The sequence below is a fragment of the Coptis chinensis genome, chromosome 4 (genome assembly GCF_015680905.1).
Source record: "Coptis chinensis isolate HL-2020 chromosome 4, ASM1568090v1, whole genome shotgun sequence".
NCBI lineage: Eukaryota > Viridiplantae > Streptophyta > Magnoliopsida > Ranunculales > Ranunculaceae > Coptis > Coptis chinensis.
In genome coordinates, this window is record NC_141459.1 from 83,611,332 (window position 1) to 83,683,420 (window position 72,089).

The window sequence follows — 72,089 nt, forward strand, 5'->3', positions numbered from 1 at the left end:
GCTCATTTCATCGTTCTTTCTTTTTTACCACGATTCTTGATTTTCTTTTGCCTTGGACAGATTCTTTTCGTTGTTTTTTTCTTTTTCTGAGTTTCTGCCAGTGTCCTTGGTACTTGGCGTGGTCCCTGGAGATACCTTCGCTTCGTCTTCCAGACTTGAGCATCTCTGCTTCATCTACCAATTTCATTGGATTAATGTTGGACACGAATTTAGTTACCGTCCAAACACAATAATAAAATTCAACGGTCAACTTCATTAATGTTATGTGGTTTTCTTACGTAAGTAGTATTACCCGGCGACAAGACTTGTCGCTGGTCGGTAAAGGATTCTTCTTTGCTCCTGCATTTTGCTCTGCCGTTTGTTTTCTCTCACCAACTTTGTGTTCTTCGCTGCACTATCTTTTGCAAGTATCAATGTTTCGTTCTCTTCCCAGCTATTCTTTTTTTGCATATACCAAAGCAAAACGATATATTACATCTCACCGTCTGTTTTACATATCTATGTTTTTCTGTGGTACATACATTTTCTTCTTTGTGTTGAGAATGTCTTATATTTCGTATGTGATGTTTTGTGCATTGTAGTCTCGTCCCTCGGGGCATCATACATTGTCGCATCATTTGTCTCTCTTGGCCTTCGTTCGCCCTGTTTCTTGTGAAAAATGTTCTTTTGTACAATTCGCTATTTGTGCTTAGCAAGCACACCACTAATTCTCGTTTTGTTAATTCTGTTCCATTATTTTTTTCACTATCGCTATCACTGCCAAATATTGCTTTTTTGAGTCTCTTACTCCTGTTCTCCATTTCACTATGTGTCTCCCTTGACCTATCAGGCCGTCGTTTGATACCCCCATAATTTCTAAAATCAATAATATCATCAAAGTAGTTTAGATCTACCAATCTTTCATCAGAACATTCATTAAAGAAGAAACGAAGGTTATTCTCCACTTCCTTGTCCAATTCAATTTATGGTAGTATACTCGCGTTTTCTGTTAGACACAAAATAATTCATATTAGTCAACAATTTACTCATAGTACAATTTTCAATACTAATGTTTTGGCTTACCTCGAAATTTGTTCGACACTTTAAACTCTGTCGGATTCCAGTTCCCTCGCAAACGATACAGAAATCTATCCCATCCGGTATATATTTTCGGAAAGCCTTTAAATCTTCTGTTTGGATTCTTGAATTCAACTTCAAATTTTATATAACTTTTTGTCAGAATGGCTTTCGGTTATATCAACACGAAGAATTCTTGAGCCCCGAATCTTCTGTTAAATTCATTTTGTAAACGGTGTGTTTTCATAAAGATTAACCAGAAAGAAATTGGCAGTTGTCCCGGTGCAATCACCACTCTAATAATTATGCAATTTCTTTGCTCAACGGAATTGCACTCTCGCAACTTAATTGTGAGTAAGCCATTACTACTTCATCTTCTTCGACTTTCGTTTCAAATTCATATACTTCGTTCATCTCAAATCTCCTGAGTACTAATATTTTTTGTAGTTCCTTAAGTGACCATCACCGCGGCTTTGTGTATTCGCTGTATCTGACACCTTCTTTCCACCTCACCAAGTCTACGATCGTCATCGAGTCTTATTCTTCTCGATTATCTTTCGCCCGTATAATACGGTTGTTTCTACCGCGAAAAAAAAAAAAAAAGGTAAGATAGCTCAAAAACCGGATTCACTTTATCCAAATGGGGTACACTGGGCCAAATTAGTGCGACACAGGTACAATGCCCTTCCTTTGCTAGCGTTGCACCATATCGTGTTTGTTAATTTCAGTTTTGAATATGGACGCCATCTTTCTATCGCCATCACAGCGTTTTCTCCACAGAGTTTCGTGTCCTACACATGCAACTTTCTAACTTTATACAAACCAACGCAAGTCTATATCTAACCAAAGATTAATGGCGAGAGACGTACCTGTTGGTCGACGCGAAGAAAAATCACAGAGTTATAAAGCAGCAGTGTTGGCGATACTACAGCAGATGAATCACTTGTTTTTTTATCTAAACACCCTTCGAGCTACCACGACTACTTTCTCTATATCACTTAAACTTGTCGAGGGGGGTTTTGGGTCGGTTTACAAGGCTAAGCTATTTGATGAGAAACACGTTGCAGTGCAATAGCTTTCTATGACTTCCGGGCAAGGACGTGCCGAAGCTAAACACTGGAGTAGTGTTGGTTGATGAACTTCCACACTGGAGTCTAGTACGATTGTTGGGTTTTTGTTTAGAAAATGCAGTGCAGCTGCATGTTTATGAGTATTTGCCTAATGGGAGCCATGACCAAGTTCTATTTGATGAGCGTCAATGTTTTTCATGGATTGGGATATGCGGGAGCTTAGCCAGCACTTATATAAGGTTTTTTCGAGCTGATTTTCCATTGCTGGTGGGATTCTTTTCTAATCCAACTTCGTCTCTAATCTTAATTCTTATCTACTCCACATTCTTATCTAATCCGAAACCTTTGAATCCAATTCGTATTTAACTTCTTTTTCTTTCTATTATTACTAAACTGTCACTATATTTAATTTTAACTGTCTAATCCTAATATCGCTATTCCACTGGTATGCGTCGTCGAAATCAATTTTCATATTATTATGTAATACGTTCGGTACAGTTTCGGCCATCAATTTCTTTTGCAATTTTTTCTATGCATCTTTTATTTTTTCTGTGCATTTTCGGCCATCTTGTATTTAAATATATTGCGTCCCGTATATGTTAGTTTGACATTATTTCGTTCCCGATAATTCACGAATTTTTCTAGACTGTCAATTTTCCTATCGTTTACGTTTACACGACACTTTATTATACATTCTGCTCACTCTGTTCTTATTCCATTTTTTCTTTGATTTGTTTTCTCTTCTTTGCCATATGAACTTTGTTCGCATGCCAAAGAGGGGGTGGTGTTTCGACCCCCACCTACGTGGCAAACGTCCATTAGTAGGGGTCTCTATTTTATTCGTTTAATTGACAGGGCTAAAGCCCAATTTGCAATACCATGGATCAATGTACAGGCCCATTAACTCATGTGTCTAAGCCTGAACCTTAGGCACATGGCTTGCCACTAATGTACATTAATTTATGTCAAGATTTGTTTCTTATCAAAGAGATAATTATCAATTGAGAGTTATATTCAATTACAATTACTTAAGGTATAAGAATACTTGAGCTACAAGGAGTCTCTACTCTACCTATATAAATACTAAACTATTTTTTATACAGAACTACATTTTTGAGACTTGAACCCATCAATAATTTCAGTACGTAGGCAACCGTAAGGTACAGTCTCATCATTCTCCCGATCACCATCACTTTTCTAACTACTTTTTTACGTTCTTCATCTCTTTCGTCAACACTTAGTGTTTTGATCATATTTGGTCGAAACAGCATACTCCTGAGCCACAAGAAGATGGGATAAAGAGGTCCGACAGAGAGAGACTAGCTTCAACCAGGTATCCACCACATATGTATATTTTACTATCTGATGGTGGAGAACCTATGTACTATCAAGATGCTCTTGAAGGTACAAACAAAGAGAAGTGGTTGAATATCATGCATGATGAGATGAATTTTTTGCATAAGAATCACACTTATGACTTAGTTGGGAAACCGAAAGGAAGAAAAGTTCTCAAGAATAAGTGGATCTACAAAGTTAAGCATGAGGAGAATAATCCACACCCAAGGCACAAAGCTCACCTTGTTGTGAAGGGATTCGGTCAAAGGAAAGGTATTGACTTTAATGAAATTTTCTCTCCTGTAGGTAAGATGACTTCTATCAGGGTGGTATTGGGTCTGACCGCAAGTATGAACCTAGAGGTTGAGCAACTAGATGTCAAGACAACTTTTCTTCATAGAAACCTTGAAGAAGATGTCTACATAGACCAGCCATAGGGGTTTGAGGTCAAAGGTAAGGAACACCTAGTATGCAAGCTGATAAAAAGTTTGTATGGGTTGAAGCAGGCACCGAGACAATAGTACATAAAGTTTGATTCATTTATTGTGAAGCATGACTACATGAAGTCCGCTTTCGATCATTGTGTGTTTGTCCAGAAATTTCTAGATGGGGATTTCATAGTGCTCTTGTCATATGTGGATGATATGTTGATAGTTGGCCAGAACATCAACAAGATATCCAAGCTGAAGAAAGACTTGAGTAAGTTCTTTGAGATGAAGGATTTGGGTCAAGCAAAGCAGATACTTGGTATGCGGATCACTCGTGACAGAAAGAGTGGGAAGTTATGACTTTCTCAAGAAAGCTACATTGAGAAGGTGTTAAAGAGATTCATCATGGATCATGCGAAGCCAGTTAGTTGTCCGCTTAGTGGCCAGTTCCGCATGACCAAAGATATGCATCCAAATGGTGAGCATGAGCAGAGTAAAATGGAAAAGATTCCTTATGCATCTGTAGTGGGCATCTTGATATATGTAATGATGGGTACAAGACCGGATATTGCTTTCGTCGTTGGTGTTGTAAGCCGATTTCTGTCAAATTCGGGTAAAGAGCATTAGGAAGGTGTTAAGTTGATATTGAGATATCTTAATGACACTTCCAAAGCGTATTTGTGTTTTGGTGGGAGTAAGACCTTGCTTGAAGGCTACACTGATGCAGACATGGCAGGTGATATTGACTCTATGAAGTCCACCTCTGGTTATCTGTTTACTTTTGCAGGGGGGAGCAGTTTCTTGGCAATCTAAGTTGCAAAAGTGTGTTACCCTCTCCACTACAGAAGCCGAGTATATTGCAGCCACTGAGTGTTGCAAAGAGATGGTAATGGATGAAGAGATTCTTCGATGAACTAGGGCTAAAGCAGGATCAGTTTGTAGTTCTATGTGACAGTTAGAGCGCCATCTATTTGAGCAAGAATCCGAGTTTTCATTCTAGATCCAAGCACATACATGTGCATTATCATTGGATTAGAGAAGTTTTCGAAGACAAGCATTTGTGCATTAAGAAGATCCATACTAACAAGAACGGGTCGGATATGATGACCAAAGTCTTACCGGAAGGTAAGTTTGATGTTTGTTGTGCCACCGCTGGAATGGTAGCACACTCCTCCTGTTGATTTGAGAATGCATGGAGGTATCCACCCTCACTGTTCGGGAGGGGGAGATGGTTAGAGTTATCCCTCACATGAGGATGAGGATGAAGGCGAAAAAGCAGTACTGTTCGTGTGAATAACTCTGAACGAGCACGAGCTCAGATTGATCGTGACCAAAGGCGCTGCCAAGCCGCCGCCGAAAAAAAGATAGTTTTTTTTTTTTTTTTTCCAGCCTCTCACAAAACAATGTTATTGACTTTTGAAGCTGAGAAAATAAGAGAGAAGCCACCGCCGAATTGGCTTGCTTTGCCGCCTACTAAGCTCATGCCTAAACCGGGTCGGGTTTCTATTTTCTCTGATAACCGCAAAATTTGTAGTTTACTATAAATTCAGAAGTTAGGTTTTGGAAAACCAAGTCTTGAATAGAAACCCAATTTTGAGAGTAATCAAAATTGAGATAAAACCCTTGCAAAGAGAAAAGTTTGTAATGAGAGAGGAGTGATCTAGTAAGGTGGAGAGACTTGAGAGGAGTGATTGTAATATTCCTTCTCATACTTATAAAAAGATTAACTCTTGTAGAAGTAGGTATCATTAGCCGAACCACAGTACATCTTTGTGTTGTGATATGTTTTACTTTTTTTGCAATATTATTACTTGTTTGTGATAGTTGTTAATTGTTTGGAAGGTTGGGTTTGTTGTTGGTTGTAGTGAAAGTTTAGATTTTTGTTTGGAGTAGAAATTTGTCCAAATTGCAAGTTATCTTAGTGGGGATCGATTGGTATCGTTGTCCCCAACACATCTTGGGTGACATATTTATCTGACTGTGGCAACCCATCGGGTATAGTTTCAAATTTGAAATCATCTAGGGCCTTTAATGAGTCAGGACCTTTAGATCGCAATAAGCGTTTATGGTTGAATTCGGTATTGACAAAAGTTATTGGTATTGACAAAAGTTATATTAAACCCTCCAGAGTTTAAAAGCTTGGCCAGTTGCATCATGGGATTTACACGGCCCTGTGCTGGGAATGTAATGCAAACAACATGGGGATTCATGATCTCCGAACCCATTGATGCATTTTTGTGGTTCGAAAATGAAAGGCAAACCTTGTCAACCTCTCCCAGCACAAGGTGTATATATTTATACAATGTAAGCTCCGAAGAGTTTAATGTATAATGGTGTTATGAGTAAGAATTTAATCATTAAACTCAATTTTAGAAATTCTTTCAACATGTGAAAAAAAACGAGCAAGAAACAGAGAAGATATTTTCCAAATAGACAAAGTGATAAAACAAAGTAGTGTCGTATTATATTCACTAGAGTGCGTAGTGCCGTATTATATTCACTAGATTTTTGGAGCCGTTCACGAACGGGGACCGTTTTTATAAATTTTATTATTATGTATCAAAAATATTATTTCCAAAGTATATTGAACTCATACAGTAAATTTATTAATCAAGAATATTATTTCCAAAATATATTGAAACTCATACAGTAAATTTATTGACTATAGACTAAAAGGCTGTTTTTTTTTTTTTTTATTCAATGGGAATGGAGTCCATTAAATAAAATCAATTTTTGCATGAAGATACTAAAAAACAAAGTGTTATTAATTTATTTTTACTTTTACAATTTTTTTAAAATTTGCCTCTTCATCTTTTTTAGAAGTCTAATTTTTTTGTATATTTTTTTTAAATTTCTATTAAACAAATAGTTATTTATTTTTTATTTTTTTTTGAATATTTTCTTTTCTTTTCTTTGCAGTTTATTTTTGTGAACCCCAACTTCTACTTATACAACTAACTAAAGCCCATGGTTCATTTAAAGGCCAAATTTGATAAAATGCTCTACCTTTTGGATTTTCCATTGGAAGTAACGTCAGTAATATCCAACTCAAATAAAGCATATTGAATTTTCATTTTGAAGTAAGTCCACTTCAAACAAAGCTCATACTACATACTTGCAAAATTAGTTCAAATAATATCTCAGCCCAAAGTCCTTTGATTTACATAATTAACCTATACTGCATACTTATAAAATTTAGGTGTTTGTTTTCAACCCAAGGAAATGTCTCCAAATATCACACAGAATTATATGAAGTAATCTTGGTGAGTTTTAATGTCCATTGATTCACAATATGCATATTATGTTTATTCAGTAACCCTTATATGAAGTAATTATAGTGAATTATAATGCCCGTTGATTCACAATATGCATATTATATTTATTCAGTAACCTTACTCGCACCAAAACAAAAGCTCTACTGATAACTATATAAATAACAAAAAAGGCAGACACTGTAATCATAGTTACCACTAAAATTTGTTAACTAAGCCGAAGTATAAAGTTTGTTATTGTTTGGGAAGAATAACCTCAAAGTAAAATATTGGTTATTGCTTCGATAGAATAAGCTCAAACGCATCTAAGTATAATAAAGTAATAAACAATAAAATAGCAGACCAAGTAGCTGAAATATTATCCGTTGAATAGAAAAGTTTTGCTAGTACATGCTAAACGGGGTTTGAACCCCAGATCTCTGGTATCATCACCTAAATGTTTTACCAACTAATCTAGCTGACACTTACAATGGAAATAGGATACCATAAGTGAAAAGAACAATTGTAAACAACAGGAAGAAATAAAAGGCAATAATAAGAAATAAACACCCTTCTCATCTTTTACCAAGTGATACCATCAAACTTGAAAACTGGTTTGAAAGGGTCACCATGGTTTGAAAGAAAATTTTAAAAAATTGGGAAAAAAAAAAAAAAAAAAAAAAAGCTTACATCCTTAGAAAATTTTTAGTACTGTGTGTTGTGTCCATGCCATTACTATTACTCCAATGTTTCCAACGTGCATTTCTAATTAATCAATGTCCTTACTATGCATACTATGATAACTTAAGTTGTCAAGGCACCTACACTAACTTACAATCCCCTTGCAACTTATGTTGTTAAGGTACCTTCTAATAAATGAAAAATTAAACCAAGGCAACTTTCACAATAAGCATATTATCCAAAATAAGAACAAAATCTGTACATAGCAAAATTCCATTCATCTATTAATGAATAAGGTATCTGTTTACGTGTTGTAAATCAATGCCCTGATGAAGAAACAATACCTGCTACATGTGGTTTAAGGTTCATGCCAAATGTGGCAAGCTGCCGCCAATCAAATATCTCCTTGAGTCCCTTATTACTACTACCACCCTGCGACATTAACAATTGAAATGATACTTCTAGGTCAGAGAACTTAATATAATAGGATCAAATTAAAATCTATCCACGTTAATGATAATCAATGGGAAGGAAAAATGTCGCTACTCCAATTAACAAAATCTCAAACCTCTACAGCAAGTTTAAACTCCAAAACCCAAATACAAAGTATTACCTTAATGCGAATTAGCAAAGCAGTCTCCCTAACTTCATGTCATTGGTTCTGCAATAAATATTGGGAGGGGAGGATAAAAAATGTTCATGGAGGTCTTGGGAAATGGCGGGTATGAGGGACAAAGTTTGGGTTTCCCAATTCCATTTTTCAGTGCGTTATTTAAATAGTAGACTGAAAAGACTCATAAGAAGTGTTTAAGACGTTCTACTTTTTTTTATGGGAGTTACGAGAGATCTGAAATGGTTTTTGGGTGCGTTTCACTTCTTTAAAGTTCAAAGTGGGGAATAGAAGGTTTAGAAGATGAAGGCCTAACTTTTTGGTTACAATTATGAAAATTCATTAATGCATTATGAGATTTTATTATTCGACTTAATTGTGATCCCAATCCGTTGAATGTTATTGGAGAAAGAACAGTAATATCACTTTGAACGTATTCGGTCAAATTCATTTGTTCATGAAATATGACTACTCTCAGTTTATTACTATCAGTCCAATGAAATGATTTTCAAACTTAAATAGACATCAATGCCGTCAAAGATGGTTGCCACAGTACAAAACTTCCTATAAACAAAGAACCTTCCTTTAGTACAATAATATAATTACAAAGATGAAATGAAGTTCACTATGAAAGTTTCCCAAAATTTGACAACACTCACGTGTACATACATAAACAAAATGATAAACAAAAGTTGTAGAGACGAATACAAAAATGTTATACAGCCACCATCATATCCTAATCGCCAAGATTGCAATAACAGACGATGAAGATGTTATAAGAAGTCCAATATAATTGTGTGCAGAGGCACCAAATTATTTGAACTTAAGGACATAAGTTGAAATGTTGTAGCTATGAACACTGCTTTCTCTTAATTACTTTCTAAAGTGCAACTCCTAGATATTTTTGAATGTCTTCCTAGAAAGATTGTAAAGGAAGACCCCAATGGCTAAATGTCTAGGAGTTGCACTTTAGAAAGTAATTAAGAGAACAATCTTTCTACCGCAACACAAAAAATGAACCGAAACTTGTGAACACACTGACGTGGCACTTGAGTTCACGTGCCCTCTAGTCTTTTTGCTATCTCTTTTCCTTATATTTTTCTTTTTTTTGAGTTTATTTCCTTAAAATAAAACCTGCATTTCTTTTTTTCTTTTTGTGTTGTGACTATAGTTCGGGATTTCGGAATTTCGACAAATCAAAAACCGAAATTCATTAAATTTCGACCCCTATCACATTTGGAAGAATTTCAGATATTTAGATTTTATATTCTGAATTCCGATTAAACAAAATGATAAACAAAAGTTGTAGAGACGAATACAAAAATGTTATACAGCCACCATCATATCCTAATCACCAAGATTGCAATAACAGACGATGAAGATGTTATAAGAAGTCCAATATAATTGTGTGCAGAGGCACCAAATTATTTGAACTTAAGGACATAAGTTGAAATGTTGTAGCTATGAGCACCGCTTTCTCTTAATTACTTTCTAAAGTGCAACTCCTAGATATTTTTGAATGTCTTCCTAGAAAGATTGTAAAGGAAGACCCCAATGGCTAAATGTCTAGGAGTTGCACTTTAGAAAGTAATTAAGAGAACAATCTTTCTACCGCAACACAAAAAATGAATCGAAACTTGTGAACACACTGACGTGGCACTTGAGTTCACGTGCCCTCTAGTCTTTTTGCTATCTCTTTTTCTTATTTTTTTCTTTTTTTGAGTTTATTTCCTTAAAATAAAACCTGCATTTCTTTTTTTCTTTTTGTGTTGTGACTATAGTTCGGGATTTCGGAATTTCGACAAATCCAAAAACCGAAATTCATTAAATTTCGACCTCTATCACATTTGGAAGAATTTCAGATATTTAGACTTTATATTTTGAATTCTGGTTTTTTGAAAAACCGAAATATTGGGCAGAATTCTGAAATTTCGTTCAGAATCACGAATACTGGTTATGACTGATTGTTCGAGAGAGTGAAATTAAGATCGCCTCCAAAACGCGTCCTGACTCTGTTGTGACCATAGTTCGGGATTTCGGAATTCCGACAAATCCAAAAACCGAAATTCATTAAATTTTGACCTCTATCACATTCGGAATTTCGGATATTTCGACCCTATATTCGGAATTCCGATTTTTTTAAAACCGAAATATTGTGTTGAATTCCGAAATTTTGTTCGGAATCACGAACACTGGTTGTGACTGGTTGTTCGAGAGAGTGAAATTGAGAGCGCCTCCAAAACGCGTCCTGACTCTGTTGCGACCATAGTTCGGGATTTCGGAATTCTCGGAAGTCCGACAAATCCAAAAACCGAAATTTATTAAATTTCGACCCCTATCACATTTCGAATATTTCGACTCTATATTTAGAATTCTAGTTTTTTTAAAAACCGAAATATTGGACGGAATTCTGAAATTTCGTTCGGAATCACGAACACTGGTTGTGACTAATTGTTCGAGAGAGTGAAATTGAGAGCGCGTCCTGACTCTATTGACCGCGTCTTGACTCTGTTGACCGCATCTGAACCGCGTCCGCGTCCGACGCAGACATAGCTCTTTGACAGGTGCGTCCATGCATTAGAGCTTTTTATCTACCCTGTCTTTTTGAGTGATTAAAAAAAAAAGGTGGCGTTGAGAGTTGTTTTGTCGGACGTTTTTTCATTGAGAGTCACTCCCTAATATATATATATATAAATTTTCAGCCTTTTAACTAAAAATGATAATAATAATCAATGCATGTGTATGCTGCATTGACAATTGAAAATTACAGCTTTGAAATATTTGTCCATTTGCAAATAATAGTTAAAATAGACAGATATGGTCCAGAAATAATAATCACAGCTTTGAAAATTGAAATACTAAACTAAATTAAAAGTAATATGAGAAAAATAGTAAAGCACGTGTTGTGACTTGGCCACGTCAGTGTGTTTGCCTTTTCGGTTCATCTTTGGTAGCACGCTTAGTTGTCTGCAACAAAAATTGCTTCAATCCACGAATTTTAGACACAACAGATGTTCAATCTTTGTTTGCAGGTCTTTCACCCAGGCTTAATGGACCATGGCAACTGTGAAGAACCAACTGCTACAGCCGAATATGATTCTACCCATAGCCTATCGAAGCCTTTATCCCCAGAGCAACTTCAACACTCTATTACTGCCAACAACAGAGAATTGGGAATCACACCAGAGAACTTGTAGAATAACACATGATGAACTATGTCTGTATACCAAAGCCAACTAACCCAAGTTTACCTTAAGCTAGGCTATCAACATTAACACATCTTTAATTTGATTGTTCAATCACTTTTATGCCAATCCTTTTCTGGGCACTGCTATTTTTTTCTCTGAAGAATAGCCATCATATTAGTAGGATAAAAATAGGCAACATATTCAAATTTTATTTTCTTTGCTACCAATCCCAAATTTAAGTCCTTCATACCCCCTAATGGTATCATGTATGTTAGAGAGTTAACTCAATAAGAATTCTTTACGTACAACAGACAAAGGCTTGGTCAGAATTATCAAGGCCGCCTCACTGCGTAAGCTTTCAATTTGAAAGGAGCATTGAATTACATTGTTAAGGTATCATAAAGTATTTCTTGCGGTATCAAAATACAATATATGAAGGTCTTTCATTGTCAGCCAACCTATATCATGAGGGCAAACTAAAGTGACCAATAACTTAAAAAAGACTACAAACCATTTGTTGGAGTGGACATACTTCTACTAATTAACTCCCTATATCTGGCTCCCCACACTCATTAAATAACACTCAACACATGAATCTGTGAAGGGATAATAGAACAGAAATGCACCTAGTTGAAAGAAGGGTCCCCGTGACATATCTTTTCCCGCAACCACAAAATTAACAATACATGTTCCAGTAATCATAAGAAATTTGCAAAGCCCTCAAAATTCAAGTAAAAAGAATAATGTCCCAATCAACTCATACGAAAGAAATTAAAAATTAAAAATGGAAACAACCGGCAATGATTCAATTCACCTTTGTCCCCACTTAAAATTCTTGCTAATTCACAAATATGTGATGCAAACAGTGAGTAACATTTCAGATGGAAGAATATAATTAGATAATCTATATTAGATGATTTCAAAATAGGAAAAGATCGAGTTTGGGATCAGTACCTTTTTCAAGGATAGTTTCATAAATTCCTTTTTCAAGGGATCGGATTAGTTTCTCCCTATCAGGGAATAATAATAACTGCGACAAGAATCCCTATAAAGTCAGAAGAATCAATGTTAAGTTAAGAAAAACAAACAAAATTTTAGAGCTACAAAAAAGAGAAGATAAATTTTCTGAAAGACAATTGATATTACTGAGTCGTTGCACACTCTTAGATACTTACCAGCAAGAACTTTATGTATTAAGACTGAAAGGTCAAAGAGAACACGGGAGACTCACTTTTAAGAACTTAATCGCAAGCAAAGATGAATCCAACTATAATAATGAAATTAAAAAGAAATTAAAACTTACAGGTACTATGAATGCAAATGAAATAAAACGGAACAGCTGCAAAGTACAATTATTGATTGTAATATAATCTTACAATAACTCAGAATAACTTACCGGACATTGGTTGCTGAATCAACTTTAGAATTTGCATACATAAACACCCAAAACACAATTTCAAGCGAATTGCCAACCTGAAAACCAAATCCCTAAATCTTTTAGTACACTGAAAACCAAAATAGAAACCGGCTTTTTAATATTTGAGGAAGAGAATTTGCATATGTAGTGTATTATTAGCACTAAGTACAGGGAAAGAGAGTCTGTACTTGGGTCTCTGACCTTTAGATAGGAGCAACTTGACCAACCACGATGTTTGATACCCTCCACCTCCTGTCATGCGCATACTCATTCCTTATCCATCATTATCTATTAATGACGCCAATCATTCAACTCACCTTTATGTTTTGTAGGGATATTCTCCAAAGCTTCTAATCTAGGTTCTTATAGTCATCAAGATTGTTTCCTTGCAAGATGTGTTGCATGGGTATGGGACGGAGTGTCTGGTTTGGACACGGGTACGACGATTTGGACACGGCGAGATCTGAGAATTAGGGTCTGTTTTGCTTGTGTCCGGGTGTCTGTGTCCATGTCCGTACCCGTGTCCGTACGCGATACAGAGGAAATTAGGGCGTACCCATGCAACAGAGCTGCAAGTAAATTACAAAACTCAAAATCTCATTGAAATTTTGGAAAGCATAATTTGCAAGAAAAAAACAATACGAGCAACAATATCCTTGTCTTGTAATAAGGATCTAAGTGTTTTTTTAATTTTTTAATCATAACTGTGATAAAAGGGTGTATATTTTCATAACGTTTAAAAAGAAGACAACACATATGCATTGTCTAGCTAGTGAACTTGCCACTGACTTTCCTTCATCATAGGGCATGAAATGCATTGTCTATGTACCAAGTTCTATTTATTTTTTTGATCATTTACGAAAACAAAATGCATTCAATCAGCGGGTAAAAGAAAATTGACTCTCAAAATGAAATCCTATCAAAACTCACCAATGACCTAATTGAGATGCAATCAGGTATGTACGTGAGTTAATCTATGAACCCTTTTCAACTTTACAAACAAATCATGATGAACAAAGATGAGTCCAAGTAAGGAACAAACATTAGCACTTCACGTCTATAACACACTTTCATTTTGCTAGTATAGATACACATGTTAACAAACTATAGTGGTTGAACATGAACTAACCCTCTTGTCTATATATTTGTGTAAATGGACTCTAGCCGTTTATTTTCAGTTCTATCCACTTTATGTACTTGCGTAAAGGGATTGAAGTAAGACAGAAATACCAGTATGAAAATAATAATTAATTTGGCATTACGACATATCTATCTCTTCAGCTGCACTGATATATACCATGCATAGTTCCAACTCAGAGAACCCAACTATGATAAGATCACTATTGCTTAATGATTAGCACTCACACCACAAATGAAAGTTGTAAAGTTTAAGCATTTATGGTACAACCACATTATGATTATAGTAACTATAACATCAAGAACCTAGAAACTAAAAGAAAAAAAAAATTGTACCAGATTAGAGTGAAGTGCATAGGAGCACTGCTTGCAAACCTATATACAAACAACTACCATAGCAAGAGTTGCAAGCCTGCATATATTAATAGTTGTTTCATATAAAAATTACAAATGAGTAAATGCTGACGAAAAAGAAGATGAGAAACCAAACTGATAGTGAGACAAAAGAAAAATTGTCCTTACATGTGATGTCAGTGCTTCGTCTCGTATGTCTCTGATTGATTTTGCTATTACTTTGAATCCTGATTTATTTGATAGATCAATAGGAGTTTCGTATAAATTAAATCCTAGAGGATCAATTAGAAAACAGACCATTTAATTTGAATCTAACTTATACTAAACCCATCCTAAGAACGGAAGTCCCAATTATGCTAAGCCATTTTTTATGTAACGTTTTTTTTAACTGGTTCAAATTTTGTTGACAACATCTTGTATAGGTGAAAAAAATACTTGAAAATAGTCTGTCATGAACAAATTAAGAAAATATGTATAATCACGCAACAAATTAGCTGAAAATATGAACAAAAATGAAAGTAGTACCATATTAGGTGTATGTACGTGAGTTAAACGACATCTATGTTCATGCAACCTCACTACTCTGACCTCAATTCCCATTTTATTGACTACCTTAAACATTGCAGCACCTCTAAGAGAGCTGACGTAAAAATGCAAAGGTGGAAGATATATATTGTTTAATTTCAAGTATAGTCAATCTTCATAAGTCATAATTAAAAAGCATAGGTCTTGCGTCCTTTTGCAAATTGCTCCTCTATTTACCAATATGTTTTTAGCTGCTGAAAAATGAATGTTACATCCTACTTCTTCACATCCATTAATGAAATCCCAAGCCTAAGAAGTAAGAACTGTCTCATAATATATTAAATCGATTAGTGTGGTAAACTTTTACTTCATGCAACTACTTGCATTTGGAACTCCACTGTCATATAACAAATATCGTCAAAACCTCAAAAAAAGTTTCTATTCATTAATATGAACAGTCGAGAGAAGTTATTACACAGGTGATGTCAAATAATCAATCAAGTCCATGCTAGACATGTGAAGCGCCTATTCCTCACAAATCACTGGTAAAAAAATGCAAAAGTTTAAAAAATAACAACATAGTAGAATAATAAAGACCAAATCCAAACTCAATATATGTTTTGTAGCATCGATGGGCAACTAATCAGTACTCAAACAGACAACAATATGATCAAAATCTTTTGGCCAAGATACTAACCACACGATTATCTATGGGCTTTTGCCTTTATGGTATGACTACACAAAATTTAAAGCTCCGGCGCAACTATTAACCATCAAACTAATTTATTAGTAGAACTAATTAGATTTTAGAACTTCAAATTTTCAAACACAAAGTCAAATAAAGAATTAAACATGTAGCAAATCAACTGGGTGCGGGTGCAGCAAAATAATTCAGAACTCTAAAGTTAAGTGAAGGAATACAAAACCAAGAAATTCTAATAAAAAAAACATACCCAATTGAGATTGAGGGTTTAAATACCCGTATATGGGGAAGAACTTATAACAGAAGGCTTCAATCTGGGCTGGGATCATGAAAGTTGATCAGACTAACGGAAAGAAACACAGCTGAAGGTAGAGTATGATCAAGGTTCTTTCTGCTGCTAGAATGCAAGTAATGAGAAACCCTGTCCTTCTCTTGTCTCAAACACATTTGAATCTTCAACATGTACTCAATACTTTGCACAGGAATCTTCTTCAATCCACTTAGTGCCCTTCCCATCATAATTAGTAGAAGTATCAGCAAGAAATTAAAGGCTGCTTCAAAGTCGTTTGCATAGCAATATATCCATTACCACCATCCCAAGTTCAATGAAGATATCCAAAACGTTCTTCAACAATGCAACATGTGTTCATTGCGTGTTTCTGGGATAGATGGAAAAACCTTCGCAGTGATATATTCAACGAAGGCCTTTCTGTATTGGTCGTAGTGATCTTCAAACTGATCATTAGGATTTGTATGAAACTTTACAGCATCACAAAAAACAAATACTTCTACTCACAATCCAGCTTATAACAACCGATTTTCTCCAATATCCCATCGCGACGCAACCCTGAAAAACTCGAAATGACGGTGAGCATGTCTTTGGTTTTACCGAACCGGGGAGTCTAGATTGAAAGAGAAAATGTTGTTAGCACTCCAGTGGTGCATTGGATGTTCTGTTGTACAATGTTACTCAGTGCTCACTGAGGAAGACATGCATTTCTTATCCCATAATATTGCTGAAGACCCAAAAATAGATACTTGGGCACTTAGCAATCAGTTACTTTTTCCTGGTTCTGAACCGTTGTGTCTGATTGATTCCTCCCACTTTTTCCATTCGTGTATTTATATATAATGAAGATTGCTATGAGTTTTTGACTGGCTTGACGTTGTGGGTCAATGATGGATATATAACATATCTATGATAGGTACTGCAGAGACACTACATTACCTTCAACCCTCCAAGAACCATCATTGTTGCGCAAAATATCACATGGACAACTGCCAACACGAAGATGAAAATGTGTAGCTGATGCAGTGCTTCAAGCGATAGCAATTGAACAGATCCCTGGAAGATTAATGTAGTACCTTCTTTGCACAGTACTCGGGACCAGTATCCGAATATAAAATTTGCTGCCCATTCCATAAGGTGCAGCGCTTTAGTATGTGTTCAAAAAGTATATAATAAATTTCGAGAGAGAAAGGAACATCAAATCTTTTTTATGTTGCTGAACATGAAGAAGTGCTTGATTACAACTAATACATGTATTTTAGTAAAGATGATATTACATACTTTTCCGAGGTGATGAAGCAAGCATTTGGCACCAAAAGAAATGAAAACTCCAGCAACTATCCATGTAGGAGTGTATACCAAAGATTGTACATCTTCTGCCATTTGAAATCAGTGCTGTAAGCCGGCCAGTAGGTTGCAAATGCTACCAGGAGATGATAAAAGGGCCAGAACTTGACTTGAGCTTTTCCATAATCTAAAGCTTGAAGCAAATAGTGCAAATCTTGAAACTAAGAAATAGAACTCCCTTCAGGATATTTACCAATTCCTTTTCTTTTTTATATTACTTTTTAACAAAAACAACAAAAGTTGGACACGCCTGGAAGCTCTATTGCCATATTTTTATATAAGCCCACCTTTAAGCGACTCAGAGAAGAATCCTCTTTCTTCTCATCCTCACTTAGGTGGTCTGCTAGATCATTTTCTTGTACTTGATGATTCTGTTGTTCCACATCATATTGCAATTCTACATCTATCACAGTGTTGTCTTCAATGTCAAGTATAGTAGTCTCCAAGGGTTCACCTTGTTCAAGGGTACCGAGCTATTGAAAAGAAAGGTCTTCGTGGGTTATTTATTTATTTATTATTTTTCAAAGGTTTCTGTATTTGGCGTTGGATTTGTTGGTTCAGGTTTTTTTGGTTATTTTGTTTTGCTTTTTTTCATTGTTATTTGTTTATAAAATTAGAATTTGGGGAGATCATAATAATATAAGAATAGATTACGGAGATTTAAACAAATCAGGAGAGGTGTCACTAATTATTATTACATCCGATTTTGTAGGAGCCAATTATATTGCTCAAGGTGCAAAATAAAGTGATATGCTGAGGAGAGAGAGAATATGCGCGAGCTTTATATATATATAGATAGATCAGTGCTTTATTACTCTTAGCTTATGTGTTTTTTTTTTTTACTGTTTAACACTTAGCATTTATATTTAGTGAACTGGTTACTTCTTTAACCACCCAATAAAATAATCAAGAAATTGGTCCCAAGACCCAATTTTGATTCAAAACGACTCTAGAGGATAAGGTTTTTTTTATAATCACTCACAAGGACAATTTTCGGGGTGAAAATAACCCAGAAAACCAATTTTCGAGTGAAAATAACCCTTAAAGACAAATGGACCGGATTTGAAATAAATATTTTCCGATTTTACCCTTTCTGTCGTTTTGCTATGAACAATGAGTGTTCATACCTTATGGCTGATGTATGAACAATAATTGTTCATACCCAAATATATGAACGTACCTTATACAATATATTGATGTATGAACAATGATTATTCATAGCTCATGTTGAAGTATAAACAATGATTGTTCATACTCCAATAAGTGTTCTTATTGATCATACATTATGTTAATGTATGAATATTGATTGATCATACCCTAAATAGATATAACAATAAGAATAATTATTGTTCATATCCGAAATAAGTATGAACAATCATACTCCAATAAGTGTTTTTATTGATCATATATTATGTTTAGGTGTGAACACTGATTGTTCATACCCCAAATAGGTATAAACAATAATTGTTCATATGAACATTGATTGTTCATATCCCAAATAGGTATAAACAATGATTGTTCATACCTCATGTTGATGTATGAACAATGATTGTTCATACCCCAAATAGGTATGAACAATGATCATACAGTATGAACAATAATTATTCTTCATATATAAACAATTAATGTTCATACCCCAAATAGGTATGAACAATGATTGTTCATATTCCAATAAGTGTTATTATTGATTATACATTATGTTTAGGTGTGAACATTGATTGTTTATACCCCAAATAGGTATGAACAATAATTGTTTATAACTCATGTTGATGTATGAACAGTAATTGTTCATACCCCAAATAGGTATGAACAATGATTCTTCATACTCCAATAAATGTTCTTATTGATCATACATTATGTCGAGGTATGAACATTGATTGTCCATACCTCAAATAGGTATAAACAGTAATTGTTCATACCCCAAATAGGTATGAACAATGATTATTCGTACTCCAATAAGTGTTCTTATTGATCATACATTATGTCGAGGTATGAACATTGATTGTCCATACCTTAAATAGGTATGAACAATGATTGTTCATACCTCATGTTGATGTATGAACAGTGATTGTTCATACTCCAATAACTGTTCTTATTGATAATATATTATGTTTAGGTATGAACAATCAATGTTCATACCCAAATAGGTATGAACAATCAATGTTTATATATGATTATTCATACTCCAAATAGTGATTGTTCATACCTCAAATAGGTATGAACAATCATTGTTCATACTATATACACCGGGTTGTTTCGGTTGGGCCGGGCCGTTTATTATTTCGTACCAGGAGTATACTTGACATTTTATCTACCCGAGCCGTTTTTAATTTCGCGTCAAAGGTATACTTGACTTTTCATATACCTGGTCCTTCTGAGTGATTAAAAAAAAAAAGTGTCCTCTCGAATTACTTTTTCCCCCGATTTGTCCTTTAGAGTTACTCCCTGTAAAATAATTTATGTCCTTTGTTTTCACATTATCGATCGACAATTAGTTTGTTGCTGTGCAATGGAAGGCCAACAAATAACCAGCACACCAGCACAAATACTTCGTCAGGGAGCGTATTGAAGTTTGAGTAGGTTATTGTTATCGGAAAATAAATGGTGGAGTGTAAAGTCCTGAATTATTATTAAGGGTATTTTTGTAAATTTCATATCAAATCTAGGGTCGTTTATGTAAGTTGGTCATCGGGTTTATATTTCAAACATACGTAACTTAAGAAAACTTAACTCCGACTCCTAAGCCACGTTAGATAAGCAAATCTTATACGAAAATTTGACCAAAAATGTCGGTTAGCGGTTTTCTGCGTTCGAAGCTGGTACGAGTTAACAGCTTACACGCATGAGTGAGTTATTGTTATAGCCTGCGGTGAGATAGAATATAGAAGATTAAATTTAGCGGGATGGGCCGAAAAATAATCACGACGCTAAGTCAAATTAGTTAGTGGTTAGAAGTCTAATTATGCCTTAAGCCTAATTTGGTCATATTGGGCTTGGGCCTAATTAGCTAAACAAAAAAAAAAAAAAAAAAAAAAAAAAAAAAAAAAAAAAAAAATCCCCAAAACAAAATCGCGAAACCAAATTCTTAACGTTGAGATTCTTCTCGACTTTCGTAGATAAGAATTTCCTCGTTAGTTTGATAAACTCTAACGACCGACGTATACATCTGATGTTATAGGAGTGATCTCGAGTGGAATTGGTTAAGTGGGCTTGATTCAGTTAAGTGGGCTTGAGGAGAACGGAGCTTGCTAAGGTAGGAACTTACATACCAATATATAGCATGCTTATTGTTATGCATGATTTGATTGTTTTAAATTGAGAAAAATAGTTTGCGTATCAACCATGCATGTATATGTGATATCCATGTTTTGCATTGTATTCCTCGATATAAACTATATATATGGATAGCTTTCGTGTGAAATGGTTTTTGTGAAATCGGGGTATCGGGGATTTATTTTCTTGTTAAAAGAGCAAAACTTGTTTTGGGAAGGGTTCTCGTCTCTTGTCTCAGTAAGGAGACAGAGAGATGGATTTTGTAATGCGGGTAAGGATTACCCGGTTGTTTTGTAACTAGGTGTGAGGTTCTGGATTGTTCCCGGGGTGGTTGTTGTTATTTATGATGATTCGCCGTTTGGGAATCATCGGTTGTTATTTACTATGACTGGCCCGTTTGGGAGTCATAGGTTGCTTGTACTTGATGGTGGGAAATCCAGGAAATCACACCTATAGAATCAACAGTTTTAAAAGAAAAACTAACTATGTAACTAGAGTATTTGGAAACAATCGGTAATACGAGTATATATATATAGATATTACTATGCTTATCACGAGGGGATTTAGAAAAGGAATTGTGAATTCCTATAAAGAAGGAACTGTTGTCGCAATTCCAGAGGCGACAATTAAACTCTAGATTCCAACTGTGGTGTACACCTTTCGAGGTGGTGGGCCACCTTTAAAGGGATGCATCACAAGATGTAGTCTGGGAATTTCTTTTCTACTTTTCTAGATAACCATGTTTGTACGTGTCACGCTGTATGGTGATTAGCTTGTGTGAGGTTACATGCTACCTCGATGAGGTTTAGAGGCGAGGAGTGAGAGAGTTTAGTCCACTCCCGGATGTGTCGTCGATCCCGGCGCGTCTGCGGTCGTCGAACGGTTGACCACCGTAAGTTAGGTGACAGCCCGTATGGGGGTCGTGGTCCGCGAGGCCCACCGAGCCCTAAAAGCTTTGGGGATTTTTGTGTGTCTTTAACACAACAACGGCATTTCACTCCCTGCCGGTAAAATCGGAAAACAACGGTGCATAGTTCACACTAGAAAGCATCTTGAACCGAGATTTGCCTGTGGATCGGGCCGAGTACCGTCGTACCCTCACCATTCTAATAGGATGCAGCCACAATAGTTGTATGATGACCGTGGAAAACTATATTTTGAATATTAAAGAAGCATGCCGATATAATTTATGCTAGCTAGTGATTTATTGTATAGTCCGCGATATTTGGATATTATTATAAAACCTCGCATGTTTTAAATGTTTTGTTATAAGTAGTCTAGTATTGGTTATGTCGTTTCCTCTTGGGCATAGTTGTTTGCTCATCCTACTTAACATTTCGAGACGAGCGATTCTGCGAGGGAGGCTTTTTCTAACCCTAGCGATGATGGTTATGGGGATTTAGGAGGATTCCCTTATGCTTAACGAGGACAGAGTCAAGTTCATATTTTTGGTTGTATAGAGATAGTCTAGTTCATTCTTTTGTTGTATATATTGAGAGCTAGCTCATTTTGGATGTAATACCCGATGTATTGGAGTAATAGTTACTTTAAACCTTTTGTGGATATGTGTATATACATCTCGGTTGTTTAGAAAGTGGATTTTGTATATATATATGGTTGTTGGAAGGGTATTATGAACTCCGGCCCGTGTTTATGACAGTTTTAGGGTTTACGAATGTCGATTAAACAAAGGAAACTCTGCCGAAATTTCGGTAGAATTGGGATAGCGACCGCCTTGAGATTCACTCCTAATCCTCGGGATGTGTGTTGGGTCTCGGGGCGTGACATGGAGTTGGTCCAACTCCTCTCCTTCTGCTTCTGGGCAATGACTTCTACGACACTCCGCGTCACCACCGCCTTTTGGGCTTCTTCAACTGGAAATAGAGATACAAGGGATCACAATTTTGCGGTTTGAAAAAATAAGATGGTATCTGTATTCTGTTCCATAGAGATGAAATGTCATGATTAATAACATCTTCGAAAAATGACTAAAAAGGTATCGAACTTTACAAGTTTTGACAATGTGGGGACTAAATTTTTTTTTTTTCGGTTAAATTGGGGACTAAACTTTTTTTTCAGTCAAATTGGGGACCAAACTTTTTAATTTTTGCAATGTGGAGACATGTGTAACATGACATCTAAATTTCTCACACGGTGTTTCACAATTCGAATTAATTTCTATGGTCATGAGGTTGTAGTATAGATATATTTTGATAAGAAAGTGTATAACAATGTATGTAACTTGTGAATTATGAAACACCGTATGAGAAATTTAGACTATATGTGTAACTAGTCTCCGCATTGCAAAACTTAAAAAGTTTAGTCCCCATATTGTCAAAACTTGTAAAGTTCAATACCTTTTTTAATCATTTTTTGTAACATCTTCTAAGAAGTGCATGAAACATACCATGGCAGTACTTGACTAATATAGTGATATTTCAAAAACAGTAGTGCTAATCTGGCCCTATTCAAATTCAAATAAAAGAAATGAACAATGTTTAGGATAATTATAGTGACGACTGACGAATACCATTGAGGCCTTTCTTTAAGTACAAAAAGAAAGGTCAATTCCAAGAAAATTCAACACGCACGCCGTAGGAACTTACAGTGTAGGTTCTGAGAAACTTCAATTTATACTTTATATGGTTATCAAATATAATATTCTAACTTCACACACTCTCTCAAAGAGGTCTAGATAAAATTTCATACACATAGTTAGGACTTAGGAGACAAAGAAAGACCAGACCGGAAGACCTAAATGGGAACACATCAGTGCTTGAACGGAACCATGATAGATACTGGTAAGTATTCTAACCCAGTTCCATTGATTGGTTTATACACAGCAGCGTCCACATTAGTATGTTTCGTTCTTGTGATTTGTGACATCTGGTCTGCTTTTCGCAATAAGAAATCATGTTTACCATGCCGTCTGTTTTCGCTTAATGCAATTACTTTAACACTTGTTGCGATTGCAACAAAACTACCAGTAGATCTCACCACTGCAATGCCTAGTGTCCAGGATCAATTATCTAAGCTCACTGGTACTATCTTTATATGCGTATCAATGGGAGTTTTGGTGCCTTCAGTTGGAACCAATAGGGAATCTGAATGCCTGGCCAACTTGGGGGCATTGACCATCTTTGTGGTTACTATTGTTGTCAATATTTGTGTACAAATGGCCACTGGTATCATATTCTCTTTCATTGTGGAACATGCCATTATCTTGTTCTTCATGGTGGCGCTGCTCCTTATTTTGTGGTGGGAATCTTCTATTATAAATGTGTACAAGGGGTCTGCCAATGATCGTAACAGAGATCTCATTAGAAAAGGTGAAGGGAGTATGCTACAAAGACTGAAAATCTGTTTCTTGTACGCCTATCAATCCAGCCCTCAGTTTATAGCTTGTAAAATCCCATTTCATGATGTCGTGAGCATGATTTGCATGATCTGTTCAATGGTTCTAATAGAAGTTTTGCTTAGGACGTTTGCCTTTAAAAATTTGGATTTTTGTGATGGAGTTTCTGATTATGGATGGTCAATGTGGATAGTGGTAGTGAGCCAAATCGTCACTATTTTCCTTATTACTGTAGCCATTGGCTGTAGATGGCTGTTATTTGTTCAGTATTGGGTGGAGAACTTTGCAGCCACAAATGGACGTTTGTTTCTATTTAGCCAAGGGAGCCAAGGAGTACTTGGCATATCAACATTACTAACTTATATATGGCGTTTTCTTCCTTTCTACCTGAGACGATTACCCAAACCATTCACTTTAATCCTTAAATATGTAACCACCATGTTGGCCATCATAATTTTTACGCTGGTTGTAGCATTATACATGCCAGTAGTCGGATTTAGCATATTGCTGGCACATTTCCGTTTTGGTTATCAGAATAAAAATGAAGATGGAATGTCCAAAAACGAAGATGGAACTGTAGACGTTTTAAATGGTCTTCTAAGAACGCAGGGGGTGAGACTCACAAAGTTGGTGCTGAGGAACGCTATCAAAGACATGGAGAGATGGACAGAGATTTCTAGAATGGATTGCCCGCATCTGTTGAAACTGTTATCCACAATTCCGTTAGGAGATTCACTAACTGTCCTTAAAAGTCATTATAGTGAGAAGGGTGCTAGTGAAGTTTCTTGCCTCTCCATGTTAGTACTCGCAGAAATGACCAAAATCGCAATGCCAACTTCCCTCCCTGTTTCTATGGATTACGTCTTACGTGAAGTCTTTGAAATCACTTGTTTCATTGACAGCGAATTCAACATTACAAGCTTCCATAACAGAAGGAAGTCTGTAATGGCAACCGTTCTTTGGGAAGGCAATGACCGCAACATGCCACTTCGGCACAGAAGGGTTGAGAGATGTATGAGTCGGATGGTTCAGTCGCAATCAGACTTAGATGATGCACTTCACGTCATTGAGGAATTCCCAAATTCAACTGGCAACCACATGATTAAACCCGAGGCATATATTATCGCCAATTTCATACACAGTCAATCATATGCATCAATTGAAGAATTATATGCTCAGCTAGAGGGACTTTTTGTTGACATGTTGCATGAATTTCTCAGTCAACTGCCAAAGGCCATATTCAATTATATTGTTGAAAGCCCGGTTGAAGAGTACGAAAGTAGAGTGAGACTTGTTCTTAAATTTCTTTTGAAATTGGAATCAGTTGAAGCTCATGTGACGTGGTCATTTCCCACAGGAAGTAACATTACTAGCTTGATAAGTGCTCAAGATTCTGCTGTGAATACTCGCTACTATGCTCCAACAGATGACAACAGTAATGCTAGCATTGTTCCGGTGGATGAAGATGCTGGGGAAATTCAAGCCATTGGACCAAACAACATTGTATAAAGTCGCATAATATGGAACACTAAAACAACATATATATTCAGTTTTCCCCTTCCTGTTTATACAGACTAGTAAATCGGCACTAGTAAATGGGCACGCGCGTTTGCGCCTGCAAAAGTTATGAAAAATGGTTGGTTGTTGGCTTTAACTTTTAGAAAGGGAAAATAATATTTGTAAGATAAAGTTTTGCAATTAAAAATCAGGGATGCAGTAACTTTGGGATCCCATTACTTGACACGTTTGATATGTCAAGTAGCAAAAAACATGTATTTTCACTGCCAACACAACTTTGAATCCGCATATGGAAGAATGCCATATGGAAGGAAAAGTTCAAATACAGTATAATCTTCTGAAAACAGGTTCTTAAACATATATAATGCATAAAAAAGAAAATCATCAGTCGCCATAAAATAATCTGGAAGCTATTTTGAGCATGAAACGTTCTCATATGATGTTCATGTGCATTGGACAACTGAGTATTTCATGACATGTGCTTTCTTCGGATCTAGCACCTTCCCTCCTACATTGATTTAGACTCTTGCACATATAAGATGACCATTCTATTCTCAATTCAAGTGGTCTTAAATATTGGGTGATTGGCGTTTGGATGAATTTGCAACTAGGACAGTGTTTTTGGATGTAAAACCATTCTTGTTACACGCTCCAACTGTTCCATCCTAGTGCATTCCTTCATTCCTAAATGAAATAGTGTTATGTTAACAACGTCAATTCTAACAATAGCGTGCTTTCTGTATATTAAAAGTAAGTAATTGTAATAAGATAATATTTAATGACAAAGAATGAAACAACAACAAATGTATTATCCGTGAAACATTTCTCTACTGAATAAGTATCAAACTGTATCGTACCTTGAGCAATGTTTTCCTTAAACATTTTGGGCCATAATTGTAACACCCCAAACCCACTATATCTTAGCTAACCAGTTCAAGATATAATGAGTCGGAGAACCCAGCTACTTAACCGTCTCGACAAGTGCCAGAGCAGTCAAATAACCGGTTTACAAAATGAAACCATTACAATAAGTCAAATAGGGTGATAACTAACAAATATAAAACAAAAACAAAGTGTCCAAATTCTAACCCGAATAATATCCCAACTTCTCTCTCCACCTCTCTCCACGTGGTCAAGAATCAAACACCTGCAAAATTTGTAAGGGCATAAAAACCACACGCCTAGCAAGTAATATCCACAAACTAGTCTTTTCAAATCTAAATAAAATATACCAAGCATAATCAAATAAAACCACTACAAAAAAACAGTCAATAAACGACAGCCGTTGTCTGTTGTTTTAAGCCAAAAACGTGCGCTTTCATCCGTTGTTAGGGCCGTAATAAAAAGGGCTATAGTTTTGAAAAACGACGGCCCAAGACACTTGTTTATCCAATAAAAAAACGACGGCTTTTAACACTTGTTTTTTTAACGACGGCCATTGCCACTTGTTTCTTGTAAGGTCGTCGTTTATGAATAACCGTATTTCCAGATTATATATGCAGGTGTTTTGGTTGCTCATTGTAGTATCCTTACGTTGTACTTGATGGTCATTTTTCTAACACAATTTAAACGGAACCCAAGTACTGAACAAAAAACCAAATATTTTCATATAATACTTAATTTCAACCAAAGTCAATCTCAAGTAACAATTTTGTACAAACAAGTTAAGTATAACAGAAAAAACAAATTTAAATTACACGAGTAAAACACCAAAGTCTTGAATCTCGTCCACTATGTTCCAATACACATTTTGCGGTGCCCCCTCACGATCACCAAGCAGTCTTTGAAAATGTTAGAACTCTACGACCAACTCTTTGCAACTTACATGATATAGAGATGGACACAAGGGAACCACTTGTTGCCTAGACAATGAATGCGTAGTTGCCTACAACACACATGTATCTAAGAGTGAGCACATAATCTTAAACACTTGAAACAAGATTGCACGCATTGTTCCAGTCAAATCTAGTAGTTTAAGCTACACGAGTACAAACTCAACAACTATAAAACTATAGAACTCCCATTTATCAAAAGTACTTTGTCAATTGGCCACTGAAGAGTTCATCTGCTTCATTGCAATGCCATACGCATTTGTTATTTGGTCATACTAACAGTTCCAAAATATTAAAAATGAATCCCATTTTGACTTAAAGAAAGGTGTGCGCAATAACATAGCTCTATCTAAGTACATGCATGGTGTAGGATTTCTGAAACTATTCAAAGATTGCTTCGATTCACAATGAAGACTACCTTTTATTGCAATCTTGACAAACAACATCGAAAACTATTACAAACATATATCAATATATGTGTTGACATGTAATATAGAACCCATAGGTGTAGGCTTTCTATCCCAAACGGTACTTTAACAAATGACTAGTATACCCTTACATAATAACCTAATTATCCTTATCTTCCTAACAGCTTGGTTATGTTCTCTTCCTTTACTATTACTTAGGCAAGCTGCTGGACTACCACAGAAACCACATTGTTGCAATATAATGTGCACACCGCCCTGAGCTATGGGCTCTACAAAGTTGATGCAGTAAAAGCATGATGTGTAATTGTGATAAAATTCATAAAAACATAATGAAAACATAGATATTTGACCTTCAGTTAAACACCAGAAACAACTTATAATGGATTTTTTTTTAAGTCCTTGTTCAGAAGTCCTCATTCCGCCAAGAAAGGTGTTTACTGCCTTTTTTTCTTGTTGCATGTAGATACTATTGTGAAAGTAAAAACTAATACGATTCTCATATATTCAGAAAATCCACATTACCGATCAGAACAGAAAATCCATAACGCATTACCCCAGACAGATAGACTAAATAGTATTAAAAAATAGACCATAACTATTGCACATAATAAGAACTAAAATAGAGGAATCTTTTAAATGTACCTGCTTAAAAGAACAAAAGAGTAGTCCTCAAGGCCAATCTCACAAAGTCGCCACTGCACGGAGCAAGATCATTTAGGAAAAAATGCATTACTTCAGGAAACCACTCCATCGTGAAACATGATAAATAAGTATTTACATATCTCAAAAGACCTTTTGTCGCATTGCGATTGCAGCATCAGGGGCATCATTCCGAAGGCCACTTTCAAGACCTTTCACAAGCAGTGTTCTTAAAGAGAACAAAGATTGTAAAGCTTTCATCATTAGATCAGCCCCATCCTTCTTCAAGAAATTGCCAAGTTCGTCCATTTTGTCTAAACTTTGCAAAATACAGTTCACCCATATATTAGCCGTTCGCTGTTCAAGATTAGGATCAATTGAGAGTATCCATATTATGTAAGTCCACATGACCTCCACAAACTATATATAAATTCTTCTTATTTCACTTGCCCCAACGCATTCAAATGAGTATATTTTAAGCTTTCCATCTTTCAATCGTGTGGACATTAACCAGATTTTCTATCGATGAAACAACATTCTAATTACTAGCATTTCTAGTTCATTAAGAGTTTGAGAAAGAGTCAATACAGAGAACCTAAGTTGTGTAGCATATGTCAGCTCTTCTTGATTAACAACATAACAGGTTTGGGTGAAACTATAACTTTCGCCCATAAATGAGAACAAAGTAATTGGAGCACAACATAAATACCTTCTTGCACTCTAGAAATAAAGAAAGTGCTGATAAGGTTTTTCCATCAAGTTGCTCTGTGAGGCTGTAATAGCACGTGTCACGAAAGAAATAAAGTAAAGTTAATTCCTAGAATAGTTTCATGGACGATAATTCAAGTACTTTAATCTTGTTTTTTAAATAAAAACTCATAAGGTGAGCAAACCAAAGAGAATAAGAGGAACCAAATACTTGTGAAAATCATTTGAGAGAGAGAGAGAGAGAGAGGAGAAGAACCAACCTACTACAAAACTAAACACACAAAAACAGGTTAACTAGACAACATGTATGCCAACTATACTGTCCGGGGACGCGGTGACTCTAAAAAAATTTCATTTCTATAGTAGGGATCGTTTGAGTAACTAAATAAGTAGATCATAACTGTGTGACATGGTCATTTGGACAGACATGAGCTGCATCTTTCATATGCCTATCAAGTAGTTATGTAGAAAAAAAAAAGTTGGACTGGCATCATCAGTAAGTAATTGCACATGAAGCTTTGGTAAACCAAAACAAATCATAACCCATTAAGTATATTCTGTGAAAACATTTTCTTTTTTCAGGCATCATCAAGGTCTTTTTTAGAAAATTCACAAAACAAATATTAAGAATATATGAAATCATAAATAAATCTTGGTAAATTAGGAGAACCTACTGCGGCATTCTTTGATAATAGCATGTATACGTTGTGTATGTCAGGTCACATTCAAAAGGAACCGTGCAAAATACCTTCCCGCGTTGAAAAAGTCCTTCAGTTCATTATGAAATATTCTAAATTGTTCTACAAATGCTTCATTATATTCCCCAGGGTCCTGGTAATTCTGGCAAGCATTGCTTCAGTAGCAATTAGATTTTCTGGGCCTGCATTACGATGAAGCTTGTTTTGTATAGTATGCTTTATTTCTTGCTGGACAATGCAACAGATTCAGTACGTAATACAAGACAACAAAATTTAATCACTGCACCAAAGCAATTCAAAGAAGTATTTTCTTCATACTAGAGGTAGAGATCTATAATGCTTGTCATTTATCTTAGATGCTTAAATCTAGTTGTGTCTACTGAACTTCATAGTGAGAAGGTCTAAAGTAAATTAATATGGATAGAATGTCATTTAATAACATGTCAAAGTGAATTAACGGAGTACAGAAACTAAAGACTCGCGTATCTTAGATTGCCATCCTCAAAAGCCCAGCCCATCCATACCCCAAAACCTGTTCGACCACCACAATAACAAACTCATAAAATAAAACACACAAACTTCGAAAAGTAGCCACTACCCCAAATCCCAATGCCCATAACCAACCAATAACAATCAAACACGATACAACCCGAAACGGAAACGATACGTAATAAACGAAACAGGAAATAAATAAATAATATTATCGGAAAATATATATATATATATATATATATAAAGGAAACCAAAGAATTCAGTATTATTAATGTCGATAAACACAAACACGCAGACTATTAACAAAGCAATCAAGCCCATCAAATCCAGCATTCATATAATGAAATAAGCATATGCATATAAATATGAGATAATACATACGAAAGTAGTAGTAGTACCAAGATGGCCGCGCTTGGAAGCGATGTGAAAGGGGTTCATGTTGAGCTTGGACAGGATTAAAAGGGGTGATAGATCAGCAAAGGTGAGCAAGTAACTGAAGACTTGTTCAAGATTGTTGTCAGCCGCTATGTAGAGGGCTGTCTCGCCCGCATCGTTTTGCAAGGACATGATACTGGAAACAGACTCGTGATGATCAGATGAGGATGGTGCTGCTTGGAGGAGCTGTTTGAGGGTGTGGAGGTCGCCGGATCGAACTGCGGAGAATATAGTTGACTGCTGCGACATTAGCTAAGTCTAAATGTCTTGAATATTTGTATTTACCATACTACACATAAATAAAATGATTCAGTGCAAGATAAGACTTAACAAATCAGAAGAAGATGATGGTTCATTCAAGAGTAGAAAAACAGGCGAAATTCAAAAGTATATAACATAAATTCCATTACCTAAGTCTTGAGTAACCCTACACCGAAAAAATCCCCAAATTGAGTAACAACAAACAGGCGAAAGGAACGAAAAGGGAAAGCTTGGGGACTACCTCTGAATTTGAAAAGGAATAGTGGTCATTCTCATTGAGAGGCATGAACTTGAAGATTTTTTTTTTCAATGGTGAGCCGTCTTCTTTATGTGCGAGTGTGAAGATGAGAGGCAGCAAACCCTTGAACAAATATTTTTAGAAGGTATATTTTTACTAAAATACCCCTGGGAGTTGGGAGGGCTTGCTTGAATTTTTCACCAAAGTACAAGCGGGAAGAGGCACACAAAAAACAACGACCATTCAATCCTTATACCACGGCCATAAGCAATCATAATTCAACAAGTGCCATTAACCGTCGTTTTTGGGTGTCGTAAATTAGCCAAATTGGTGTAGTGAACCGAGCCAACACACACTTAATTCCAAATACACATACCTTCCAAATACTGACCAGTAGAAATATTTATCAACTATATAAGATATATAGGATGTGGAAAACAAGTGAACTCAATAAGTACAACGTATGCAAATGATCCCACACTTATACATAGTATATAGCTCAAAACTCAGAAAGTGCATCATCGTCATCAAATACTAATTCATGCATCAACACAAGTCAAAATAAAGAACTAAAAGCACAACAACACAAATAAAACCAATTTCAGTTTAATCATATGGGTTCAACATACAATAAACAAACTCAGCAGGAAAAGGAATTACACGCACACTAATTATGGTAATCCACGTTTCCAATCTCAATTTAAAATGCACAGTAAAAGTGTCGACTAAGTCGAAACTAGACTTGGTCATAATTTATTTAAATGAAAGAAAATCTTGTAGATATACTTGCCTGATGTATAAGAGATTAAAAGCAACAAGAACCAATATGGAAGACTCCACAACCTGATCCACATCGCCCAAGATCATCTACTAACCACAAGGAGGCACCAGAATTTTACCCCGAAACAATCGTCTCCTTAGAAGTAGCTATCATGCCATATACCAATTGAAAGCTATGTGAATTAACTTCCTATCGCACCAAACCGCATACAAAAGTGAGTTTCGTAGATGAATATACACCATTTTCAGTAACACATGGCAGAACTGACTTGCAATCCGAATTGTTCTAATTAGGAACAAGAACAAGGTCTGTTGATGACTTCATTGAACACCCATGACCCCTGACCTCTTATCTTCTCTACTCTTAATCATGAAAATAGAATCCCCAAATAAAACCCTTGATTAACATAAAGTGTGGTGAAGACAAACATGTTAGAATCTCTTCTATTCAAGATTTAGAAACCCAAACCACTTCATGTTGCAGCTCCACCTTAGATAGTAATTCCAAATTAGCAATATACACACTGATTTGAGTAGGAACACCCAACAACCTGGTCACAAATCCCCAATTTCATCACAAGAACTGAAAAGCTGTAACGTCTCTCTACAAACCACCTCATTAACCATATATCATCGGAAAGCTCTTTCAATCCAAACGGAATCTAAAACCAATCACTATAGAGAAAGATACAACTGTTTTCTCTGTGAGGGTGAAAAGTCATAAGCACCAGTTCCTAATCATCTTCAAATTTCCCCAATAACCGACTCGCTTTTGGTACGACAGGAGTTGAGGGATTTTTGTTCAAGTCTATCGGGTTGGTTGTATCAATCGGTTCAATCAAACCAAACTTACCAAACCCAGCTATTTAGGCTGTTATAATGGGCCTGGTTTAACTCCTCGAAGCCCACGAGAAGTTTAATATCGAACCCAAAAATATGGGGTTTTATAATAACCTTAGCAACTTCAACACTTAAGAAAAAATCATAAAACAAAAAGAGATGGGTGTGGAATTTATTGAGGAACTCACGATTGGAGAGAGAGATTGCTGGTTAACTGAAAAAAATGGAGAAGATGATCCATTGTTTAGTAATTCAGTAATTGAACGAAGTGGCTGGAGAGTATGTAGAGGGGGGAATACAAAATGTTGCATTATATTACACAACAAACCTAAAGCACTAAGAGACCTTCGATCCGTCTCTAACCTCCTTAAAGGAAAATAAGAACTTAGAAAGAAGCTATTTGTTTTTCTTCCAAATTAATAGATACTCTAGACTCTAGATAGGTTAATATCCTCTTGACCTTAACACAACGTTAACGAAGAATATACGAACTATGCTCGATGAATAAGTAGACTTCAGCAACATTTGTTTCCATTACCTGGAATGGTGCTTTGCACTATACTTAGAGAATCACACCCTCACATTTTACCTTCTCAGTGAAAGAAAAAAAAAACATCTACCAAGTGAATTGCAATCTAGAGAAAAAACACCAATGAAGGACCAAAATCCAGTATTAAACAAATGCCTACAAAGAAGACAACTGAATTTTGCGTGTAATATATCAAACTAAACTTTATAGGAAAAAATGATGCATCCACATAAATGTGACGAAAATTCAAAAATAATGGAAAAAGATACCTTTGAGTTTTGGGAATGACAGGTCTTGAAAGCAATTTGCAAATTCCAAGCCACCATTCTATACAATACATGTTCATTCTCCCTGCAACCCAATCAAATGTCTACACTCACCAAAAAATAAATATAATGAAAATAAAAATAAAGGCACCTGTTTGAAAAGTGTTCAATCTTTGAAGTTCACAAAGTAACAATATGTATACACGATTTATAAGATCGAAAATAACCAAAATATAAGACAAAATAATAACCTTAAAAATAGTAATAACCTTAAGAATGCCAAGTGTACAACCAAAACAGTAATTTAGCAGGTTTGGGATTAGGCCCTGTAGAGTTTTTATCTTTTGTTGGGCCTCCCATAGATAGGAAAATATATATGTTAGTAAAAGAGGATGCTAAGGGAACTATGTACGCTCGTTTTTCTTGATTAATACAAATGGGGTCTGCTTAAACCTAGCTTATTTCTTAAAAAAATAAAAATAAATAAAGATTAAAACAATGGCGTTGCCACCATATGAGTACATCACAATAAATATCCAACACAACCCATATGACAATCTCGTCAGTAACTCGCTAGCTCTAAAACACAAAAGGTTTCTAAATTGCTTGTTGCATATTTAACTTCGTCATACAACATTGTTGGTAATTAGGAGTTTCATCTTATTTTTTTTATACAACATCATATATATACTCCACTGTCTTTCTGAAGTTGAAAATTGCCATAACGACATAGAATCACGCATAAAAGACCCAACAAACAAACTCAAAATTGTTACTTTGTGCAGCGAAAACCAGGTACTGCAAGCTATTTCTAGGATGATAAGTTCGGGTAAGCTATCCATTTGTGTTGGATAGGTGTATGTTTGGTGGTGACATGTGTAGTCTTCAGATGTATTACCTTCCTTCCTAGTTAATTTGATAGCCTTGTCGAATATAGCAACAATTTTTCCAGATTTAGTCTATTACAAATATAACATGGTCATTCCTATCTAGATAGAGAAAAGTAACAAAAACTAAGGGGAAAAATTAGTGCACTTTCTACCCTTTTTGGGATATAAACTAATGTTAAAAAATTGAAGATTAGTGAAATTTGCAACATGGAAGGTAAATCGATCAGTAAAAGTTGAACACATAAGAATTTATCTGCCTCTCTAAAAGAGGGAATTCAATTCATTGATTCTCAGTTTTTGGTTACACAACGAAGTTTCAAATGACCGAGGGATACACTTAGAACATTCCTAACTTAATCTTATGGTTTACATGTCCTAAATCAAAATTATTTTCCAACTTATTAGAAATTCATAATAGGAACTGATATAGCCTAAGCACAAAAGTATTGAACATTCCTAGTAGATATGAACAACCTATCATAAGATAAGAGAAAGGGATTGTAAATATTAACTAACATTCAGACAAAGTTAAGGAGTGAAATAAGTGAAAACACAACTTTCATGGAGTAGATGAAAGTGCAAAGTATTAAATCGAGACGTACTTTCTAACATTATGGATTAGTAAGAATTATCTACAATTTTGAAGTGTTAACTACCTGTCAACATTGATCGAAGAAGAGCGTTTCTGTAAAGCCTTCTCATTTTTGTCTTTGCATCAATGAGACTTCTACTGAAATATTCCTTGTGTTCCAATCTCTTTTCCATCATTTTGGGATAGTAGAAGGGACAATAAACTTTGAGCGGAAACTGTCGGTTGGTCGAAGCCTTGATTGAAGCAGGCTAGCAGTAGAATAAATAAACAATGTAAACTGGTTGGAATTTCACAATCCCAAATGAATGTTAGAACACTATAAATTGTAAAAAGAAAAATCAAAAACAAAATAAACATTGCATGGAAATGACAAGAAAATAGTATCAGGATGAGAACGTACCTTCGAGAAAATACATTAACTGTTACAGATAGCATACAATTGCAACAATAAAATGGGAAGAACGGAAGAATAATTAAAAGGGAGAAAAAAAAATTGAGTAAAACCTGATGGAGCGAACCTGAATCCAAAGACGAAGAAATCAATTTTCCTTTGCATAGATTTTAGTGTGGTTTCCTACAAATTAGAAAAAAAAAATAGATTGAATAGTTTTGGAGGGAGAGAAGAAGAGTACGTTTTTCATTTATTGATGTAAAAAACTGTGTCGTCTATTGATGATTAGTTTTTAATTTTTTTTCTGGGTAATACGTAATGACTAATTTACCCTTCGAACGTGAAGTGTAGAAAATTTTGTGGGTGAAACTTTTGGGTACCCTTTTGACCAAAAGATTGGGTTAAAATTGAAAATATGGGAACTAATATACGGCAGCAAGTTTTCCCATTATATGATATAAGTACTCTACGTCTCTACGAACTATCCCAGTATCATTGCTTGGTTTATACACAGCAGCAAACATTTTTCTTCTTTTTGTACCCATTAATTGTCTAAAGAAATTATTGTTTCCTTTTAATATTTACCATAGCACAGGGTGGAAGACTGAAATATATACATATAAAAAGTTCTTGGGATGCAGGCAACATATAGAAGGCAACTAATCAATTTTTTTTTTTTTTTTTATGCACAAGTAATACACATCTGCTAATGAGTTTTCCAAAGTAGCATTAATTCACACTTGTAGCAATCTCTACAAAACTCCCAGTATATCTCATAACTCAAATGTCTGGTCCTTAAGAATAAAACTATTTAATCTTTCTGGCACTGGATAATATATGCTGATATGCACATCAACGGGATGTTTCTTCCCTTCTAAACTTGGTGGCATTGAGTAAAAATGGCCACTGGTATGATATTTCCTCTCAGAAGATGGTTAACATGTCAGTGTTTTAGTTTGAACAATTGAACATAGGCAGCAGAGTATTGCGTCATAAAGTTATTGCTATTGGATGCGAATAAAGAAAACAATAAAGAGACAAGGACAACAATAACAAGGAACAACCAAGGCGCGGATTAGGCTGTCCTTAAGGAAAGATTTCGCCCCTTCCATTAGTGCAAAAAGGCAACAGTGGTGTCTTTCTCACATGATACAATGGTTTAGTAGGCTGACTTGCACTTGAATAGGCTGTGCTCTAGAACGGCAGTATAACTCTCTCTAGCGGTACAGTAAGAAGAGAAGAAGAAAAAGTTATGGCTGTTTCGCGAGTTCTGTGTTTCTCTGGATGTGGAAGTAGTGCCCTCTATGGACGCACAATCCTGATTAAATAGAGGTAAGGTCGATCACAGCTAGTCGATTTTAAAACAAATAAGGAAGAGAAACCTACTAGGAATAGAAGTATGAAACTTGCTGCTGAAGCAAAAACAAGTTTAGGCAATTAGCCAAGCCACTACCCACTAGCTACACACACACAGTAAGCCTAAGCCCAAGCCCAAACCCGACCCATCACGACGAGACTTGGCTCGGTGCGGTGCAGGCAGGCGCACGTGTGTAGCTTTGGGTAAGTCCTCCCTCCAAACACAAAAGCCTTTGTACCCTAAGGGCATGCCCTTATGGTAGAGGAAGTCCTCGTATACTTGTTTAGCTAGTGGTGGATAACCAATGTGGGACTATCTTCTATGCACTAAAGTGGAGAGAACACTCTTTATTCATCTCCTCCACTTTGCACACACACACTTAGTACTTTGAAATACAAGAGATTCCAACAATCCCCCACTATTTGGAATAGGATATTACAAAAAAAATGGGTTAACGAAATGCAATGCCAGAGAGAATCACAAAAAGCAATGCCTAAGATACTGGTGCTTTACGGGCTTGAACCAGTCATAGGGTAACATGTCTTATATCACGTGAAGGTGGTGGATTGAAAAATCTTTGAACCAACATTCCCTTGTAGTAAAATAGATCACATGTACCCACACTGCTCTTTCATTATATGGCAGTTCTGCGGTGTTGCGCTTTTTGGCTCTGCGTTACCTGTGTTTCATGAATGCTCTAAGATACAAGCCTAAATATCCATAAGAACCGACCCAGTTCTATATTCATATAGGTGGATATCCATCAAGTGTACATTGCAATTAAAATACACTATCTCATAATAAAAATGGACTATGGATTCCAATAAGAGTAAATAACTCATCCTTACTCATTGCAATTCAAGTTATACAAAATATACAAAAATACTATCTCGTCATAGGGTGGGACGTCTCAAAATAAAAGACGATAGTATATCAGAGCGACTATGTGACTTGTTTTTCCCTTTGAACCTACTTCATGAGATCTCCAATCACATAGGTAGGGTTGTCGTCAGTGTCGCCCTCTATCTTAGGCAAAAGTCCCATCCCCCTCGACGTTTCAACCACTTGCCTCTTGCTAAGTGGTTTGGTCAGAGGATTGACCAAATTTAACTCTGACCTCAGATAATCTAGATCCATAACTCCAGATTCCAGCAGCTGCTTATAGACTTTAGTTTCAGACGTATATGTCTGCTTTTCCCATTGTACAATTTGCTCTTTGCCTTTGCTATTGCGGCCTGACAGTCACAATACATAGGTACAGCTGGAGGTGGTTTTGTACCAATAGGAAGATCTGCCAAGAGGTTTCTAAGCCACTCAACCTCAGTACTTGCTTTATCTAAAGCAATAAGCTCGGACTCCATGGTTGAACGAGCTATCAAGGTCTGCTTAGAAGATTTCCAAGCGACTGCACCTCCATATATAACCACTAGTGGACTTGATATCATGGGAATCAGATATGCAGTTTGCATCACAATAACCTTCTATCACAGGTGGAGTTTGTCTAAATTGTATGTCGTAATCCATTGTTCCTCTCAAGTATTTCGTTAGTCTCTCTAACACACTCCAATGTTCCTTGCTAAGACAATGAGTGTATCTGCTTAACCTGCTAACTGTATAAGCAATGTTAGGTCTAGTGCAATTCATCAAGTACACATGAGACTACCAATAATTTGGGCAAATTTAGACTGAATGACACTATGTTGATTATTTTTCTTAAGTTCACTATTTGCCTCATAAGGTGTCGACACAGGCTTACTATCATAATAGTTACAATTTTTAAAAAACTTCTCAACATAATGCTCTTGTGAAAGTGTATAGCCATCACAGTTTCTGATGATTTTGATTCCAAGAATCACATCAGCTTCTCCCAAATCCTTCATTTCAAATTGGGAGGATAAGAACATCTTGGTGTTTCTCACAATATCAAGGCGAGGACTCATGATTAACATGTCATCCACATATAGACAGATAATCACATATGTATTTACATCAAAAAGATTTAAAGTAAATACATTTATCAGCATTATTAATTTGATATCCATTGGACATCATGACACTGTCAAATTTTTTATGCCATTGTTTTGGTGCTTGTTCTAACCCATATAAAGACTTAACTAATTTGCATACCTTATGCTCATTCCCTGGTACTATAGTACCCTCTGGCTATTTCATATATATTTCTTCATCAAGATCACCATTCAAAAATATAGTTTTTACATCCATTTGATGAATAAATAAATTATGAATAGCAACTAGAGCCATTAGAACTCTTATAGAAGAAATCCTAGTTACAGGAGCATAAGTATCAAAATAGTCAATGCCTTTTTTGGGAGAATCCCTTGACTATAAGTCTAGCCTTGTATTTATTAATGGAACCATCTAGTTTCAGCTTCTTTTTGAAGATCCACTTGTAACGTATAGGTTTCTCCCCAGGAGGTAGATCAACTATCTCTCAAGTGTAATTAGATATAATCGAATCTAGTTCTGAGTTTATAGCATCTTTCCATAAAGGTTCATCTCTAGAATTGATTGCCTCATTATACGTCACAGGATCATCATCAATGAGAACCGTGTAAAAGTCATCACCCAAATTAGTGGATTTTCTATCTCTTTTACTCTTCCAAATTTCTTGTTCAGAAATTTCAGGATCTGTTGATTGTTGTTCACTAGGAGTGATGTTAGCACTTTTAAGTATCTTTTGAAATTAGATTTTCTCAACCTACTACGTGCTAAAACTCAATTTTTTCTTACTCACATATTTTTGTCGGTATATTTAGAGTAAGTGTTTCGTTCCAACCTTAAGGCAAGAATAATATCACAATTGAATCTAGCACCTTAGAGAACTAAGTGAGAAGGATTTTTGTTTTGGTATTTTGAAGATTTCTTTTTCCTAACAATGACTTACTACACAAGTTATCTAAAATTTGCAAGTTGTTTCTTAAATAATTAGAGAGAGAAAGATAAGGAGAGGATTAACCTACTCATGCAAGATTAGTTAAATAGCTTTTCAGGGAATAAAATCACCTCTTTTCTAATCAGTCTTGGGTTCATAGACAAACCCGAAACTGATTCGAGTATCAATCCCTAGCAAGAGGTACTCATCTCTGAGTACATCTTGCTAGCATGAGGAGTTGCAGAGATATTCATCTCTGAAATGGCTCTTCAACTCCTGGTTTCATTTCACGCCATCCGGCAAAAAAATAAAAATCTGGATTCTCCAGCACTCGCGCGTGTGAGTGATCCCAGTGTCCATGGGTCACGTGCGTGAGCTTTTTTAAAGTTCCAGGCTCCAAATTTTGTCGGTCTCAGTTATTTTGTAACTGGGTGTCAAATAAAACCTAAGCCTCTAAGCAGTGATTCTACAACCATAAAACGTGCACTGATCCTCACATGAGCATCATTAACCCTCCTCTTGGGAGGGTTTTAGCTCATGATCCTAGGAAAGATATGCAAGATATGTTGTGTTATATGCTGAATTCAAGAAGAATAAGAGTGCAAAGAGAAGAATTTGTAAGCTAAAAAGTAAGACTTTTATTTAGAAAACTAAAGTGGTTTCCATTAACACTATTACACCAAACTAAACTTAACTTTGAAAATAAAATGCATGAACATGGAATGAAAATGGAGTCCTTCCAAATCAATACAAATCAGCCCATTTCAAGCTTTCTCTCCTTTCACCCCACGTGAACCAACTCCCACCATTAATGACATTAACTTCTATCTTATCTCCAAATCAACACAAATTGACACCTTGCATTTGTTTACACTATTAGCACCTAAATCTAGTCAACTTCATTAATGTCATGGAAGGTGTCAATTTGTGCTAATAATTTGCACATTTTGTCTTGACTTAACTGCATGATAACTCATCCAATTTTGTGGGCCCACAGAGTGGGTCCACATGCTGCGTCTAGTGGCGAGCTAGTCTTTTGGCATTTTTATAACTTCTTGCCTTTTGCGTAGAGTTCGTCACACTAATTGTCTGAGTAGCCCACTCACCAAAATTGGAGTCCCGGTTCAAAAGATATGAGCTTCGGAAGTCTGATGCTTATGTGCACATAATCCCATCTGACTTGGAATTGTCCTGTTGGAGTCCCTGGGCTTTATGCGGGTTTTGTTGAGCTTTGCATGAGCTAACTCGGAAAGCTTTACGTAGACACACTATTCCGTGCTTAATTACTGAATTTATCTTTATTTTTATGTTGGTTGCGCAAACCTGCAAAAGCACGAAAATACGATTATTTCATGATTATTAAGCACATAATTAACCGAAATATTATGTATCTATGGGGTTTTATAATACAGTTTTGGGTGCTTATCACACCACCCCCAAACAGCACTTTGCTTGTCCTCAAGCAAAGAAGAGACATTTAACAGATTAGTGGCCAAAAATGTGTAGTCCTAAGCTAGTTCTCGTTTCACAGAGTGCAGTTGCATTGATTGTATGCAACAAGGCCTTAAACCACTAAAAATTCCATAGTGGACGAGTTATAGCCTCATGAGAGTTTTTCAGAGAAGATACTCACAAACTTCATCTATACTACAACGACTCAGTAACAAAAACTTGTTTCCTAATTAATCTCAAATATCTATACATCTCCTTAGCAGCGAACGAGGATTAATTCCTTTGAAACTCAAGTTAATACGCATACAATAATTAAAACATCTACATATGAACATGCATACAATGAACTTTATATTGAAATATACAAGCAGGGACGTTTCTGGATCCTTTGGAGAGCATCCCTAAATAGGTTCTCACAGGTATGTGTCGAAACACAAATTCGCTCTTAATTTTTTCACTCAGGTTTCACTAACTCCAGTGTGCAATGACACACGTTTTCTTATATCTCAATGACAAATAAAGGATCCGAGGTCGATCAATTACATCTACTACTTATTATCACACTATCATACTCCTAATTGAGTTAGAGGTCTTTATTAGGTATTGTGGGGCTTAGGTGGTGGTGTAGAAGAAAATGGAAATGGAAAATAAAAAATGACAAGTATGAGAGAATAAGGTTTTTAAGATATTTACACTAGAGAAAACTTTGTTTTCTTTTCCTACTTCTACATGAGTTTCCATGCTTTGCTCTTAAGCTTTTGGAGTTCTATTAATTGATTTTTTTTTTTTTTTTAAAGCTTAAGAAAAAAATAATTCTAACTTTTTTTTCTTTTTCTTTCCTGAGGCAAGTAACTGATTTGGGACAAGTCTGTCTCTTTATTTTTTTACATTTCATCATATTTCTCATACTCATCATTTAGGTAGGTTTATTTTATTTTGGGTTAATAGATGAGTAAGAAATTTTTGGTGATAATGAAAGGTTTGATGAAAGGTTCAGTGGGGTGACTAGCGGTAAAATTTGTAATAGGTATGAATTTTTGGCTATGTCGATCCAAAGATGGCCTAAATTCTTGCCTAGGGTTTGGATTAGGGGTGGGCAATGGGCCGGGTCGGGCTAGCCCGGCCCTAAACATTTAAAGCCCTTCAAATATTAGGGCCAGGTTGGCCCGGCCCTAAAGTCAGCATAGGGCGGGTCGGGCCGGGTCACAAGTCTAAACCTCAAGCCCTTACCCTACCCTAAGCCCTCTTTAAAGGCTTTAGGGCCGGGCTTTAGGGCCAGGCCTATATATTTTCTTTTTTTTTACTACATCAGTTTTAAAACTTATTTATATTACAAAAATGTACAATAATCTACAAACTCAAAGTCCAACCAATCTATTAATAATCCTGTATAAGTCCAAAAATTTAAAATGCACATCCACAATCTAATGAACTGAAGTACATCGAGAGTTCGGAATTTGTTCTTCCTTGTACTCAAACCTCACTAAAATTACATTTTAAATTGAAATACATAGACAAATAATTATATTATCATTTTAAAGGAAGAAGTAATAGATATAAAGAAGAAACATAATAGTTTTGGTTAAGGGTCATGGAAGTTGTTAAACTATTTGTAATGTCATAAATTATTTCTATAATAGATTCAAACAAATATAATATTACCTTTTTTCTAATTTAAAAGTGATTCAAGCTTTGTATATGGAAATGAAAATATTGGCTTTTGAACAAGTGATGGAGAAAGGTTTGAGATTACAAATGTCATTTTCTGACAAAGGTTGTTTTTTGGTTTCTATGTTACAAATGTCTGCTCTGTATTTTGCTTTAATGGTGTGGAAGGAAATCTTTAGTTTTAGACTTGGCTTGGATGTGAATAAAAATATAATTTATAAGAAATAAGTGAGAAAAGAAATTGAGAATAATAAGTTATGGACTTTGACTTGATGATCAAAGGAATAAAGTCTTATTTTTTATTAGGCTAGTGCTCATTGTTCTTCATGGCTGTTAAGTTGACAAGTTTTTGTTATATAAGACAAGTTATTGGAAGTACCCTTGGGTGTAAGTGATAAATTACAAAGGACAATGTTATTTTAATTGAAAATATTTAACAAAGAGTTGGACAATTATGGTATGTGTATTTATAGTGAAAGTGTGAAACAGGGCCGGTTAGGGCTTGGTTAGGGTCGGGCTAATGAGGGCTGAATTAGGGTCGGGCCTATGTTTTAGAATCTTAGCCCTAGCCCTGCCCTAGAAGGCATTAGGGCCGGGCCGGGCCGGCCCTAAACTCTGTGAGGGCTTTAGTTATGAGGGCTTTATAGGGCTTAGGGTTGGGTCGGTCAGGGCCGGGTTAGGGTCGTTAGGGCCAAATTCCCACCCCTAGTTTGGATGGTGATCAAGTAAGTAAACGCATGATTTTCTCTATTCGGAAAAACTACTCCTCTATGTCATTTCACATATCACACATATTGAGGCTTTTTGGTTATATTCTCACAGGATTGATAATTTAAGTAGACTAACCGTGGGTTCCAAAAACTTACTGCTATGTACAATCGATGATACTCAGTGCATGAATACTCATGAAAAAATGTAAAAACTATTGCGTACGTATTATCTTAAGTTTCTTAAAAACAAATCCTAATTCGAATGCTAATGTGAGATTTCTAGACGATTTTCATCATAAAAAAGGAAACAAAACTTTATTACTAAATACATTCACTAACAAGAAACTAGAAACTATATACAGCCTACAAATTGCCTAATTTTTGCTACAAGTTTAAAGCACCTCCAAACTGAATGATACTTAGTCCTCGAAGTATCAATAGATAAAGAAAGAAATTACTTGAGAACCGTGAGCAAAGTTAGGGCTGGATTGCTATAACAAAAAGTTATTATAACATAATATATTATGCATAAATAATAACAAAGAACAACAATAACATAGGAAAGACCAATATAGACAATTAGATATATATACACATTAGCCATCATCAAATTTACCATCCAATAGGTCCTGATGTTCTCGCATCATCCTATGTGAAATGCATTTCCTTAGCATCGCGCCAATAGATAATGGTTTGCCAAATGGTGCTCCATTGTTGTTCACCTGACTCATTCAAATGTGTCAACATATTATCGTCATTCAGGTAGCAACAAATGTTCCTCAAGTACCGTGAAAAACATGCACACCATTGCCGAAACCTTAATGAACAAATTATTCTGTTCACCGGGCACATAGAATCTACTTTAACCTAGTCGTGAAAAGTAGCCGAGAACTGTGGAAAATGTGTCTACATAATTTGGCAAGCGGTTACAGGTAAAAGTAGATACTGATGCTGAATAGTGCGAGCTCTTTTCAGATTGGAGATAACACAGTTTAAGATATCAAAGAATATATGACCTTGAGCAAGCGCATTGAATACTACACAGGCATCATCATTGGCAGTAGAAAAATGCCAATCTCCCATGATGTTCAGAAGGATAAACAACATTGCATTCCCCAAATTCATGGTCATGCTTGCTAAAGGAATGGTGATGTCTGGCCATCTGCCTGGTGCAGCTCCTTCTTCTTTAATTGTAAGACCATCACCGTATGTTGCAAGAAAAGCAGACCATGAAAAGGAACGGGTAGAGTTCTGGCTGATGTATGGCCATGTTGTTACCGGCTCGTGATAGGGAAGATCCAAAGTTAGGGCAAGCGTTGGCTCAGAAAAGATATGTTGTGTGCCTCCAACTTGGATTGTGAACCTGTCTAAGAAGAAGCCGTGTGCATGGTTGAATACTGGTGTGTCTCCTATATTGGCATAAAAGTATGCAGCAAAACTTGGAGAATAAGTTTGGTCAGGTCGAAGAACAAGGGAATACCACCCGATGTTAGTGATGTAATCACGGAAATAAAGGCCATAAGCATTGGAATCCATCATAGCCTGGAAGGATGGTTCAAGAATGATTTTAAGTGCATCCATGCTTGATGAAGAAAATTCAGTAGGAGCAGAGAGAGAGGTAAGGCAGAGAGTCTCGGTAGACTATCAATCAATGTGAGGAAACATCCAAAATGTATCGCCGTGTTATTAAGTATTTTGATTTAAGTTCTTTTCTTTCTAAGAGGTGGAATAGAATAACCCGGTTGAAGCGTAATGATCATACGTCTGTAATGCATTGTATGTCCCATAATGGGTCCCATTCTTCTACCCTTTCCGGGGAGTCGATGACTATTCATAGCTATTACCTTGACACCAAAGAAGAGTTCGACCCAATGCTTTATTTCTATCCTAGTTAATCCTGATTCGACATTAGAAGTATATTGATTGTTCCCCAATAACCAAATACTTTTGTTTGTAAATACTGCATATTTGATTCCATCCATAAATCCATTTTCTTCCTTATGAGTTCTAGTATCGATAAGAATTCTATTTCTTACTGTTCATATGTTATGGTATGAATATACCATACCAATTCGTTATGTATGGATGATGATATTTCATTGATACAGAGCCAATTACAATAGACGTATTGAATGTTCCCGTTGGCGTGTATCCAGCAGGAATTGAACCTACGAATTTGTCAATTATGAGTTGGGCGCTTTAACCATTCAGCCATGGATGCGTAATGGGGATCGTCATACATCGTGAATAACCAAATTCCAATTGACATGAAATCCTTAGGAGGAATCAATGAAGCATGAAGAAGTGAAACGACATCCATTAAAATCCTGGATCTTCGAATTGAGAGAGATCAAGAATTCTCACTATTTCTTAGATTCGTGGACCAAATTTGATTTCGTGGGATCTTTCACTCACATTTTTTTCCACCAAGAACGTTTTATGAAACTCTTTGACCCCCGAATTTGGAGTATCCTACTTTCACACGATTCGCAGGGTTCAACAAGCAATCGATATTTCACGATCAAAGGTGTAGTACTGCTTGTAGTAGCGGTCCTTATATATCGTATTAACAATCGAAATATTGTCGAAAGAAAAAATCTCTATTTGATGGGGATTCTTCATATACCTATGAATTCCATTGGACCCAGAAATGATACATTGGAAGAATCTTTTGGGTCTTCCAATATCAATAGGTTGATTGTTTCGCTCCTGTATCTTCCAAAAGGGAAAAAGATTTTTGAAAGTTGTTTCATGGATCCGAAAGAGAGTACTTGGGTTCTCCCAATAACTAAAAAGTGTATCATGCCTGAATCTAACTGGGGTTCGCGGTGGTGGAGGAACCGGATTGGAAAAAAAAGGGATTATAGTTGTAAGATATATATTGAAACCGCAGCTGGAATTGAGATCTCATTCAAAGAGAAAGATATCAAATATCTGGAGTCTTATTTTGTATCCTATACGGATGATCCGATTTGCAAGGATCATGATTGGGAATTGTTTGATCATCTTTCTCGGAGGAAGAAGTGAAACATAATTAACTTGAATTCGGGACAGCTATTCAAAATCTTAGTGAAACACTGGATTTGTTATACTGTCTGCTTTTCGTGAAAAAAAACCAATTGAAGTGGAGGGTTTCTTCAAACAACAAGGAGCTGGGTCAACTATTCAATCAAATGATATTGAGCATGTTTCCCATCGATCTCTTCTCGAGAAACAAGTGGGGTATATCTTCGCAAAATTGTGCTCAATTTCACATGTGGCAATTCTGCCAAGATCTCTTTGTTAGTTGGGGGAAGAATACACACGAATCGGATTTTTTAAGGAACGTATCGAGAGAGAATTGTATTTGGTTAGACAATGTGTGGTTGGTAAACAAAGATCGGTTTTTTAGCAAGGTACGGAATGTATCGTCAAATATGCAATATGATTCCACAAGATCTATTTTTGTTCAAGTAACAGATTCTAGCCAATTGAAAGGATCTTCTGATCAATCCAGAGATAATTTTGATTCAATTAGTAATGAGGATTCATAATATCATGCATTGATCAATCAAAAAGAGATTCAACAACTAAAAGAAAGATCGATTCTTTGGGATCCTTCCTTTCTTCAAACGGAACGAACAGAGATAGAATCAGATCGATTCTCGAAATGCCTTTATGGAGATTCCTCAATGTCCCAGCTATTCACAGAACGTGAGAAGCAATATCATCTGCTTCCGGAAGAAATCTAAGAATTTCTTAGGAATCCTACAAGATCAATTCGTTCTTTTTTCTCGATGATGCTCGAATTTCATCTGTGTTCGAATCCTACTGAGGGGTCCACTAGAGATCAGAAATTGTTGAAGAAACAACAAGATTTTTCTTTTGTCCCTTCCAGGAGATCGGAAAATAAAGAAATGGTTGATATATTCAAGATAATTATGTATTTACAAAATACCGTCTCAATTCATCCTATTTCATCAGATCCGGGATGTGATATGGTTCCGAAGGATGAACCAGATATGGACAGTTCCAATAAGATTTCATTCTTAAACCAAAATTCATTTTTTGATTTATTTCATCTATTCCATGACCGGAATAGGGGAGGATACATGTTGCACCACGATTTTGAATTAGAAAAGAGATTTCAAGAAATGGCAGATCTATTAACTCTATCAATAACCGAGCCATATCTGGTGTATCATAAGGGATTTGCCTTTTCTATTGATTCCTACAGATTGGATAAAAAAAAAATCTTGAATGAGGTATTTAATTAACTCCAGGGATGAATTGAAAAGAAATCTTTATTGGTTCTACCTCCTATTTTTTATGAAGAGAATGAATCTTTTTATCGAAGGATAAATTGGTCCGGATCTCCTGTGGGAATGCTTTGGAAGATCCAAAACCAAAAATATTGGTATTTGCTAGCAAAAACATAATAAAGGCAGTCAATCAATATAGATTGATCCAAAATCTGATTCAAATCCATGGGTACATAAGAAATATATCGAATCAATTCTTTTCAATGAATAGATGCGATCACAACTTCGAATATGGAATTCAAAGGGATCAAATAGGAAATTATACTCTGAATCATAGAACTATAATGAAATATATGATCAGCCAACATTTATCGAATTTGAAAAAGAGTCAGAAGAAATGGTTCAATCCTCTTATTTCTTGAACCGAGCGATCCATGAATCGGGATCATGATGCATATAGATACAATTGGTCCAATGGGAGCAAGAATTTCCAGGAACATTTGGAACATTTCGTTTCTAAGAAGAAGAGCCATTTTCAAATAGTGTTCGATCGATTACGTATTAATCAATATTCGATTGATTGGTCCGAGGTTGTCGACAAATAAGATTTTTCTAAGTCACTTCGTTTTTTTTTGTCCAAGTCGCTTCCTTTTTTCTTTGTGAGTATCGGGAATATCCCCATTCATAGGTCCTAGATCCACATCTATGAATTGAAAGGTCCAAATTATCAACTCTGCAATCAGTTGTTAGAATCAATAGGTGTTCAAATCGTTCATTTGAATAAATTGAAATCCTTCTTATTGGATGATCATGATACTTCCCAAAAATCAAAATTCTTGATCAATGGAGGAAGAATATCACCATTTTTATTCAATACGATACCAAAGTGGATGATTGACTCCTTCCATACTAGAAATAATCGTAGGAAATCCTTTGATAACACTGATTTCTATTTCTCAATGATATCCCACGATCGAGACAATTGGCTGAATCCCGCGAAACCATTTCATAGAAGTTCATTGATATCTTCTTTTTATAAAGCAAATAGACTTCAATTCTTGAATAATCCACATCACTTCTGGTTCTATTGTAACAAAAGATTCCATTTTTATGTGGAAAAGGCCCGTATCAATAATTATGATCTTACGTATGGATAATTCCTCAATATCTTGTTCATTTGCAACAAAATATTTTCTTTGTGTGTCGGTAAAAAAAACATGTTTTTGGGGAGAGATACTATTTCACCAATCGAGTCACAAGTATCTAACATATTCAAACCTAACGATTTTCCACAAAGTGGTGACGAAACATATAACTTGTACAAATCTTTCCATTTTCCAATTCGATCCGCTCCATTTGTTCGTAGAGCTCTTTACTCCATCACAGACATTTTTGGAACACCTCTAACAGAGGGACAAATAGTCAATTTAAAAAGAACTTATTGTCAACCTCTTTTAGATATGAATCCATCTAATTCAGAAGGGAAGAACTTGCATCAGTATCTCAATTTCAATTCAAACATGGGTTTGATTCACACTCCATGTTCAGAGAAATATTTACCATCCGAAATAAGGAAAAAACCGAGCCTTTGTCTAAAGAAATGCGTTGAGAAATGGCAGATGTATAGAACCTTTCAACAAGATAGTGCTTTTTCAAATCTCTCAAAATTGAATATGTTCCAAACATATATGTCATGGTTCCTTACCACCCCCCCCCCCCCCCCCCAAATATCTAAAACTCACCCTTTTAGATACTTTTTCAGACCTATTGCCGATACTAAGTAGTAGTCAAAAATTTGTATCCATTTTCCATGATATTATGCATGGATCAGATATATCACGACCAATTCCTCAGAAAAAATTATGGGCGATTCTTCTACAATGGAATCTGATAAGTGAGATTTCGAGTAAGTGTTTACATGATCTTCTTCAGTCTGAAGAAATGATTCGTCGAAATAATGAGTAACCCGTTCCATTGCTATGGGCACATCTGAGATCACCAAATGCTCGGGAGTTACTCTATTCAATCCTTTTCCTTCTTCTTGTTGCTTGATAAGTGCTCAAAAAGTGCAATTCAACCCTCGGTTATGCCTCTTGTTTAGCCATCTTAGTGGACTAATAATATTTGTAAGTTATGTTTTATGATTCTACAGGTGAAAAAATGAGTTTTGTGGAATATTAGAAAAAAAATGGGTAAAACGGAGCAATTCAGAGCATTAAGGATCACATGGGAAGCCCGTGGACAATCATGGAGAAGGCCAAGAAATTGGAGCTATTAAAGATGCGACTTGGACCTATTTGGAAGCCCAAGGCCAAAGGATTCGTTGCTTGGACCAAAGCCCGCAAAAGAGGATAGAAGGATAGAGCAGAAGAGACAAAATAGACAAAATAGACTTCTGCGTCTGGGACACATGGATCGCGCGTCCAAACGCATGAATCGACACTGTAGCCAATTCCTTCTCAGTTTTGGAGACGAAGTTGGACTCTGAAAGAAGTCTATTTGTATTAGAAAACAAATGGCGGTTTGGAATGCTTCTAGAACTCATTGTAACCTCTATAAATAGAGGACCTAAGTGCCTCATGTAATTTGTCAATTCACTTATATTCTTGTCTCCATAACTTGAGGCAGAGAGAGATTAATAATAAAAGATTCGGTTTTAACTAGCCTAGTCTTAATAAATTAGTCTTTTCTAGTCTTATGTTCTTCGACTCTTCTTCTTCTTGTTCTTCGTGTTCTTCTTTCTTTATGGAAGGCTAATCTTCTCCTTCAAGGGAGGAGATAAGGCCGATGCTTAAGGTTTAATAATTCTTCTAGTTCATGGTGTTCTTCAATCAGGTTAGTTCTTTATGTTTTTAATTATTAGTTCCATTGCCCACACCTGGGGATGGAAGTATAGAATAGGATTTATGTTTTGCAATATTAATATCATGCTAGTGTTCTTTACTTTTCTTCTAGTAGTATAGTTCTTTAGAGTTAGGGAAGTATTCTTTGTGTTGCCTTAGAAGGGGTAGCTCGGGGGAGTGGCCTGGGGGAAGTATTCTTTGTGTTTGCCTTAAGTGGTGATTCATTGAATGGCCGCCCTATTAGGAAGTACTCCTTGATGTTGCTATCGGTAATACATTGAATGGCTGCCCGAACTTACATAAAAGGAAAGAAGATATTAATAGCATAAACATAGGAACAACCTTAAGTAGAGTAAATTGTTAATGATGTTTCATCCAAGAGGGCATCGACACTCGCTCGATTGCCTAATTGTAGTCTACTTGTAAGAACAACCATGAAGCAGAAGGTCATAGATTAAAAGTATTGGTGGATTCTAATATCTTGAATTCCCTCTCTTATAAATTCCCAATAGTTTAGTTTAGTATTAGAATCTAAAATCTCTACAATCATCGTTTTTAGGGTTAGTTAGACTTACCCCCCTATTACTAGTTGCAATTAGTGTTACCCCCCCCCCCCCCGTTTTCAAAAATATTAGTGATACCCCTCACCCCCAATTGCAAGATCCAACGGTTCTGAGATGATTTTTTTTTTTCAAATGAAGAAATCGGGGCCGTTAGATCACTCAAATGGGGTATCACTAATATTTTTTGAAATGGGGTAACACTAATTGTAACTAGTAATGGGGGGTAAGTCTAACTAACCCTAGTTTTTAATCCCTTAAACCCCCTTTCCAGTCTTGTCCTTCACATAACATACACTTAAAAGTTGAACGATACCCTACTCATCCTTTACTTATTAAGGGATAATTAGGTTTTGATACGCTTTTATTTTGTTCAACGACCATCATCCATCTACATCATCTATCTATATCATCCATATACTATCTCATCTACACACACAAAAAGAGGCAAGGTCAAATGTAAACAAGAGGCATAATTGAGGGTTGAATTGCACTTTTTGAGCACTTATCATTGCTGGATATCTCGTTCGTACACATCTTCTCTTTGTTTCTCGAGCCTCTAGTGAGTTACAGGCAGAGTTCAAAAATATCAAATCTTTGATGATTCCATCATACATGATTGAGTTACGAAAACTTCTGAATGGGTATCCTACATCTAAACTGAATTCTTTCTGGTTAAAGAATCTCTTTCTAGTTGCTCTGAAACAATTAGGAGATTCTCTAGAAGAAATATGGGGCTCAGCTTCTGGCGGCAACATGCTATTGGTGTAGGAACCGTTATGGTTTCGTTGAATGATTTACTACGAACCACAAAACACCCACGCGCAGCGGAATAAGGGGTGTCACGGTTTGGTTAGAAATTTACCTTTAGAATCGGCTAAGATAACTTTGAGAATTCAATAGATATGAATCCGAATCAACCTTTTGATCTTCTGTTGTATTCATATGCATAGAGTGGACGTTGTGTGGGCAACGATCTTCCAACCTCTTCTTTCTCACATGGCCTCTCTCACTCACAAAATTGGGTCCGATTTCTGGATCTATTTTTCTTGAGCAAAACCTTGATTTTTCTTGTGTAGAAAACGGCCAGAGAAAGAGGTTTCCTTTATATAGGCTACAATAGGGACCATGAAGAGAAATTAGGGGTGGGCCTCCCAACGGTTTTGGGCTTCCCATGTTCGCCCAGAACACACGGCCAAAGTCCGTCAACAAATGGCTTATTCCACTAAAGGCCATTGTTGCACTACCGCCCTAATCCCAAATTATGTGTCAGCGTTTATGGGCTCTATATTATATGCTCGTTGATATCCCCGTGTTTAAGATATCGAATGTCCGTTGATTAAGTCAAGTTACTGACAACTACATTAATAAACTTCTTATGTCCTTGAGTAGTACCACTCAACCTCATTGTCATGTCGGAATAAATCCACCTGCAGGGTTTACATGACAATCTTTTTGAGCTCCTCAAGGGGACATCATCAACCCGACTTCCTGCAGGTCACGGATTCTTTCTATAATCAACAGTACACCTTACATACAATGTGATAAGAGCCCAAAAATGTAGTTTTAACCCCTTAACCATCATACTTTTAGACCAATTATGTGAGTAATAATTAAGAGTTAATACTGATTACGTGTTTTTATGCATTTCAGGCTTCAAAGTCCATTATGTGCAGAAATGTGCCACTTTAGCGAGATAAAGGAGCAAAGGTCGGTTGCTAAGGAGTTATGTGAATAAAGGCCAAGATTCAAGGAGACAAAGCCTTTGTAAAGCCCGGTCAAAAGCTGAAAAGTCAACACGGGCGTAAACAAATGCACAAGTCGTGAGAACTTCCGAAGGCCGTATCTTTGGACTCAGACCTCGGAATTGGGAGTATCTTATGTCAAAACGACCGGCTCGGAAAGAGCTTTCCAATGGTTTAATCCTTGACCCAATCAAAGGAGTAAAAGTGGACAAAATATCTATCGAAGCCAACTGCAGCTGAAGAGCCCATTTTGGACTAAAGAAATTGGGTTTTGGGCTCGATTTTTCGGCCCAAAACATGGCTCCAAGCCCATGCACGATTTTTGGATCTGAAAGTATAAAAACAAAAGTTTGACTCTTTGTTGTAAAAAGGGAGGTTAGGTAGTTAAATTAGGTTAGGTTAGGAGGTAGACATTAGAGAATAGTTTTAGATCTAGATTTAGTTTTTTACATTCATTCAATTAGTTAGTTTAGAATCATATTTAGTTTTTAGAATAAAGTATTAGTTCTTCATTTTAATTTAGATTATTGCTTAAATTCTTATTTAGATTTAGTTGTCTTAAATTCATAATTAGTTATTCACAATCTTAGTTCTAAATTAGTTTTAATTTCAGTTTAATTTAATTATGTCTTATTGTTATTATTGTTCTTGTGTTGGGAATGATAGAATAATGATATTAGGCTAAAAACTCCATTAGAGGAGGTTAAGGAAGCCATGTGAGGATAATTGCTTGTTAGAATAATTGTTATTTAGAATAGAATTTCAAGTTCATTGTTATGAGTGTTTAGAGATAAACCTCATAATGATGAACTAGAGTTTAGAGCCACCATCAAAGAGATTTGTGGTGGAGCTAAACTCTCATGCTAGTGGAACCTTGATTCAAGAGGACTTGGTATTCACTAGGGATCAATATTCTATTCGATAACTAACTAATAGCCAATCGAATTGCATGGTGGAATTTCCCCCCTCTATATTCTTCCAATTCATTAAATTCACCTTTTAAATTGCTTAGTTAAGTTAGTTAATTTATAATTAGTTTTAGTTTAAACACTAAACACATCACTCTCACCATTGTTCTTTTAGGGTTTGATTAGTTGAATTCAATTTAAGTCTAGACAGTTAAGAGGAACGAATCCTTACTAATTATATTTCATGATTATGTTTTGAGAGTAAGAAGAATTGATTTAAACGTAAGAACGGTAGGATTACGTATTAGTGTTGTTAACATTAATATTTAGGATTCTATTATTTTTACGGTTATCAAATGGCGCCGCTGCCATCTTAATCTCGTTCAAGACAAGAATTCAATTGCTTGAATCCAAGGGGCAATCCCCCATTCTCTACCCACCCACCCTTTTAATTTTTCATTCTTATTTCTTGAATTTTTGGATCGAGAGAAAAACACTGCGGTGAAGGTATTTCTAAATTTTCGAAAATTCTGAAAATTTTCAGACATAATATTTAATGTGTTGTTAATATCCCCCATTCTCTATTTATCTGAAAATTTTGAGTTATTCACGTATTAGTGTCTCATGGTGGACTAATTACCTCTAGAGTTGAATGGGAAATTACGACTATTCTACGCTAATCGAAATCAAGCTTCATCAAAGTTTTTCAACCCCCTCTAATGGAGGTTTAGCCGAGAATCATAAGCCTATCATTTCTCATGGAATCTAAACAAGACATAATATAAAGATTTGAACTTTATTTGTTTAAACTCAATTCGAAACTACTCATGCAATAATTGAATTAAACTAATAATGACAAATAAGTAAATCTAAGGATTTAAGCTAATAAATAAATGAAAATGAAACTAGATAATGGAGAACTAATTAACTTTATTTATCTAATGAATAGCAATAACAATAATTTAATACTGAATTTAAGGCAAGAATAAAAACTAATTAATTAATCTAAAACTAGATCTAGAACTAAGGTTTAATGGCTACTTTTCTTATCCTAACCTAATTTATTTTCTAACCTAACTGTCTACCATTAACAAAGAGTCAAGCTTTTGTTTTTATACTTTCAGATCCAAAAATCATGCATGGGCTTGGAGCCATGTTTTGGGCCGAAAAATCGGGCCCAAAACCCAATTTCTTTAGTCCAAAATGGGATATTCAGCTGCAATTGGCTTCAACAAACGTTTCGTCTACTTCTGCTCCTCTGATTAGGTCAAGGCTTGGACCATTGAAAAGCTCTTTCCGAGATGGTCGTTTTGACGTAAGGTAGGCCCAATTCCGAGGTCTGAGTCCAAAGATATGGTCTTTGGAAGTTCTGTTGACTTTGTGCAATCAAGCTTCGTAGAGACTTTGACTTTTTATCTTTTAGCCGGGCTTTACAGAGGCTTTGTCTTCTTGAAAATTGGCCTTTAATTACAGAACTCCTTAGCAACCGACCTTTGCTCCTTTATCTCGCTAAAGTGGCACATTTCTGCACATAATGGACTTTGAAGCCTGAAATGCATAAAAAATACGTGTCGAGATTAACTCTTACTTATTATTCACATAATTGGTCTAAAAAAGTACGATTGTTAATGGGTTAAAACTACAGTTTTGGGCTCTTATCAAACCACCCCAAACAGCATTTTGCTTGTCCTCAAGCAAATATGAGAAATTAGAATAAGTGACCAAAAATAGAGTTCTAACTACTCGTTTTCTTTGAGTCGCGATTGCATTGACCATATCAACAAGGCCTTAAACCACTAGGAATTCCCTAGTGGACGAAGTTATAGCCTCGTGAGAGTTTTCCAATGAAGGTACTCACAAACTTCATCTATACTACAACGACTAAGAAATAAAACTATTGTTTCCTCATTCATGTCTCAACTATCTATACATCTCATTAGCAAATGAATAAGAATAACCAAGTCAAAAACCTAAACTAATATATGCATAATAATCAATTATCTATGATACAAATATATATACTATGAGTAATACTATGAAATGCCTAGCAGGTTCGTTTCTGAAAACTTGGAATAGCGTCCTTAAGTAGGTCCTCACATAAATGTCAAGACAAAAACCACTCTGATTTTTCCGCTCAAGTTTCGTTGCTCCAGTGTGCAGTTGACACACTTTACCTTACAATCTCAATGACAAACAAGGAAGCCGGAGTTGATCAAACACATCTGCCACTTACTATCACACTAACATATTCCTAATTGAGCTAGAGGTCTTTATTAGGTGTTGCGGGGATTAGGAGATGGTTTAAGAAGGAAGGAAATGAATATTCAAAAGGACAAGTCTGAGATAATAGAGTCTTCACATTATGTAACTTAGAGAAAACCTTGTTATTTTCTTTTACTTCTATACTTTGTTTTCATCCTTAGCCATATTTTTCTTTTTCTTTTCTTTGGCTTTTGACTCCCTTTTATTCTATTTTTGGAGTTTTTATTTATTTCTATTTTTCTTTTTCTTTTCCTTGGATGGAAACTTCTTTTCTTTTTTTTTTCTGAAGCAACTAACTAATTTTTTTGTTTACACGTGTTTTTCTCTTCTTCTTTCTTCACTCATTCTATTCTCGGACTTATTCTAGATTGGGTAAGTTGAATTTTTATTTTGTTTTGTTTTTGTAGCAGGGGTAAAGGAATTGTGGTTTATGGAAGGCTAAAAAAGGCTCGAGGGGCTTAAGCGGAAAATAATTCATAGGTTTGAATTTCTGGCTATATCGATCCAAAGAGGGCCTAAATTCTCGCTTAGGATATGGCATAGTGATCAAGCAAGTGGACGTGTGATTTCTCTATCCGATTTTACTTCTCCCTTGTGTCATTTCTCAAATGTTTATTTCATATAAGGCTTTAGGCTATATTCTCACAGATTTGTAGAATAAGTACTCTAGCCTAAATTTCATAAACTTATCATAGCAATCATAGATACTCATGTAATATATTTATAGATAGATGCAAAGATTATTACCTACATATTAACCTAAGTTTCTAACAATTATTATTGCAAAAGCTATGTGAGACTTCTAGATTGTTAAGAGCATAGAAAAAGAAAACAATACCAATATTCCTAAGTGTATAGCATAAACTTATTTATTTATATTTTTGAAATTTTTAACTTGAAAACAAATGCATATTATACATATCTATATCCTAACAGATGCCTTAATTACACGTGTTTCTATGCCCCCCAAAACAAGAAGCATGCTTTGTCCTCAAAGCATTTAAATAAAGAGGGTAGAAAAATACCATGGAAACGCGTGAAATTCTGGAACATCTGCAAAACAAGGTTAGAACATACTAATATAGGAAATAAAAAAACTGATGCAACTCTATAAGAGTTCCACCCATTATGGGGTTAACAGAATTAAATTGCTTGCGACATAAGCAGACACTAACTGAAACTAAAAACTTACCTCCACTCCAGTGTTTACTCGTCATCCTCCTCTTCTATAAAGAAGTGAGGTTCCTTTGCATCCTGCCATGCCATTATAATTCACATATTTTTACGAGTTATCAAATGGCGCCGCTGCCATCTTAATCTCGTTCAAGACAAGAATTCAATTGCTTGAATCCAAGGGGCAATCCCCCATTCTCTACCCACCCACCCTTTTAATTTTTCATTTTTATTTCTTGAATTTTCGAAACAGAGAAAAACACTGCGGTGAAGGTATTTCTAAATTTTCGAAAATTCTGAATATTTTCAGACATAATATTTAATGTGTTGTTGATTTACTGGAATATTTTCAGATTTTTCAAAGTTGGTTTACCTTGTGAAACAAATACGATCTTTACAGTGCTGCATTTCAGTTTTCACACCGTATGTTCTTGAAAAATAGACGAGTAAGGTTACTTAGGGAGTTCTAAAAATTCTATAATTTTTACAGAAGTATCTATCCTAAGTCAGAAGTCTCCAGTAAAAATTTGGAAATTTTTGGCTTTGTTTTGATGGGTTAACCATTCGGTTGTTTGTATTGTGTCCGAATATTGTTTTGCAAACTTTGCAGGGCAGTAGAGGGACTTTCATAGCTCCGATTGATCTGAAATTTTACAGGCTACTTGATAGACGTCTTAGCAAATTACTGTAACAATTTCAAATTTTTTGGAGTATGATAAAAGACCTAAAACTCGAAAACCCTGAAGCGCAACCCGCGCCCAAAGGAGCGACTTATGCCAATATGCTGAAGTTGAAAGCGACCAGCGCTTCTAAGCAAAAGCGCACTGCGCTCAAAACACCGGAAGTTGAGCGACCTGTGCCCATACCGAAGCGACCTGCGCCAAAACACTGAACTTCGAATTTGCACCGAAAGCACTGCGCCAAGTGAAGCGCGACTTTCTTCTTTGGCCGGTTTCCGGATTTCCACGGTTTGATTCAAATTTTCAATTTTCAAGTTTTTCAGTGTTCTAACTTGTTATATACACTGAACACGCGTAAACAAGACGCTATTCATAAGCGAAGCAAGGACGCAATCAGGTATTCCTTTCTTCCACACCTCGCATCTCCAGTTAGAGGTTTCTACTAGTATATCAGAATTGTTTGGAGTGTTGCATGTTTAGTTAAGTTTGACTTAGTCTTGCATGAGATTAAGGTCCGGGTCGAAGAAAAACAACTAACATAATTACACGCGGCAACGTCGACAAACACGCCTATCTAGTATACCACCCATTACACCACTAGCTACTATTTCCACACACACCACCGATATAATGGTCAAGAAAGAGAGACTCCTCTCTCGACTTCTACAAAGCCTCGAGCGATTGCCCCAAATCTTGCATCGTTCTAGCAGACCCATTGGGGATTTCCGAATCCCCCAAATATTTTAATTTGTTACCCGCTTTTCATGGTTTAGACCATGAAAAACCTTATCGGCTATACGCGTAGGATTGAACAAATCCTAACAACATTCCACCATCCTCCCACGTTGGTGCGGAACAAATTAAACCGGTGGTATTCCCTTTCACCTTAGTTGATAAAGGCGTCTTGGTTAACGCCCAAACGCCAAACTCGTGGACTCATGGGCTCAACTTGTTCAATTGTTCATGAAACAGTTTTACCCACCATCAAGACGGATGAAATGCTTCACAAGATTCATTTCTTCACCCGGAATCCTCATGAATACTTTTCGAGGCACGGAATTGTTTCAATCGATCTTCTCATTGAATGCCCAATCATAATCTTGTGAAAGACACGCTTGTTCATGCTTTCTTCAAGGGGCTTTCACATTATCATAAGGAGGTTCTAGATATCATGACTGGGGGTAGTTTTCTTAGTAAAGGAGCCTTGGAGGCTTATAAATTCTTAGAAGATCAATCTAAGAAGAACAACAATTGGGGAGGTAACGATTCCTCCCACTCCTCTCCTTCTTCTCTTGAGGTTAAATATGATCCCGAGCTTAAAACTCTTATCGATGCCCTCACTAGAAAAGTAGATGCCATCTCTGTTCAACAACAACCCACTCGAGTCATGAACATTAACTCTACTCGTTGTAATGTCTGTTGTAGTCTTGAGCATTCCGACTTCTATTGTCCTCTTGTCTATGCACAAACACCACCACAACCATCACACTTCAACCAGTTAACTCAACATCAAGGACAAGGGAACTTAGGTGACCAGAATAGAGGTTTAGTACCCATAACCCAGAACTATCAACATCAAGACATGAACGCCAACAAGCTTTAATTCTAATACAACCATCTACGGACAAAGTAGTAGTGACCTTGTTGGAGAAACAAAATCAAATTATGCAACAAAACTCCAACTTGATGAAAGATCAGCATGATCAAAACTCTAATATGATGAAACAAACGATGCAAATGATGCAGTCTTTGTGCCAAAAGGTTATTGACATGTCTTCTAACCAAAATAATAACCAAACCGGGCGTTTTCCAAGTCAAGCGATTGCCTAATCCTAAGTCAACAAACACCGCCTTTCAAATAAACAGTATTTACTGTAATGGTAATATAAACCAAGGGGACCTACAGGCAGTCACTACCCTTCATTCAAGGCGAGTAGTTGCTAACCAAGTGACTATGCCTTAAGATTACCCGCAAACTAAAAATGATACCATACCAAATACTATAATAGAAACTGAAGACCCTACAACTGTAGAAGTACTAGTTAAACCACAACCAAAAGGGAAAACATTACAAGACCCAATAATAGAAAGTGAAGACCCTACACCTGTAAAGGTTCCAATATGGACACCTAGATGGAAAACGGCTAGAGATAAAGCAAAGACTAATAATATTTTTTATCCCTTCTCGCTAAAAATAGCGATAAAAGCACCATATCCCCAAAGACTAGTTGTGTTTAAAAAGGACGAGAATTTTGATGAGATTAGGGAAGTGTTTAAAAATTTGACTATAAACCTACCTTTTCTAGAAGCTATAAAAAGTCTACCGACACGCTAAGTTTCTAAAAGAGTTGTGCACCAAGAAGAGGAAAACCAACATACCCCACGAAAGCATTCTTAACTGAACAATATCCCTCTTTTATCCTAACATAACGGAATTGTTAAGTACAAGGACCCCGGTCATCCTATCAGATAATGCACCTTAGGTGATACCTTCATAACAACCTGCTTTATTAGACACGGGGCTTAAGTGTTAACTTACTCCCTTTTTATTTATATAAACAACTAGGTCTAACAAAACTTCAACCAACCAAAATGACTTTGCAGTTAAATTATCGTTCTATTAAGTATCCCAAGGGTGTAGTTGAAAATATTCTCGTTAAAGTTCAGGATTTTTACTATCCAACCGACTTTGTTATTCTTGACACGAGAGAGTTGCTCATGATTCCATTCCCATCATCTTAGAAATGTCTTTTCTTGGCAACCGCCAATGCCCAAATCAATTGTCGGGATGGCTCAATGACTCTTTCTTTTGGAAATCTTTCTGTAGAAGTTAACATGTTTAGACAAAAATAGGGACAACTAGGTTTGCCCTTGTAGAAGGGGAAGTGAAGTCCATTGAGAGTTTTGTACCTCACATTAGTCGCGGTGACACTTTAGTCCCCACACTAGTAGATACCCTCTTTATGGAAGAAGACAAGGATCACAATTTCTACTCCCTAGACGTAGATAACATCAAGGAGGATTTCCTTCGACTCTTTTTGCAACCCTTCTTTGCACCTCGCGAAGTTCTCTCCTATCGACATCCATTAATCTCTTGGCGCCATGGCCGGAAGAAGAATTTTTTCGCCCTCTATCCTAGTGATTCTTCTTACCCACCTATTGAGGAATGTCTTGCATATCTCAAGGCCTCCGATGATATAGACCTAAGAACACTAGTTGAACACCATTCACCCACCTCACATCCTCATGTCACTCATTCACCTTCCATCACGAATGTTCCTCGCCCTCTACCTTTTCAAAGAACCATTGAGTTTGTACTTGACCTTGGCGTTTCTCCTATGCTTCATAACTATCTAAAACCAACTGGTGAAGAAGTAACACCCAAGGACAAGCCACCTGACACTTTTTCATTTTTTCCATTTTTTCCATTTTTTCCTTTTCAAAATTATCCACATCCTACGTATCTTCCACAACCATCAATTTTCTCACGTTCATTTACTTGGCATCCCCTTCGTAGGAGGACAAAGAAGAAACTGTATGCTCGATTAGGTTTTAGATCTATAAGGCTTTGCTCTCATTCCACTAAGCTACGTCATAGGAAATCTTGGTGCTTAATTTTGTTTGCTGGTGCATTCCATGTTAATTATTTGTGGAAAGACCCACAACTTTTTCGATTGTTGATATATGGTAAAATACATTTTAATACATATATATTAGATAAAGTCTCGAGTATCTGACTATAAAAGACTCATTTTATTCTTCGGTGTACTCCATTCCAATCTTATGTTATGGGAGTGCACCATTAAGGCAACCGGACCCTCCTTTTGGAGTGAGTGGTTGTAAGTGTCGGATTCTTAGTCTACGTTTCATGTGACTCACGCATTTATCTCTTGCACTTTTTCTCGTGGATTGAGTAGTGCTTCTCTATGGAGTGAGTTTCATTTTTATTTCTTTATCGTAATTTTGTTTTGTTTTTCTAAAAATCAAACATATAAAAACTAAATAAAATAAAAACATAAACATATATTAATAAGTCTAGGGAATCGACTTTAAAAGACCCAAGTTTTCGATAAATACCAACTTTAGAGTATAGGCCAAACAAAATTTTCAAACTTAAAAAGAGTTTTCCAATTTTGTTTGGGGGTGGCGTGATTTTGGTATTCATTTCAAATCATGTTGCCACCCTAAGCTGTCATGTTTACTCCATTAGAGTTTGTGTTGTTAGTTAGTGCGCACCCAGGTTTAATTGTGCTTCATATTATCATATCATCTTTACAATATTTCTGTTTCTGAGTGCTTGCCAATTTTGCCACGTTTCTATGGTAAATTCTTTCCTTATCTCTTTACACTTTGAGGACAAAGCGCTCAATTGTTTGGGGGTGGGATAGAAAAATTTGCAAAAATTAGACACTTTTAGGATGTAAATTACGACTTTTATTTATAAAATGTTATAAATTATAAAAATTAGTTAGTTACATAATTTAATTGTGCTATTGAATTGTTTCATGAACCCCTTTCTCCCAAATTGTTTGGGGTGGTATAGAAACACGATGTAAATGTTAAGCACATATTAGGTTGTATATTACGATTATTTGTCTTAAAAATAATAAAAATAAAAAATAAAAATAAAAAGTTTATGCTATACACTTAGGAATATTGGTATTGTTTCTTTCTCTATGCTCTTAATAATCTAGAAGTCTCAATGTAGTTTTGCATTAGAATAGTTTTTAGAAACTTAGGTTAATATGTAGGTAATAATCTTTGCATCTATCTATAAATATATTACATGAGTATCTATGATTGTTTGGCAAGAAAGTTTAAAATCTAGGCTAGATTACTTATTCTACAAATCCTGTGAGAATATAGCCTAAAGTCTTATATGAGTGAAACATTTGAGAAATGACACAAGGGAGAAGTATATTCCGAATAGAGAAATCACACGTCCACTTGCTTGACCACTATACCATGTCCTAAGAGAGAATTTAGGCCTTTTTTGGATCGATATAGCTAGAAATTCTGACCTAAGTATATTTTTCGCTAGTCGCCCCACTGAGCCTTTCATTAGCCCTTCCATAAACCACAATTCCTTTACCCTGTTACAAAAACAAAACAAAATTAAAAAAAAAAAAAAAAAAAAAAAAAAAAAAAAAAAAAAAAAACAACCTACCCATTTTAGAATAAGTCTGAGAATAGGATGAGTGAAGAAAAGAGAAGAGAAAAACCTGTGTAAACAGAAATTAGTTAGTTGCTTCAGAAAAGAAAAGAAAAATAAAATAAAAACTCCAAAAATAGAATAAAAGGAGTCGAAAAGCCAAAAGAAAAAGGCTAAGGATGGAAACAAAGTGTAGAAGCAAAAGAACAAGGTTTTCTCTAGTTACGTAATATGAAGACCCTATTATCTCAGACTTGTCTTTTTGAATATCTGTTTCCTTCATTCTTAAACCATCTCCTAATCCCCGCAACACCTAATAAAGACTTCTAGCTCAATTAGGAATAGGTTAGTGGGATAGTAAGTGGCGATGTGTTTGATCAACTTCGCTTCCTTTGTGTGTCATTGAGATTGTAAGGTAAAGTATTCCCACCGCATTAATCGGAGTAGCAAAACTTGAGTGGAAAAATCGAGTGATTTTTGTCTTGACTTTTATGTGAGAACCTACTTAAGGACGCTTATTCCAAAGTTTCATAAACGAACACATTCTATCGCATTTCATAGCATTACTCATTATATATATGTTTATTAAGTAGATGATTGATTATTATGCATATATTAGCTTAGGTTTCGACATGATTATTCTCAGATTCATTGCTAGTGAGATGTATAGATAATTGAGACATAAATAAGGAAACAATAGTTTTATTTCTTAGTCGTTGTAGTATAGATGAAGTTTGTGAGTACCTTCACTGGAAAACTCTCACGAGGCTATAACTCGTCCACTAGGGAATTCCTAGTGGTTTAAGGCCTTGTTGCATATGGTCAATGCAATTGCACTCAGCGAAACGAGAGTAGATAGAATGAACTCCATTTTTTGTCACTTATTCTAATTTCTCATCTTTGCTTGAGGACAAGCAAAATGTTGTTTGGGGGTGGTTTTATAAGATCCCAAAATTGTAGTTTTAACCCCTTAACCATCATACTTTTAAACCAATTATGTGAGTAATAATTAAGAGTTAATACTGATTACGTGTTTTTATGCATTTCAGGCTTCAAAGTCCATTATGTGCAGAAATGTGCCACTTTAGTGAGATAAAGGAGCAAAGGTCGGCTGCTAAGGAGTTCTGTGAATAAAGGCCAAGATTCAAGGAGACAAAGCCTTTGTAAAGCCCGGTCAAAAGCTGAAAAGTCAACTCGAGCAGAAATAGTGCACAAGTCAGCAGAACTTCCGAAGGCCGTATCTTTGGACTCAGACCTCAGAATTGGGAGTATCTTATGTCAAAACGACCGGCTCGGAAAGAGCTTTCCAATGGTCCTAGACTTGACCCAATTAGAGGAGCCAAAGTGGACGAAATATCTGTTGAAGCCAACTACAACTAAAGAGCCCATTTTGGACTAAAGAAATTGGGTTTTGGGCCCGATTTTCCGGCCCAAAACATGGCTCCAAGCCCATGCACGATTTTTGGATCTGAAAGTATAAAAACAAAAGTTTGACTCTTTGTTCAGAAAAAGGGAGGTTAGGTAGTTAAATTAGGTTAGGTTAGGAGGTAGACATTAGAGAATAGTTTTAGATCTAGATCTAGTTTTTTACATTCATTCAATTAGTTAGTTTAGAATCATATTTAGTTTTTAGAATAAAGTATTAGTTCTTCATTTCAATTTAGATTATTGCTTAAATTCTTATTTAGATTTAGTTGTCTTAAATTCATAATTAGTTATTCACAATCTTAGTTCTAAATTAGTTTTAATTTCAGTTTAATTTAATTATGTCTTATTGTTATTATTGTTCTTGTGTTGGGAATGATAGAATAATGATATTAGGCTAAAAACTCCATTAGAGGAGGTTAAGGAAGCCATGTGAGGATAATTGCTTGTTAGAATAGTTGTTATTTAGAATAGAATTTCAAGTTCATTGTTATGAGTGTTTAGAGATAAACCTCATAATGATGAACTAGAGTTTAGAGCCACCATCAAAGAGATTTGTGATGGAGCTAAACTCTCATGCTAGTGGAACCTTGATTCGAGAGGACTTGGTATTCACTAGGGATCAATATTCTATTCGATAACTAACTAATAGCCAATCGAATTGCATGGTGGAATTTCCCCCCTCTATATTCTTCCAATTCATTAAATTCACCTTTTAAATTGCTTAGTTAAGTTAGTTAATTTATAATTAGTTTTAGTTTAAACACTAAACACATCACTCTCACCATTGTTCTTTTTGGGTTTGATTAGTTGAATTCAATTTAAGTCTAGACAGTTAAGAGTGGAACGAATCCTTACTAATTATATTGCATGATTATGTTTTGAGAGTAAGAAGAATTGATTTAAACGTAAGAACGGTAGGATTACGTATTAGTGTTGTTAACATTAATATTTAGGATTCTATTATTTTTACGGTTATCACAATGTCATTACCCAATCCATCGAGTTTGTTGATTCACAAATGAATCTCACTCATTGCTGATTTAAAGCAATGTACAATGCACATAAGTGCCCGTTATGATATCCGGATTAAGAGGACAAGCATCCATAATAACAGAGGTGTTTGTTCTTTTATATAGTCAGTATAAAGAGAAACAACCTCACTTGGTCCTGTTCAATACACACAAAGTGTACTAGTGTAATCTTATAGTCAAGATAGATTAATACCCTATAATCAGAAAACCTCACTTGCGATTTTTTTTTAAATTTTGTTCCTTACTAACAACAATCTTCAGAAAACCCTATAATCAGTCAATCACCGGCGGCGGCTGCCTCTTAAGGCACCGTCGCCGGAAGTCTTCTTCTTCTCATCTTCCTTCTGAGGGTTGCTCGACTGGTTTTTTGGATGGGAAAGCTTTATGGTTGTCAAGGTGCTGTTTGTCAAAGCCATGGGTTGAGAGCTAGGTTTGATTCCTTATGATCAGTAGTAGGCATAAGGAGTTCGAGTTGTGACAAAGCATTGTTCCATTATTGTGGTTGGACTTAGAGGTTGGAATTGAGTAGAGTGTGGATCTGGAGGTAGAACTTGTTAAAGTTTGGGGCTTGATTCACGTTGTGCTTGGATGGAAACCAACGAGGAGAAATCCGGTAGTGGGCCGTTTTGTTTAAACAATCCATTCTCTATGGCGACAATCGCTTGATCGTTTGGGATTGGATTTATTTCTGGCCGATGTACTTTGATTTTATGGTTGAGATTGGGTTTTGAAGAGAGGGGCTGAGGTCGAGTTTGGTTTTTATGCTGCTTGGTTTAGCATAAGCAACTGTTGCAGATCTGATTCGTTGTAAAATTTCAAAACCTAGATCTCGAATAGTTGTTTGGAGGCTACAAGAAGTATTTGAACGTGATTTGATTTAGCTGCTCGATTCGGAAGGTCAAGCTTTGTGGTGTGGCTGTAACCAACAAAGGAGATAGTGGCAGGCGGGTTGAGAAGATGGTGTTGGGATCGCCCAGATCCAGATCCAGATCCAGATCCAGATTCGCCTGACTCTTGTTGGGCTTTAGTGTCTTTGGGCTTCGATTTAATTCAATAATACATAGCCACATCCCTTGAAACATTATGGACCCAGGCTACTGCTGAGATTTCTGGAGGCCTTTAGGGATTTCGACAGCAAGCAAGACATGGACCAACCTTGGAGGAAGAACACCTAGAATCTAGAATCCGGAACTGTTAAACTTAAGATTTATCTAGAGTCTTTATAGATAAGTCTCTAGCGCAAAATAGAACATTTGTACGGTTCATTTGGGAATCCTCTAGATATAGATTTATAAGCTTATGTAAAGGAGGAGGCCAATGGATACGTCTATGTAAGCAGTTATTGGTTTTAATACAGGTGAGGGTCTGCCTAACCCTAGCTTATTTTCTTAAAAAAAAGATAGATTAATACCATATTATACTACAACCATACCAATGGTTTGTCCAAATCCATTTAGGTTGTGTACATTTACTTATACTTTATAAGGTACTGATGATATGATCTTCTGTGTGTCACCACACACCATATTATCTACAACATAAAGTATTAGACACATGCATATAACTAATAACATATATAATATGCATAACATTTGCCCATATGATTCTCATTCAAAATATAAAGAATTAGAGTTAATACAAAAGTAATGCTTTTAGTATATAACCCTATCAATTGGGTGGTGGTCCCGCTTATGGGGTCAAATCAATACGTTCTAAGAAGAAATATTTGAATATCAATCTCATCGATATGATAAATATCATACCAAATCCCATCAATCAAATCACTTTTTTGAGAAATACGAGACATCTAAGTCGTACAAGTAAAGAGATCTATTCATTGATACGAAAAAGAAAAAAAAGTGAATGGTGATTGGATTGATGATAAAATAGAATCTTGGATCACGAATAGTGATTCGATTGATGATGAAGAAAGAGAATTCTTGGTTCAGTTCTCCACCTTAACGATAGAAAAAAAGATTGATCAAATTCTATTGAGTTTGACTGATAGTGGTCATTTATCAAAGAATGATTCTGGTTATCAAATGATTGAACAACCGGGATCAGTTTACTTATGATACTTAGTTGACATTCATAAAAAGAATCTAATGAATTATGAGTTCAATAGATCCTATTTAGCAGAAAGACGGATATTCCTTGCTCATTATCAGACAATCACTTATTCACAAACCTCGTGTGGGGCTAATAATTTTCATTTCCCATCTCATGGAAAACCCTTTTCACTCCGCTTAGCCCTATCCCCCTCTAGGGGTATTTTAGTGATAGGTTCTATAGGAACTGGACGATCATATTTGGTCAAATACCTAGAGACAAACTCCTATGTTCCTTTCATTACGGTATTTCCGAACAAGTTCCTGGATGACAAGCCTAAAGGTTATCTTATTGATGATAGTGACGATATCGATGATAACCTTGATACGGAGCTGCTAACTATGACGAATGCGCTAACTATGTATATGACTCCGAAAATAGATTGATTTGATATCACCCTTCCATTTGAATTAGCAAAAGCAATATCTCCTTGTATAATATGGATTCCAAACATTCATGATCTGTATGTGAATAAGTCGAATTACTTATCCCTCGGTCTATTAGTGAACCATCTCTCCAGGGATTGTAAAAGATGCTCCACTAGAAATATTCTTGTTATTGCTTCGACTCATATTCCCTAAAAAGTGGATCCTGCTCTAATAGCTCCGAATAAATCAAATACATGCATTAAGATACAAAGGCTTCTTATTCCACAACAGCGAAAACACTTTTTCACTCTTTCATATACTAGGGGATTTCACTTGGAAAAGAAAATGTTCCATACTAATGGATTCGAGTCCATAACCATGGGTTCCAATGCACGAGATCTTGTAGCACTTACCAATGAGGCCCTATCAATTAGTATTACATAGAAGAAATCCATTATAGACACTAATACAATTCAATCCGCTCTTCATAAACAAACCTGGATTTCGATCCCGTAAAGATCGGTTCGGGATCATGGGCTCCATTTCTATCAGATAGGAAGGGTTGTTGCACAAAATATACTTCTAAGTAATTGCCCCATAGATCCTATATCTATCTATATGAAGAAGAAATCATGTAAGGAGGGGGATTCTTATTTGTACAAATGGTACTTCGAGCTTGGAACGAGCATGAAGAAATTAATGATACTTCTTTATCTTTTGAGTTGTTCTGCCGTATCGGTCGCTCAAGATCTTTGGTGTCCACCCAGACCCGATGAAAAAAATGGGATCACTTCTTATGGATTCGTTGAGAATTATTCTGATCTAGTTCATGGCCTATTAGAAGTAGAAGGTGTTCTGGTGGGATCCTCACGGACATAAAAAGATTGCAGTAAGTTTGATAATGATCGAGTGACGTTGCTTCTTCGGTCCGAACCAAGGAATCTCTTAGATATTATGCAAAATGGATCTTGTTCTATTGTTGATCAGACATTTCTATATGAAAAAGACGAATCGGAGTTTGAAGAAAGGGAGGGAGAAGGAGCCCTCGACCCACAACAACTTGAGGAGGATTTATTCAATCACATAGTTTGGGCTCCTAGAATATGGCACCCTTGTGGCAATCTTTTTTTTTTTTTTTATTTTATTAGAAGAAGATCAAGGACCAGGATGATGATGATGATGGTTATGAGGACGCAGATTGTGCACAAGACTATTTAGTTCATCAATTTGTTGGCTGAGCTAAAGCTGAATGTCCCCCTGGTTGGCAGAGAGCGTAGTTTGATTCTCCATTAGGAGAGCGTGATTTTTCAAGGACTGAGAGTGATTTTCCAAGATTTTCTCCTGTTCAATGTCGTGCATTGCTTGACGTTCTTGGAATTCTAGAAGACTTTTGATGATGATTTCTTGGCGTGCGTGCACTTTCCGCATGCTTTGGTGAAGAAAATGAATGCCTTCCATAGGATTAAAAATGTTATGTATGACATTTTCATCAAAAAAATGTTCAGAGTATGAGCTTTGGTCTTCTTGTTCATCTGTCAGAGTATCTGGAGTAGTCCAAAACCGATTAAAACGATTCTCGCGGTGAATTACTGAAGGCCCGACTATTTGAAGAGGTATTTCTGAATATATAAATAGCTGGATAACAACATAATTTTCGTGACTAGAGTAGGCAGAGGTGCTAACCATTTTTTAGGCTTGGTGATCGAGTTCCAGAGATATTGGATTATGCAAAAGTCATCCCTTTGATTCTGCATAATCCAAAGTAGCTGGAGTTGAGGTTTTGTCACTTCAGATGTTTGTGATGTACCTGCCACATTGTGTCCTAACCAGTGGAGCACAGCTCGTTGATTATGTTTCAAAGAGTGTTGAAGAACAACATGATGTCTGTTTTCGATTTTGCTACGAGATATAGTACGTGGCCTGTAGTATTTGTTTGACGGTATCAAATGGTGACTCTGGAGTATGGAACTCCGGGTTATTCATTGGAATTTGAAGTATGTCGGAGATAATTTCCCTAGTCAATTCAAATCATTGTCCATGGGCATGAAAATAGAATTTACCATGGTCAGGTCCACTAAATTGGTAGAACATCAAAACCAATTCTCTGGAATAAGTAGCTTCCGAATGATGTAGAAGAGGCATCCATCCTCGACGTACAATTTCTGTGTCAAAATATAGAGAAAACAGGCCTTCATAAAAAAAAAATTCAAATAATTTTTCTCGGGCACTATCTTTCTTGGTTGATCAATTTGAAAGTATAAGTGAGGGAATGATAGTGAAGAATGCGTGAAATGAAGATGGCTGAAGAGAAGATATTTATAGCCAATATATGAGCCTTTACGAATCAGGATGGCAAGTGTAGTTAGATCTAGAATTAATATATGGAAAACACAAGTGAAACATGTGTTGTTGTTACACATAATTATGTAACAGCAACTATGGGTATCCATAGTAGGACTTTTCATGTCAGATTCCCAAAACAATTAATGAGGTGTTCACAATGTTAGAAAATACGGAGGAAGGTTCCACATGGCAGTTAGACCAACACATATTTTCTATCTTGAGTTGTCAAATAGGGTATTAAAAATAATGTCCCTAAAAGTGTTACTGAGGTATGCAAAGAGATAGAACGTACGGAGGTGAAGTAGCCACAGTGTAGTTAGACCTACAGGTCATTTCTGAATTGATATAGCAAACCTCAATAATGGCATATGGATAGAATGATAGAGCTGCGGGATCGACATGTGTTAGGCCTGCCGTGTAGCGTGCGTGACTTGCTATGAACACAATGAGTCGAGATTGATTTATTTTTGTGAGTTATTGAGTTTGTTTATTTGTTATGGTTTTTATGATTTTTTATATTTATGATAAGGTAAAATACAACTAATACACATAAATATTAAATATGGGACTTCTCCATTTCATATGTAAACCGTACAAATGTTTGAGAATTATTTAACACACTACACTAATATACAAATCGACAAAGGAAAAGAGAGATGTAGGTTACATAGATCTAGATATTCTGGAGGATGTTATGCCTGATTAACAGTATCACAATGATAAATACTGCTATCCGGAAGACCTGGAATGCAGCATCACGTTGTTGCTTTTCGAATTTCTCGATCGGATCCACTATGTTGAAGAAGATGAGAGTTTGTGAAGATTAAGTTGTGGAGAGTGAGAGAATGGGATGAGTGAAGTTTGATGAGGAGTGTTGGATTTTATAGGCGAAAATCTGACCGTTTGTGGATTAGTGTGCCTAATCAAGCCATTGGGCCAAGTGGGGTATCTGACCGTTGAGCCTACTTTGGATAAGTCCGATGGACTTACTATTTGAATTAGTCTGTTGGACTTAAAGATTAGGACCAATGCATAAATGAACAAACTAATATATTTATAGTAGGAAGACAATAATCTTATAACACAAATAATTTCTCATTATGTCCTGAACTGGTCCAAAAACTTAAAAACGTGAAATCTCGATTCGTTTCAACTCCAAATTGAACAAATGAGCTGCCAAAATGATTGGCATTAAAAATGTCATCCAATGGAATATGGCAAGTGCACATTCAAACCTCCCTTCTTCTTTTTAAGGGGGTTGAGCCCTTTGGAAACATTACTCAACCTTTTACCTTTTATTATTATTATTATTATTATTATTATTTTATTTTTTTTGGGTAGGGTTTAGTTAGACTCCCAAATTTTCAAAAATATTAGTGATACCCCCCTAATTGCAAGATTCAACGGCTACGAGATGATTTTTTTTTTTCAAATGAAGAAATCTGACCGTTGGATCTTACAAATTGGGGAGACCTATATACAAATGGACAAGTGGAGATTAACGTGTTAACAACACTGGATGACTAGAAGACTCACCACATACAATATCAAGCAACTGTCATGTCGGCTCTAGAACGAACCCAATCCAGCCAGACTGTGGCTTAATCTTT

The 72,089-nt window shown here is 35.9% G+C and overlaps 2 protein-coding genes across 15 annotated transcripts; one reads left to right on the forward strand and one right to left on the reverse strand.

The window, feature by feature from the left end:
- The first annotated feature begins 23,452 nt into the window (after positions 1-23,452).
- Positions 23,453-25,528, forward strand: LOC147505201 (uncharacterized). The gene has a single exon (XM_086605491.1). The coding sequence runs from the start codon at positions 23,453-23,455 to the stop codon at positions 25,526-25,528; it is 2,076 nt and encodes a 691-aa protein (XP_086461617.1).
- On the reverse strand, positions 24,205-35,805 carry LOC147505202 (phosphoglucan, water dikinase, chloroplastic-like). Of its 14 annotated transcripts, XM_086557774.1 has the most exons (9): positions 35,670-35,805; positions 35,230-35,413; positions 33,687-33,768; positions 30,733-31,006; positions 28,590-28,750; positions 28,440-28,492; positions 27,363-27,422; positions 26,627-26,684; positions 24,205-26,221 (listed from the first exon to the last, which is right to left on the reverse strand). In XM_086557774.1, the coding sequence occupies exons 3-9, from the start codon at positions 33,741-33,743 to the stop codon at positions 26,216-26,218; spliced, it is 669 nt and encodes a 222-aa protein (XP_086413900.1). In that variant the 5' UTR covers positions 33,744-33,768; positions 35,230-35,413; positions 35,670-35,805; the 3' UTR covers positions 24,205-26,215. The 14 variants fall into 14 exon arrangements, 12 of the variants coding, with proteins under 12 accessions (XP_086413900.1, XP_086413902.1, XP_086413908.1 ...); XM_086557776.1 differs by lacking the exon at positions 27,363-27,422; XM_086557782.1 differs by lacking the exons at positions 27,363-27,422; positions 33,687-33,768; positions 35,230-35,413; positions 35,670-35,805 and adding exons at positions 29,146-29,209; positions 29,819-30,374; positions 32,059-32,897 and having other exon boundaries at positions 28,590-28,793; positions 30,733-30,987.
- Between the last annotated feature and the right edge of the window lie 36,284 nt (positions 35,806-72,089).

Bases quoted from the DNA above. Each gene is read 5' to 3' on its own strand.
- LOC147505201 (XM_086605491.1), top strand. From the start codon at position 23,453: ATGATAGATACTGGTAAGTATTCTAACCCAGTTCCATTGATTGGTTTA.
- LOC147505202 (XM_086557770.1), bottom strand. From the start codon at position 33,743: ATGGTGGCTTGGAATTTGCAAATTGCTTTCAAGACCTGTCATTCCCAA. The intron at 31,007-33,686 runs GTATCTTTTTCC...ATGTCGCAGCAG, and splicing joins GTCATTCCCAAAACTCAAAG to TCAACTATATTCTCCGCAGT. The intron at 28,751-30,732 runs GTACTACTACTA...TGCAAAGTTTAG, and splicing joins TTCCAAGCGCGGCCATCTTG to ACAAAATGGACGAACTTGGC.